This window comes from Hyperolius riggenbachi, chromosome 10 (assembly GCF_040937935.1).
Source record: "Hyperolius riggenbachi isolate aHypRig1 chromosome 10, aHypRig1.pri, whole genome shotgun sequence".
NCBI classification, from domain to species: Eukaryota; Metazoa; Chordata; class Amphibia; order Anura; family Hyperoliidae; genus Hyperolius; species Hyperolius riggenbachi.
Window position 1 is genome coordinate 125,222,725 of NC_090655.1, and position 72,089 is coordinate 125,294,813.

General features: G+C 44.9%; 1 long non-coding RNA gene across 1 annotated transcript; it reads right to left on the reverse strand.

Annotated features, from left to right (window-relative positions):
* Positions 1–9,470: 9,470 nt before the first annotated feature.
* Positions 9,471–49,601, reverse strand: LOC137535739 (uncharacterized). Its single transcript, XR_011024468.1, has 3 exons — positions 49,540–49,601; positions 41,913–42,046; positions 9,471–9,620 (listed from the first exon to the last, which is right to left on the reverse strand). It is a non-coding gene; the product is annotated as an uncharacterized lncRNA (long non-coding RNA).
* Between the last annotated feature and the right edge of the window lie 22,488 nt (positions 49,602–72,089).

Genomic DNA, 72,089 nt, shown 5'->3' on the forward strand with positions numbered 1-72,089 from the left:
TTGCCAAGGTGTCTCACTGGTTAGCCAGGTTACGTATGCCATGTGAACATAGGCAGCCAATGAGGAGAGATGGTAGCCAGAGGAGCAATATTCCTGCTTATTATAGCAGCATTTTTCTAAATCCATCTAGCAAAAAAGATTTTGATCAATGGTAAACAGGCCAATGTCTCTTTTTGAGACTTGCTGAGAAGAGCAGCAATGTGGGTCGATGTGTAAAGCAGCTCTTTTTATTAATAGACCATTTAGTGAGTGATTTCTACACCTAAACTGCATCTAAAGAATGTGCACAAATGCTTTCAATGATGTATAAAATGCATGTAAAGTCTTAAACATTTTAACAGGTAAAGGTGTGATATTGTTTAAAGAGACACTGAAGTGAAAAAAAAATATGATATAATGATTTGTATGTGTAGTACAGCTAAGAAATAAAACATTTGGAGCAGAGACATAAGTCTAATATTGTTTCCAGTACAGGAAGAGTTAAGAAACTCCAGTTATCTATGCAAAAGAAGCACTGAGCTCCACCACTTTCAAAGTCGCAGAGAGCTCTGTCTTCTGAAGCTTATTGTCTCAAGTGTCTGTCAATGTATTTTCTTTCTCCCTGCAGAGAAGGGTTCAAAAGTTCACTAGCCTGCTCTGTAAAATCATTTAGAATGCTGAGTAACAGGGCCAGATTTACATCACTGGAGCCTATAGGCACAGATGTCCTGTCACCCTAGACATCGCCCTTCATAGATCTACAAACACTTTTCGCTGCAAGTGTGCTGGCTGTCCCAGATGTCACTTCTCCCTTACTTCCCTTGCCCGTAATAGGTAGCTACAGGTGCCACTTAGCCAGAGATACCCTCAGTATTAGGTAGCTAGAGGTGCCAGCGACTATAGGGAGATCTCATCAGTGGAATGCTGAGAGCAGAGTGAGTAACCCCTCATTTACACTCTGCTCAAGACTCTGCATAGGGGAGGAGGGAGGGATGCACTTTGGGAGGGGAGTGAGCCGTCTTTTCATCCTCAGGCGCCTGAAGGCAAGTGCCTACAGTGCCTTATGGTAATTCCAGCCCTGCTGAGTAATGTAGAAACTGCAAATATTAGAGAATGATGCAATGTTATAAAAAAAAACTGTATAACTGAAAAAAAAATATGAGAATATTTTCTTTGCTACTAACGTTCTAGTAATTATCCGTACTACACAACCAATTCATTATATGATATTTTTTTTTCACTTCAGTGTTTCTTTAATGGCCCATACTCACGGGCTGCAAAAGTGGCCTGTCGCCAGCACACGTGAGCGTGTGGGCGACAGGCCGGCGACAGCTCCTCGCCAGGTCCCTCCGCGTACACACGCGGAAGAGAGACCAGCGGTGTGACGGAAGCTGTCGCCGACGTTCCTCCTTCCCCCGCCGGAAGCTCCGTATACCTCAATGGAGGTTGCTGTCGCTAGTCCGCGTACTCACGCCTGGTGACATCAGCGACGGGCGACAGTTCGGGGTGCGCGCCCGTGCGACGGCGCATACTCACGGGCGACAATTGTAGCCCGTGAGTATGGGCCATTAGGCTTAAGGTAGTCATTACCACTATAGCACCAATGAAGAGCTAATCGGCACCTAAAGCAGGGCGCTAGGTGGGCTTTCTTGCCCGGGGCACAGATGCTGCCACAGCTTTTGCACCGTCCTTGCTACACGACTGCTTGCAATTTTTCAGAAAAGTGCCAAAAATTTTTTTTTTAAATGCATATTATAAAATAATATGCTTCCTGTTATCAATAACCTAGGTGGGCACCCTATAGCAGATTAAACATAAACATAATAAAAAATGATACACATAATCCAAATGAATACACCCATGATAAAAGGCACTTGAATGCAGGACCAAGCAACCATAGCAGGTAATGTATGTTCCCTCCCCCTTGCTGCCCAGTGTCCTGTCCCTTTCACATAATTCCATACCTGGCCTAGGCTGTGACTCACATTGAGAGGAGGTGATGGGGACACTTGGGGGCCCCTATGGACCCTGGGGTAATTGCCCTCCTTGCCTGTATAGTAGCGCCGGCCCTGCTCTCACCTCAATGGCAGAAAAAGGGTATTTAAATGGTTTATTTCTCAGGTTTTTTTATATTTTGAGCATCTGGTATTTAGCTTTAAAGAAAACATGTACTAGGAAACGAATGTGCTTCTTAAAAAATAAAAATCAAGTTGCTTTGCTGTGAAGTAGATCTATTTTCTGAATCTCTGACACAGAATGAATGTGTCAGTAATATACAATTCATTTTGTAATATGATATTATGAAATATATTTCTGCCATCTCAGCTTGCAGCATACTGTGTTTGTCTTAAAGTGGCGTTGGTACACGCAAATAGCTATATTTTCAAGCATTAAGGGCTGGAACCCACTAGATTTTGAGGGTTTAGGGAGCGCTTTAAATTGCTAGCGCTTTTCCTAAACGCTCTGCCAATGTAAATAAATGTAACAAATTCCACAGTAGCGATAGCAAAATCGCAATCGCAGGACATGCAACATTTTGGGGGCGTTTGCGCTTCAATCTAAAGTATTGAAGTGCTGGCAAATCACTCATGAAACGCTACACATAGCGATTTGAGTGCGATTGCAAACTGTAAATAAAATTATGATGCATTGAAAGGACCAATCAGAATTAAAATCGCAAATTGCTACACAATCGCTAGCAAAAAGCTTACACTTTTTAAAATCGCTCCCAAAAGCGCCCGTAAAATGCTACTGAAATTGCTTACAAAACGCTAAATAAAAACCGTAGCGATTGCACTAGCGATTTCGCGATTTGTAGTGGAATCCAGGCCTTAATCTGTATCTTTAATAGTCCAGTAATGGTCCTGCAGGTGTAAAATTAGCAGAACAGAGCAGGCTGTATTGCTAATGTGGACAGTCATCACCTGCACTAATAAAAAAAAAATCTGACTTACCCGATAATCATTTTGCTGAATATGCATGTGGCTGACTATGCGAATAAAACCACAAATATGAAATCATGTACTGTATAAAAACTGAACTGAGAGAATTGCTTTTTTTTTTTGCTTTTTTTAGCAACAATAGTTTAGTTCTTCAAGCACAGGTTTACTTTAAATTATTTTCATTATACGCAGGTTAAAAAAAATTCTCAGCAGACACGATTTGTAGACTATAAACTATAAAATGCATCTTACATTGCTGAATAATGGATTTCAATATAAAAGATATTCTAATTAGAAATATGCATATGGGTGTTGTGCAGTGTTATACAGCATAATTCATATAATTCAATAAATAGGCTCTTTTTTTTTAAACACTATTACATGCATGTATGGAGGGGGCACAGAGATCACATACACAACCCACTTGTTCCTGCCTGTCCACTATAATCTGTTTTGTTTGGTGTCTGGAGTTTATTACACTCCTTGTATATGACATGAATGCTGCAAGCACAGCCTCAGTTAGCCAGGCATGTCATTGCCATACATAATGCATATACATATTTTTAATTCTCAGCAAGTTCATGCTTAATATGCTTCCTGATCACCTAATATACCTCCCAGTTCTTTTATATTCCTCCATCCTTTGCCTACCTCCCTATTCTGTCCATCTCACTTCTCCCACCCCCTTCAGACATCCAGCACTGTCAAGCCAAACACATGATAAATTGCCTTGTCAACAGTATTCATTCAGGGACCAATTAATTCCACAGAAATGAACTAGGGGCCATCAGTTGTTGAAAAACTCCTAGTGCAGGGAGCAGAGCCTTCTATGTGAGATCGCGGACGAGAGAGGGAAGGAGAGAGAGAAGCACGGGAAGAATAAGAGGCCTTGGAAGTTAGTTTGACAGAAATTGGTCATTTAATGCTTAAGTGCACTGCAGACAGCCCCTGTCATAGCGGCCAGCGTGCTAAAACTCCCACAGAGGTTTATTTATTAATTATAGGGAGCTGTAAGGGGCCGTTTTACTGTCTCAGCCCAGACTCATCAACTTTACTTCTTGTCACAAACAGATCATGTGGCACGCAAGATGAAAAACAGTACAGGACAACAAATGTGACCCTATGGAGAACTCTCTAAGAAACATCAAACTGCAATGGACAGGGCCGGTCCTGGACTTTCTGCTGCCTGAGGCAAAGATCGTAAAGGCGCCCCCCCCCTCCCAATATTTCTACAAAACATGAGCGGCGGACGGCGGCAGCCAGCCAGCCTTATCATCATTATCGACACGTGACTGACCGTGACAATCAGCCGCAGCCAGGGCAGCAGAGCGGGCGGCAGCCGCCGCCATCAAATCAGCAGGCTTAGGCACTAGGCAGCGTCACCAGCATGCAGCCTTGGAGGAGACAGGCGAGGCCGCAGAGCTCAGAGTCATCGGACTCGGAGGCCGGCGGCAACAGTGCAGTTTCTAGGCTAAAATGCACCCAGGGCGAGGGTGTAAAAATTGCGCCCCCCCCCCCCGGTATAGGTAACCAGCTATAGGTCCCCCCAGAGTATAGGTGGCCAGGCATGGGTGAGCCAGTAAAGTTGCCCCCAGTATAGGTTAGCCAGGTAGTTGCCTCCAGTATAGGTAGCCAGTATAGTTGCCCCCAGTATGTTAGATAGGCAGGCACCCCCCCCCCCCCGGTATAAGTTAGATAAGTAGGTGCCCCCAGTACAGGTTAGCTAGGTAGGTGCCTCCAATATAGGTAGCCAGTATAGTTGCCCCCAGCATAGGTTAGATAGGTAGGTACCCCCAGTATAGGTTAGTTAGGTAGGTGCCCCCAGTATAGGTAGCCAGTATAGTTGCCACCTGTATAGGCTAGCTAGGTAGGTAGGTGCCCCCAATACAGGTTAGATAAGTGCCCCCAGTATAGGTTAGATAGGTAGCTTCCCCCCAGTATAGGTTAGATTAGGTCGCTGCCCTTCAGTATAGGTTAGATTAGGTAGGTGCCCCCAGTACAGGTTAGATTAGGTAGGTGCCCCCAGTATAGATTAGATAGGTAGCTGCCCCCAGCATAGGTTAGACAGGTAGCTGCCCCCCAGCATAGGTTAGATAGGTAGCTGCCCCCCAGCATAGGTTAGATAGGTAGCTGCCCCCCAGTACAGGTTAGATTAGGTAGGTGCCCCCCAGTATAGGATAGATAGGTAGCTGCCCCCAGTACAGGTTAGATTAGGTAGGTGCCCCCCAGTATAGGATAGATAGGTAGCTGCCCCCAGTATAGGTTAGATAGGTAGCTGCCCCCCAGTATAGGTTAGATAGGTAGCTGCCCCCCAGTACAGGTTAGATTAGGTAGGTGCCCCCCAGTATAGGATAGATAGGTAGCTGCCCCCAGTACAGGTTAGATTAGGTAGGTGCCCCCCAGTATAGGATAGATAGGTAGCTGCCCCCAGTATAGGTTAGATAGGTAGCTGCCCCCCAGTGTAGGTTAGATAGGTAGCTGCCCCCCAGTGTAGGTTAGATAGGTAGCTGCCCCCCAGTATAGGATAGATAGGTAGCTGCCCCCCAGTATAGGTTAGATAGGTAGCTGCCCCCCAGTATAGGTTAGATAGGTAGCTGCCCCCCAGTATAGGTTAGATAGGTAGCTGCCCCCCAGTATAGGTTAGATAGGTAGCTGCCCCCCAGTATAGGTTAGATAGGTAGCTGCCCCCCAGTATAGGTTAGATAGGTAGCTGGCCCCCAGTATAGGTTAGATTAGGTAGGTGCCCCCCAGTATAGGATAGATAGGTAGCTGCCCCTAGTACAGGTTAGATTAGGTAGGTGCCCCCCAGTATAGGATAGATAGGTAGCTGCCCCCAAAACAGGTTAGATTAGGTAGGTGCCCCCCAGTATAGGATAGATAGGTAGCTGCCCCCCAGTATAGGTTAGATAGGTAGCTGCCCCCCAGTATAGGATAGATAGGTAGCTGGCCCCCAGTATAGGTTAGATTAGGTAGGTGCCCCCCAGTATAGGATAGATAGGTAGCTGCCCCCCAGTATAGGTTAGATTAGGTAGGTGCCCCCCAGTATAGGATAGATAGGTAGCTGCCCCCCCAGTATAGGTTAGATAGGTAGCTGCCCCCCAGTATAGGATAGATAGGTAGCTGGCCCCCAGTATAGGTTAGATTAGGTAGGTGCCCCCCAGTATAGGATAGATAGGTAGCTGCCCCAGTACAGGTTAGATTAGATAGGTGCCCCCCAGTATAGGATAGATAGGTAGCTGCCCCCAAAACAGGTTAGATTAGGTAGGTGCCCCCCAGTATAGGATAGATAGGTAGCTTGCCCAGGTAGGTGCCACCTCATAATGGCGGAGGGGGGAGCCGGAGCCGCGGTGAGGGCAGCCCGACCTCTCCCTCCCTCTCCCCGGGCCGCCCTCCATGCTCCCCCCTCGGACTTTAGGCAGCAGAGTTAGCGCGCAGGGAAGCGCTGCTGTACACAGTCACAGCCTGTTACTCACCTCCCTGGATCCGATCGCCGCTCCCGCCCTGCTGGTCTCCTCTCTGCCTAGCCGGCTGATACACACGCGGCTGCTTCCTGTGTAAACAGGAAGCAGCCGCGTGTGTAATGTATCAGCGGCTACATTGCAGAGAGGAGACCAGCAGGGCTGGGAGCGGCGATCGGATCCAGGGAGGTGAGTAACAGGCTGTGACTGTGTACAGCAGCGCTTCCCTGCGCGCTAACTCTGCTGCCTAAAGTCCGAGGGGGGAGCATGGAGGGCGGCCCGGGGAGAGGGAGGGAGAGGTCGGGCTGCCCTCACCGCGGCTCTGGCTCCCCCCCCCCCGCTCAGTCACAGCCATTCATCTGGTGCCGCCCCTCCACTTCCTGCCGCCTGAGGAACCCGCCTCACCCCGCCTCATGGGCGGGCCGGCCCTGGCAATGGAATATGCAACACAAGACTGAGAGGTGTACTAGTTTTTATACGGGCGCTCTCACTGTGGCTAATCATTTTCATCATACCCTTTGTAACAAATAAACTTTATGGGGAAGAAAATAATCATCGCTATATATATATATATACATATATATATATATATATATATAGAGAGAGAGAGAGAGAGAGAGAGAGAGAGAGAGAGAGAGAGAGAGAGAGAGAGAGAGAGAGTGCTCGATCACACCCACTTTAAAGCATAGGTACAAGTCATGCTGCCCATTGGGGATCGTGACCTGTCCCTGAGGTAACATGACAGGGTCAAGGCTGTACAGACATGCTGCTAGCCTGTAGGCTAGCAATATTTTTTGTAGCTATGGGGTGCAGAGTGCTGATGGAATGGCGTATGCATAGCTGGCCTTTGATACGAGCGACCGGAGCGGTCGCTCAGGGTGCCAGCTTCCAAGTGGGCGCCTATAGCTGGTTGCCTATACTGAGGGCTCCAACACCTGACTTCCTATACTGGGGACACCTATAGCTGGCTACCTATACTGAGGGAGGGCACCTACTCCTGGCTACCTATACTGGAGGCACCTACGCCTGGCTACCTATGGGGGGGATGGAGACCTTCAACTGACTTCCTATACTGGAGGCACCTATGCTTGGCAACCTATATTGAAGGCACCTATACATGAGATCCTATACTGGGGGCACCTATACCTGGCTACCTACCTATACTGAGTCTGAGGGCATTTTGGAGGGGGGGGGCACTGCAGCTATAATGCGTGGTGCAAATTGTCGGTGCTGTGCTGTCATTCTAAATGGGGGAGGAGGCGGCTAACTGTCCCACTGATTGTTTTTATTAATATTCCTGAAAGGTTATAGCCTTCATTTTTAAGTGTGTTCATGATAATGCACTCTTTCCATCCATTCGTGGTTATTATTAGTATTGTTATATTATACATATGTGATGTATTACAGAGATCTGAGCATTTGGCGTGATGTGTCACGACATCAAAAAGGTTGGGAACCACTGTTCTAGGAGATATCTCAGGAGAAAAGGTAAGTTGCATATGGGCCTGTGTGTGTGAGCGTGTGCGTGTATATGCACGTGGGAAAAGAATGAAGGGGGTGGGGGGGCACAAAAATCAGGTAGGGCGAAACCTAAGGCCGGCCCTGGGCGTATGAATGACATCATGTAGTGGCTGGGGTGAGTGGGTAGAACAATACTTTCAAGATCGCTGGCTAAAGGGTTGGAAGGCATCAGAGGCTGCTGTACATCATTACAGCACTCACTTTCAAACCTCATTTTTGTCACACAAACTACTTCCTGCTATCTCCAGCTAGAAACCATTTCCCATATTCTTTTCTTCCTTGGGTCATGTGAGAGCTCCTCATTTTCACCCATTCTTTGGCAATGAATCACCTTCAGTGTTTGTGTTATATTGTTCACGGAAGTATTTTATAAAATTAATAAAAAGTTACTGTATTTTTCGGACTATAAGACGCTCCTGACCATAAGACCCACCTAGGCTTAGAGGACAAAAACCAGGGGAAAAATATATATACTGAACCTGGTGCATCCGTGGTGAAAGTTGTGGATTATGCCCCCTTTGTACTTCATGCCCCCTTGTACCTCTTTTGTGTCTCACTGTGCCCTCTGTCCCCCTTGTGTCCTCCAGTGTCCCCCTTGTGTCCTCCTGTGTCCTCAATGTGTCTTCCTCTATGTACCTTTGTGCACTTCTGTCTTCCTCTGCATGGGCACAGTACAGGGAGTCCCAGATATTGCGGCGGGTTGGAGGTTCATATTGGCAGGCGTTCACAAGTCAGGAACTCCGAAATCTGTAAGGAAACAAAGTGCCCCTATGGGGTATTTACCTTGGGAGGGGGATGCCTCTGAATCCTAATGAGGCTTTCCCCACCCTCCTGTGTAGCCCCTGATCCAGTGCTAGTTACCCCCGAAAATCGGGCAACTAGCTTGTCGGCAGATGCGTGCAGGCGCAGCAGCGTCTGCAGCACCGTGGTGATATTTTGGGATCCACCACAGACGCAGTACCATCTTCCCCCTCAGGCTCTGGCGGAAATAGCCGAGCCTAACTGGCTCCACTCTACTAAGCAGGCTCAAGGCATCTGAGCACTAGAGAGGACCCGATCGGGCTCAGCTATTAACACCGGCCCGGAGCGCGTGGGGAAGATGGTGCTGTGCCTGCGTTGCATCGCAAAGGTAAATATTGCCATAGCGTTGGATCCGTGCTGCACAGGAGGAAGGGGGAAGCCTCATTAGGATCCAGAGGGTTCCCCCTCCCGAGATAAGTACCACCCAGGGGCTCTTTTTTTTTTCTTACAGGTTCTCTTTCAGTTATTCTAAGTCTGCATGCTTGTTCTAACTTGCTGCAGGTCTGTAAATTTTTTGTTCCCTTTAGAATAAGATCCTGATGTTGGTGTCACCGTGTTTCAGCAAATGTATGCTGACATTGCATGTATTTGCATCTCCGAACACTGTGACTGTGGATAACTTGGGATCTCTGATCCTGGCAGGAAACAGGAAACTGTAGTTAATCCTTTGTATTATGACTCTGTAGTTTCCAGCAGGAGATGCCAAATATTGTATTCTTGTTGCTTTATGAGAGGTTAAAAAGAAAGCTTTAATAATTGATGCTGCTTTTTTATTGCTATAGCAGGCTAAGGTAAGCATGAGATGGCTGAGGGAGTCAGCTGGAAAGCGCCTTGTCTGCCACTTGTCACCTTCTCCCAGTTACCTGATATGTGATAGCCTGAGAGGTGGCACACACACACCAGCCTCTGCTCCAGGCTCCTGAAAGGAAACACACAATGCTGTTTATACAACCTTTGCTAAATGAGTAGAGAACTATTTAATCAATCATCCTATTGTGGGTATCTTAATAAAGTTTTAAGACAAAGTCTCTTAACTGAACCTGTTAAGTTTAGCTGGTTAAGGGCCCTTTTGCACCAAGTGCGTACCAATCCGAGCAGTTCGGAAGCGATTTTTAAAAATGCAAGATATCCCTCTGCAACATAGAAATCGTATTTCACACCAGAACATTTCGATTTGAATTAAAATACAAACAGCAGCAATGGATTAAGATGAAATGGAGCTCTAGGCAAGACAGCAGTTTTTACCCACCGCTGATGGTTAATTTTTAGTAAGATTTGGTGGGGGCTAGCAACCAGGCCACTAAACTCTCTCTAGGCCCTAGGCAACTGCCTAGGATTGCCATGTGGATGATACAGCTCTGGCAAACAGTGCCTGATTTTTTGGGGGCATTTCAGCCTGTATGCAATTGGAGAAAAAATTGGCAAACACATAAAAACTGCAAACTAGTGCGTAGGAATATATGTTCCTTGGCAGTTTGAGAGGTTACACTTGGTACATTTAGTAGCTGATGACGTGGCAGCTGCATTCACTAAATTTGATGTTTATATTGACAATACTGTCTACTCTATTGAAACACATGAATAGTGTACTTGTAGTTTTACATTCACAGGAAGGCTTTAAGACTTGTACAAACATCAGATTACTGTTGCTCAGTCTAATCTGTTATGATGAGACCAGTTGACTTCACAACAGGGTAATGTCTATATACTGTACAGGCATTCCCAGTCCTCTGCGGCAGACCTTATTCTGAAGCATAGGAATAAAGAGGAACTTCAGCCTAAACAAACGTGTGCATGAAAAAAGGGCGCCGTGAAAAAGGGCCCGAGTTGATAACGAAATGGCGCCGGTAATTAACGAAATCTGATAACAATAAACATAGTTGTCAAGCTTTGTTAACGATAAATACCGTTGTAAAAACAGACGAGAAATAATAACGAAAAGATATTAACGTTATTTATCATTACATAATTCAACAACACAGCTTAACCCAACCGTACCCTCACACAGAATCCTCCCCTGGTGGTGCCTAAAACTAACCACTCCCCTAGTGGCGCCTAACCCTAACCACTAGAGATCTCCCGAACCTCAGATTTTTGGTTCGCGAACCACGATTGTGAACTTCCGCGAAAGTTTGATTCGCGCGAACTTTCGCAAACTGCAAAAGACTTCAATAGGGAGGCGAACTTTGAAAACTAGAAACACTTATGCTGGCCACAAAAAAGATGTTTCAAGGGGTCTAACATCTGAGTTTTTGCATGGATGAGTGGGATAGACGCCAAAAGTCCCGGGGAAAAATCTGGATTTGACGCAAAGCAGAGTTTTAAGGGCAGAAATCACATTGAATGCTAAATTGCAGGCCTAAAGTGCTTTAAAACATCTTGCATGTGTATACATCAATCAGGGAGTGTAATTAGAGTACTGCTTCACACTGACACACCAAACTCACTGTGTAACGCACCGCAAACAGCTGTTTGCGTAGTGACGGCCGTGCTGGACTGGTGCGCACCATGGCCAGAGTGCAGGCCGTGTCGGTTTCTCAAGCCCAGTGCTTTAAAACATCTTGCATGCGTATACATCAATCAGGGAGTGTAATTAAAGTACTGCTTCACACTGACACCCCAAACTCACTGTGTAACGCACCGCAAACAGCTGTTTGTGTTGTGACGGCCATGCTGGACTGGTGTGCACCATAGAGTGCAGGCCGTGGCGGTTTTCAAGCCCATATGGTCGGCGGGCTGTGCTAGCTCAATGATAGAACAACAGTGACTGTCAGGTAGGTATATGCATTGATGGGTATTATAATGTGCACCTGTCACACACAGACAGGTACCGGTCAGGCACAGTGACACTGCGTGCGCTCACGTAGGTAGGTGGGTGCACTGACTTAAGTGAACAACAGGTAGTAGGTATATGCAGTGATGGGTATTACAATGTGCACCTGTCACACACAGACAGGTACCAGACAGACACAGTGACACTGCGTGTTCTCATGTAGGTAGGTGGGTGCACTGACTGAAGTGAACAATAGGTAGGTATATGCAGTGGGGGGTATTACAATGCGCACCTGTCACACATAGACAGGTACCGGACAGGCACAGTGACACTGCGTGCGCTCACGTTGGTAGTTGGGTGCACTGACTGAAGTGAACAACAGGTAGGTAGCAATAAGAATCAGCAAGGAGCAAGCTAAGAAGCCTACAAGAGCCTAACTAAGCTTTCCCTATGAGAGTCTGCAGCAGCTTTCCCTTCTCTAATTAATGCAGGCACACGAGTGAGTCCAATGCCTCATGCTGCCTGCCTTTTATAAGGGGAGAGTGGCTCCAGGAGGGAGTGTAGCCTGATTGGCTACAATGTGCCTGCTGACTGTGATGTAGAGGGTTAAAGTTGACCCTAATGATGTAGTATAGGAGGCAAATCGAACCGCCATAAAGTTCGCGTTCGATCGCGAATGCGAACCACCGATGTTCGCCGGCGACCCGTTTCGCCGGCGAACCGTTCGGGCCATCTCTATTAAGCACCCCCCCGAGTGGTGCCTAACCCTAACCACCCCCCTGGTGGTGCCTAACCCTAACCCCCCCCCCCCCCCCCCCCCGGTGTTTCCTAAATTCTAACCGCCGCCCGGGTGGTGCCTAACCCTAACCACTCCCCCTGGTGGTGCCTAACCCTTACCACTCCCTCTGCAGAAACACCCTCTTACACATAAAAACAATAATATATTTGATAACGTAAAATTTGTAAATACAAACAAATAAATATGACAAAAACGATAATGTTGCAAGCTTCTAAAACAACATACTTCAAAAACTATAATGTTCTAATGTTGTTAACGATATTTATCATGGCGCCCTTTTTTCTGCTTTTTTGCTGTATTAACGATAATTGCATTAAAGTCTATGGCGGAGCCCTTTTTTTCCTGCTACCAAACAAACATACTGTCATTAAGTTACATTAGTTATGTTAATTAAAATAGATAGGTAATACAATCTCTTACCCACCCTGTTTTAAAAGAACAGGCAAATGGTTTGTGATTTCATGGGGGCAGCCATTTTTTTGGTTGAAAGGAGGTGACAGGGAGCATGAGACACACTTCCAACTGTCCTGTGTCCTGATCACCCCTCTCAGCTGCGCGCTAGGCTTCAAATCTCAAATTCAAAATTAAAAAATTTGCGCCAAAACAGCAGAACAAGAACAATAACATCAGAAATTCCATCATGCTTTGCACAGCATCAGGGGGAAAATGCCCGGGCAGATTTCTTTGATGGGGCAGAGCTTAGCTTCTAAAAATGCAGCTAAAAAGGGATCCGTTGAAAAGGGCGCCTGAGCTGCCTGTATGAAAAGGGTGCCTCCATGGACATCAATGTTATTTCTGCAAATATCGGCTACAAGGTGGTGAAAAGGGTGCCCGAGTTTTGATATAGGCTACAAGCGGGTGCCACTTGGTAATCCATATTTTATTTAGCTACTTTCAGCTACAGTAGGGCACCCCTTTGTAGCCCATATTTTTTTCGGCTACACGGTTTTCGGCTACAGTACAGAGCCCATTTGTAGCCCATATTTTTACGGCTACAAGGTTTTTGGCTACAGTAGGGGGAAACAGTAAATTCGGGCGCCTGAGGCTAGTGGACAAATCGGGCGCCGCCATTCACTCCTATAATAAATATCGTTTAATGGGCGCCCGATAGGAAAAAAGGGCGCCGGAGAAAAATAACGTTTTAAAAGCGGCGCCCGGAGACTTAATGTTTTATTACTGCTTCTCATGATTACACATTATTTAATGATTTATACATTTTTAAATATTATTTTTAAACGAAAAACAGTACAATTTTTTTAAAACATTATTTTTAAACGAAAAACAGTACATTTTTTTTTTTTTACCATTATTTTTAAACGAAAAAACCAACAGGGGGGTCTTAGGTTTAGGCACCAACAGGGGGGTCTTAGGTTTAGGCACCAACAGGGGGGTCTTAGGTTTAGGCACCAACAGGGGGTCTTAGGTTTAGGCACCAAAAGGGGGGTCTTAGGTTTAGGCACCAACAGGGGGGTCTTAGGTTTAGGCACCAACAGGGGGTCTTAGGTTTAGGCACCAACAGGGGGGTCTTAGGTTTAGGCACCAACAGGGGGGTCTTAGGTTTAGGCACTAACAGGGGGGTCTTAGGTTTAGGCACCAACAAGGGGGTCTTAGGTTTAGGCACTAACAGGGGGGTCTAGGGGTTAGGGGTAGGTACAGGGAGGGTTACTTAGGCACCAACAGGGGGGGTCTTAGGTTTAGGCATCAACAGGGGGGTCTAGGGGTTAGGGGTAGGTACAGGGAGGGTTACTTAGTAATTTTTTTTTTTAAACGTTATTATACGTTTCACTATTTAAACGAAAGATTAACGTTTTTACAATTGCCGATTTAATGCACAATATTTAATGATTTATAACTTTAAAAAACATTAATTTTAAACGAAATACAGTACAATACATTTTTAAACGTTATACATGCTTATCGTTAAAAACCCGGCGCCCTTTTTTCCCAGCGCCCCTTTTTAACGTACGCACAGTAGGGCACCTCTTTGTAGCCCATATTTTTTTCGGCTACAAGGTTTTCGGCTACAGTAGGGCGCCCCTTTGTAGCCCATATTTTTTCGGCTACAAGGTTTTCGGCTACAGTAGGGAACCCCTTTGTAGCTCATATTTGTTATTCGGCTACAAGGTTTTTGGCTACAAGATTTTTGATTCTGCTACAAAAGGGCACTCTTTTATAGCCAAGATTTTTGATTCGGGGAGCAGGGGGGTTAGGATTAGGCAACAAAAGCGGGGGGGAGGGGTCTTAGGGTTAGGCACCACTAGGGGGGTTTAGGGTTAGGCACCACCAGGGGGGACATAGGGTTAGGCACCACCTGGGGAGTCTTAGGATTATGCACCACCAGGAGAGTCTTAGGGTTAGGCACCACCTGGGGGGTCTTAGGGTTAGGCAGCACCAGGGGAGTATTAGGGTTAGGCACCACCAGGGGAGTCTTAGGGTTAGGCACTACCAGATAAGTCTTAGGGTTAGGCACCACCTGGGGGGTCTTAGGGTTAGGCACCACCTAGGGGGTCTTAAGGTTAGGCACCACCAGGGGAGTCTTAGGGATAGGCACCACCTGGGGGGTCTTAGGGTTAGGCACCACCAGGGGGGGTTAGGGGTGGGTTCTGTGTGAGAGTAGGGAAAAGTTAGGTCATAGTAATCACCAGGGGCTGTCTTAGGGTTAGGCACCACCAGGGAGGGGTTAGGGTTAGGCACCACCATGGAGGGGTTAGGCACCATCAGGGGAGAGTTCTGTGTGAGAGTAGGGAGAAGTTAGGTCATAGTAATCACTTTTCTCAGCTATATCTAGAGCCCTTTTATAGCCCAACAAATTTTGCCTATAACAGCATCCTTTTTATAAACTAAAACTAGCTTTTTCGGCTACACGGAGCCCTTTGTAGCCAAATTTGGCATACATGGGCTACACCAGGTGGCCTTTGTAGCTGAATTTGACATATATGGGCTACACCAGATGCCCTTTGTAGCCAAATTTGGCAAATATGGGCTACACCAGGTGCCCTTTGTAGCCAAATTTGGAATATATGGGCTACACCAGGCACCCTTTGTAGCCGAAGTTGGTATATGGGCTACACCAGGGGTCCTTTTTGTAGCCGAATTTGGCATATATGGGCTACACCAGGCGCCCTTTTTGTAGCCGAGTTTGGCATATATGGGCTACACCAGGCGCCCTTTTTGTAGCCGAATTTGGCATATATGGCCTACACCAGGCGCCCTTTTTTCCAGGCGCCCTTTTCAAATAGACGCGCTAAAAATGAGGCTTGGGTAAGAAAAACAAAGTTCTGATGCTGTGAAACTGTTAAAGAAACACCAAGCATTTCAGTGCTGCTAAGTAGATTTTTAGTCTTGAGGATCTAAGCTACATAGGTACCTTGTGCTGAGGTCTTGGGTCTATGATTAGGTCCTTAACTTCTAACATACTCCTCAACTAATTACACTCGATGAGGCTTTAAGCCTGTGAAGTCTGAACTTCACAGGCTCAATGCCCATTACCTTAAAGAGAATCTGTAAGAAAAAAAGGTGCCCCGATGGGGTACTTATCTTGGGAGGGGGACGCTTCTGGTTCCTAAGGAGGCTTCCCCATCCTCCGTCCCTCTTTTCCAGTGATGTCAGCTGCCGAAAATCTTCTGGGCTCCAGGAACATAACAAGTTGTTGTTGGCACTTTGTTTGCACCTACGCAGTAAAGCGTATCAGATCGGGCTCAGATACTTCCACATGAGCCTGAATGAAAGCCACCACTGCGCCACAAGACTCTCACAGGACTATTATGATACTCGAGCCCCGGCAGATTTTGGCAGCTGACAGCACAGGAACAGAGGCAGGGAGGAGGACGGGGGAAGCCTTATTAGGATCCAGAGGCCTTCCCCTCCTGAGGTAAGTACTCCCCGGGGCTCTTTTTTTCTTACATATTTCTGTGTATATTACATTGTTGTCATATCTGGCTGAAAATATTAACTACATACCTGAGGAAGTTGGCATTCAACTTGAATTTTTCTAGTGCTAAAACAGCTAGGTTTAGCTTCCCATGTGGTTTCCTTTAAAGAGGTACATTTCTGCATGTACAATGTTTCTTTAAAGATTTTTTTAAATTTGTTTTTTTTTTTTTTTTTTTGGGAACTACCTAATTTAGTCCCTTAGCTTAAAGAGAATCTGAACTCTAATGCTGGGTATACACATGCCGCTGATGGCTCGATTGATAACAGGTCCGATGACCTGCTGGATAGATTCCTCGCTCGATCCCCGCGGGTGGACATTAACGGGGAATAGAGCAGCTAATAAGGAGCGCCGGTGGGGACGAACGGGGATCGATTTGCGCGCACGCCGTGTATGCCCAGCATAAAATTCTTACAATAAAAAGCATACCATTCTATTCATTATGTTCTGCTGGGCCCCTCTGTGATGTTTCTGCCACACCCTGCTGCAATCCTGGCTTGTAATTGCCAGTTTTATGCAGTGTTTACAAACAAAAGACATAGCAAGTGATAAGCTGAGAGTAGCTCCGTGTGTGAGTCATACAGAGTGTGCAAGGGGCCTGGAGAGGGTGTGTATAGCTTCTAGCCAATCACAAGCAGCACAGCACATTCCAGCCTGACTGCTTGAGCCCGACAGACCCGACAGAGGAGAGGAGATTAGATCATATAAAAGAGATAATACAGCCGCTGTGCAAATAGGAAAGGCTGCAGTAATCCAGAGCACATTAGAACAGGCATAGGAACTTATAGGATAGAAGAAATAAGGCTCAAAATTTTGTTACAGAGTCTCTTAAAAGCAGTGGTCTTCAAACTAAGGCCCGTGGGCCGAATGTGGCCCCCCGAGGCTTTTGCACTGGCCCCCAAACACAAAATGTATAACTTAGATGTGGCCCACTGCACCTTTAAATATCGGCAGCCCGCATATAGAATAGTAGTGTTGGCACCACCCATCCACATACTGTAGAAGCCAGAAAGCAGTAATTCACTCCAACGTCACGAAAGGAAGCCGGTTATGGCACAAGAAACAACCCCTTGATAAGGTGGAACCTGAATGGGATCGACAACACACTCCAAGACGTCGCAAACCAATTCTGAAGGATCCAATACAGAGAATTAAACATCAGGAATCAACTTGTAGAATACCAGTCCCAACTTCTAAGACTTTGGAAGATGATCATCGAAGAGAAGGAGAGAAGCTAGAGAAAGGAGATATGGAAGGAGAGGAAACCCAATTGAATGAAGAACTAAAAATCTTCAGCACCCCTCTAGCCACCCAGCCCAGGGATAGGGCATCCCACACTCCAGGATCCCCCACCTCCTCACCAATCGCCAGGGAACTTTTGGAACTCAGTACCCACGAGGACAACATATCAGGAGACATTGAGGCTCCCAAAAACACCAGCGAATGAGAAGAACGAAGAGTCGTACCGGAGAGACGTCTGATACCAGAGGAAACACAGAATAAGTATAAGGGCCCTAAAACCTCCAGACTGCCGAGAAGAATTCAAGTGGAGAAGAATATGCAAGGAAAGCACATCACTGACTTCTTTAGTCCTAGCCAAGAACCCATAAGTAGCTCTGAGTCATACTCCACAGGGGGCACCTCCTCTTCGTCTTTTTTAGAGCTGCCCACAGTAATGGGCGAGACGCCACCCCTGAAACCAAGGATGATGGACCCATTGAGCCTCCTTGCCCCGTTGATCATCTCCTCGCCACTAAGGGCACAGAAGAGAGCGGCCCAAAGTCCAGGAAGAGAGGTAGACGAGGCGGCAAAAAAGGGCAAACAGAAAAAGATCGGTCTAAGGGTAGAAGAGGTAACAAGAGCCCAATAAAAAAACATCCTTAATCTTTCTATCTACAAACTGAGTCCCACAGAAGAAGGGGTCCTCTCGAAGGGACTCTCGTTTTGCCCCTCGAAACCATCCAATCTGTATGAACTATTCGTGGATCACAACAGCTTTGAACGTAAACTAACCCTCAAGAGATACTTCTGCAACAAACTACTACAGAAACAGATATCAACTAGAGATAGAACAATGAGTCCCATAATAACAAACTCCGAGGAACATTCAGTGACCGTATTTGAGGATCAGGAGGAATTGGCTGTAGAGAGGTACCGTATTTTTCGGACCATAAGACGCACCGGACCATAAGACGCACCTAGTTTTTTGGGAGGAAAATGAAGAAAAAAAAGATTCTGTACCAAATGGTGTCCTAAAATATTTTATGCAGCATAGAACCGCAATAACACCCATATTCACTCAGGTGCTCTCATACCCCCAAAACCTATCAGGTGCTTTCATTACTCCCAACATATTCCATCAGGTGCTCTCATTATCCCCCTATATTCCATCAGGTGCTCTCATCCCCCTATATTCCATCAGGTGCTCTCATAGGACAGTGTCCCAAAAACAGTACCCATTAGTCATGCAGAGACTCTGCAATTTAGCAATCTAAGGTACAACACATACTGTAATCACTGCCACCCAAAGCCATTAAAGATTTTAGAACTGCTCCATCATACCATATATTTGCCCATGATGCAGAGACTCTATGTTATTCAGCAATAACTTGTATTGTCGTGCAGTGTAAAACACTCCAGCCTCGTCTCTTACCAGGCTAAAAGCTGTCAGCAAAGTTCAGTGTTGCATAAAGGTGTGTGGATACCCATCATGCAGAGAGAGTATCTCTGCATGATTTATGGTTATCCACACATCATATGCAACACTGAACTTTGCTGACAGCTTTTAGCCTGGTGAGAGAAGAGGCTGGAGTGTTTTACACTGCACGACAATACAAGTTATTGCTGAATAACATAAAGTCTCTGCATGATGGGCATATATATACGATAGAGCAGCTCTGAAATCTTTAATGGCTTTGGGTGGCAGTGATTACAGTATACAACAGTATACATTGTTTGTGAGGCTTACAGTACTGCATACAATTTACAGTAAAGGTAGTACATTTTTACAAGCAAGCATTACAATAATATTAGCAGCTCATACCATACCTCAATGACAAGCTGCTGCGAACTAACAAAAGCGCTGTGTGACAATGGGGTGTGCGGTATTTTACCCATCAATCATGCAGGGCAAAGTGCTGGGGGGAGATCTTCTACTTACACCCAACCATCAAGCGGCATCCAGCAGAGGGCGGAGTGCTGGGCGGAGATCCAACGTACTTTTGGCCAGACATCCAGCGGTGGGCGGAGTTTCGGCGGCAATCACACGAGCACACGAGGTGGACACGTGGGCGGACTACCGGACATCCCAGCAGACGGCGGAGTGCTGGGCGGAGATCCAACGTAGTTTTGTCCAGCCATCTAGCAAAACATCCAGCGGTGGGCGGAGTTTCGGCGGCAATCACACGAGGTGGACACGTGGGCGGACTACCGTACATCCCGGCTGGCCGCTGAACGGCGAACTGCACAGAGGGTGGATTGGAGGTGGCATGGAGAGCGGGCGGTGGTACATTATTGCGGTATGGAGAGCGGGTGGAGGCAGATTATTATGGTATGGAGAGCGGGCGGAGGCTTATTGCGGGCGGCATGGAGGCGGGTAATTGGCGGCGACTTGAAGAGCGGGCACGGGGGCAGAATCGGCAGATGATTGGCGGCATGGAGCTGGCAGACCGAGGAGGATGATTGATGTGCAGCAGGCACAGAGACTCACAGAGCGCAACAGTAATAACCGTTTTTGCAGTATGTGTAATGCTTTTTACTACCATTTTTTGCTACCTTTGGACCATAAGACGCAGGGACTTTTTCTCCCCACTTTTGGGGGAAAAAAAGTGCGTCTTATGGTCCGAAAAATACGGTATATATATACCAATCTAAAAAATCCATCCAAATTCTATCCTACTACACATAAAGGCCCCTACGTGGAAGCATTTTATAAGCAGGTAATGGAGGACTTTAAGGACCTAGAGACCAAAGAGGGAAAACGTAACCTGACCCGAATAGAAGAAAGAGCCATCACAGGTCTAGAGGCCAACAAAGACATAGTTATCAAGGCTGCAGATAAGGGCGGGGGGGGGGGGGGGGGGGGTAGTAATTATGAATAGATATGACTATATTAAGGAAGCTAAAAGAATCCTGGATGACAAAGACTATTACGAGACACTCCGGGGGGACCCAACCAGGGACTATTCGGAGGCCATGAAAACTCTACTCAAATGGGCTCTAGATGAAGGAATAATTACCAAAATGGAAAGGGACTATATATGGATACCGGATCCCATGCAAGAACACTTTTACCACCTTCCGAAAATACATACATGTGTTATTAACCCACCAGGACGACCTATAATAGCAGGGATAGACTCCAGTACATCCCAGAATTGATAGATTTACACCTGCAGCCATACGTGAAAAACCTCCCATCTTATCTCAAAGATTCCACACATCTGCTTAACCAATTGAAGAACACCAAATGGCGTGAAGGATACCACTGGCTAACCCTAGATGTCTCCGCTCTTTACTCAAACATTCACCATCATATAGGCCTAAGAGCTGTATGGCATTACATGAATCAAGATTCGAAACTACCTACCAAACAAAAATATTTTCTGATCCAGGCCATTACATTCATACTCACCCACAACAGCTTCAGATTCAAGGAAACCATCTATCTTCAGAAATGAGGAACAGTCATGGGGGTAAGCTTTGCGCCCATCTACGCCAATCTTACGATGGGACGGTTGGAAGAATTACTGTTAGCCCAAGGGAACCCATTTGAATCAAAAGTAATATCAACAAGAAAGATCGATCGGCACTAGATGACAGCTGGCCCAGGGGGTCTATAGGTGCAGAATTGCTGTGCCTCCAGATAAACAACAATAAGTACACCGACTTGAGGAAAAAAGATCCGGGCACCAGCTTGCCAATTCAGCAGTCACCTTTTATTGCATCCCCAGCATCCCCATACCACAAGTGAGAAATTGCCTGACAGCCGTTTCGCGGGCTAAAGGACCCGCTTCTTCAGAGGCTTATACACACACAGAATTACACCACAACCTGACTTAAATACATAATGTACAAGAGCTTACCGCCATAGTGTCCTCCCCATTGCCGAGCGCGCGCTGTTCAGAGCGCCGCCCCGAGCCACTCGAACGGACGGGGTTTGTGGCCACGCCCCCTCTCAGGGACGTCCATCCGGGAACACCCGATAGGCCAGCAGCACAACATGTGACTGCTTACCACCGCCGTAGACTTCCGTCTGTGGTATCCATGGGGAGGAAGCATAGGCGTCCTGTTGCCAGGACAACCCATATACGCCGGCGGCAGCCTGTAAAAACAAACAAAACACGGACAGCATTAAAATCAATAGAACGGCCAAAGCCACACATATTAAAATCAACAGGCAGCGTGAGCAATACAAGAGTATACAGGATAAATAGACCTCACCCCACTCCATCCAAACGCCGGCAAACGGCCTGAGGAAACCCCATTAAAGAATTTTTATCAGGGTGGTAATAAACCCTACACCCCTAATTCTAGCTAGGGCCAGGGAATAAAAGGAGTGGGGGAGGTAAACAGAAGTAAACATTTCATTACAAGTTTCTGGCAGAAAATAACAGACATTAGTGTTTATCCAAGAAACACCAGAACTCATTACGTTCATTGAGGCCTAGACCTCCACAGGCCTCCGTGAGGGAGATTAATCTTGCCTCCTCCTGTCTCAAGAGCTTCTCCCGGTCACCTCTCCTATGAGGGTTTGGGACCGATTTTAACCCACAAAATCTGAGGCAATCTGCATCACCCCCATGCTGCTCTCTTACATGGGCAATCAATCTACTTGCCCCCTTTCCTGTAGTTATCGATCTATAGTGTTCTTGGAAACGAGTATTAATTGCTCTAGTAGTTTCTCCAATATAGAATCTCATACATGGGCAGAAAATTGCATAAACCGTAAAAGTTGAGCTACAGTGGATACAGTCTCTGATATTAATCTTCCATCCTCCTAACTGGATAAATTTACACGCAAGGAATTGATGACAATGATTGCAATTAAAACATTTAAAATTCCCAGTGGGTCTTGCCCGAGTCAACCAATCAGGTTCCCTTTGGGTTCTAAATTCACTACTGGTCACCCAGTCTCCAATTGTACGTGCCCGACGAAACGTAACCAGGGGTCGTTCCTTTAATTTTGGTCCTAAATTGGGACAAGTTTTCAAGGTATTCCAATTTTTAGTAACCGCCCCCTTAACCAGCTGAGCGGTCTGGACGAGCTCAGCTCGTCCAACACCGCCAGCGGCTGCCGCTCAGGCCCTGCTGGGCCGATTTTAACGAAATAAAAAGCAGCACACGCAGCCGGCACTTTGCCAGCCGCGTGTGCTGCCTGATCGCCGCCGCTCTGCGGCGATTCGCCGCGAGCAGCGGCGAAAGAGGGCCCCCCTAGCCGCCTGAGCCCAGCGTAGCCGGAACAAAAAGTTCCGGCCAGCGCTAAGGGCTGGATCGGAGGCGGCTGACGTCAGGACGTCGGCTGACGTCGATGACGTCACTCCGCTCGTCGCTATGGCGACGATATAAGCAAAACAAGGAAGGCCGCTCATTGCGGCCTTCCTTGTTTATTCTGGGCGCCGGAGGCGATCGGAAGATCGCCTCCGGAGCGCCCTCTAGTGGGCTTTCATGCAGCCAACTTTCAGTTGGCTGCATGAAATAGTTTTTTTTTTATTTAAAAAAAACCCTCCCGCAGCCACCCTGGCGATTTAATCAGAACGCCAGGGTGGTTAATTTTCTGGGCCATCGGGGAATAATCAAACACAAATGGGACAATGGACTTTCTATCCTCCCCAAGTGGTTTATACTCTGGAGTCTTTTTTTTTTTTTTTTAACCCTTTTCAAAAGGGTCTCTCTTTTCCTGTTATCAGCTTTAACAAAAGCCTCCATAAGGAGGGGACGTGGATATCCCCTCCTCAGAAACCTCAACACTAACTCCCTGCTTTGTTCCAGGAAGTCCTCCCTTCGGCTATTATTCCTTTTAAGCCGTAAGAATTGCCCATATGGAATTCCATCTAATACATGACGAGGATGAAAACTAGAATAAGCCAACAAAGAATTGGTGGCTGTATCCTTACGATAACCCTTCGTTAGGAGTTTGTCCCCCTCAGTATAGAGCAGTAGATCTAAAAAGACCAACGAGGAACCTCCCCATACCCCTGTAAACTTCATGTTCAGATTATTACCGTCCAACCATTTCACAAATTCCTCAAACAGTGTTTCACTTTCTGACCACACCAGGACCACATCGTCCATGTACCGATACCAGGAGACTATGGCGTGACGATAGGGATTCCGGTCAGAATAGATAAACCACTGTTCCCAATAGGCCAGGAACAGATTGGCGAAGGTGGGAGCTACCGATGTCCCCATCGCCACGCCAGAAGCCTGCCGGTACCACTGGTTATCAAAAATAAATGCATTATGCTTTAACACGTAATGAGTTCTGGTGTTTCTTGGATAAACACTAATGTCTGTTATTTTCTGCCAGAAACTTGTAATGAAATGTTTACTTCTGTTTACCTCCCCCACTCCTTTTATTCCCTGGCCCTAGATAGAATTAGGGGTGTAGGGTTTATTACCACCCTGATAAAAATTCTTTAATGGGGTTTCCTCAGGCCGTTTGCCGGCGTTTGGATGGAGTGGGGTGAGGTCTATTTATCCTGTATACTCTTGTATTGCTCACGCTGCCTGTTGATTTTAATATGTGTGGCTTTGGCCGTTCTATTGATTTTAATGCTGTCCGTGTTTTGTTTGTTTTTACAGGCTGCCGCCGGCGTATATGGGTTGTCCTGGCAACAGGACGCCTATGCTTCCTCCCCATGGATACCACAGACGGAAGTCTACGGCGGTGGTAAGCAGTCACATGTTGTGCTGCTGGCCTATCGGGTGTTCCCGGATGGACGTCCCTGAGAGGGGGCGTGGCCACAAACCCCGTCCGTTCGAGTGGCTCGGGGCGGCGCTCTGAACAGCGCGCGCTCGGCAATGGGGAGGACACTATGGCGGTAAGCTCTTGTACATTATGTATTTAAGTCAGGTTGTGGTGTAATTCTGTGTGTGTATAAGCCTCTGAAGAAGCGGGTCCTTTAGCCCGCGAAACGGCTGTCAGGCAATTTCTCACTTGTGGTATGGGGATGCTGGGGATGCAATAAAAGGTGACTGCTGAATTGGCAAGCTGGTGCCCGGATCTTTTTTCCTCAAGTCGGTGTACTTATTGTTGTTTATCTGGAGGCACAGCAATTCTGCACCTATAGACCCCCTGGGCCAGCTGTCATCTAGTGCCGATCGATCTTTCTTGTTGATATTACTATTGATTGGCTGATCCTCCGATCTGGTGCACAGATGCAAGATCCTGCAAGTAATGGTGAACCAATACAGGAAACGTCCGCGACTGGGACGCCATCTATCACCACAGCAGTACAAGCAGGACGTACAGACTGGCAGACATTCCTCACAGACACAGCCAAGGGCAAAGCAAAGCCCTTGGAGTGAAAGTTACAGAACAAAGGTTGAATCGATTGTCCGAGAGGGAAGTCCAACTCTTCTGGACGGTAGCAACACTGAAAAAATACGATGACAAGCGAATTTCGGCAAGAGGTTTTCGCAAATACAGCGAGGCACTAGAGTATAAGGATGATCCTGAATTCATGAAAATCTGGCAGACTCAGCAAGTGGAGAATTCTCTGAAACTACAGAAGATCGTCCTTGACCGTAGCGAGGTGGAGTACAATAAGGTCTCCGGAGAGTTGAATGATTGCAAGAAGGAGCTGAGCCAGCTTACCTCTGCCACCCAATACACGGATATTATCACTAAGATCGACAAACGCCTGGGTCCACTTCAGGACAGTATTAAGGAACGTAAACTAAGGAAGTTCAAGCGGGATGACGAGGACTTTCGTAGAGGGCATATCTTTGAGTGGGGACTGCTAGGTAATCAATCGGGAGCCTTACCTAAATCAAGGCGACGAAGAAGGAAGTCCGGAGGTTATTGGACGACCGATTCAGGCTCAGACTCAAGCCCAGAGAAGCCGGTTACTCCTAAGCCAGCACCTGTGAAGCCAAGAAACCCGAAAACATGTGCAGGAGTCCCTTTAGACGAAGGACAAGGAGGGGACGAAGGAAGCCCATCCAGACCCCCTGCCAAGAGGGTAAAGTGGCAACAGGGGACATCTGGTCGGAAGTACTGGAGGAAGAAGTAACTATGTGTAACGGTGAGGATGAGTTACAGATTATTAACATTTCAGGGGTCACTTTACCTGAGGGGTGCATTTCACTTTTAAAGAAAGGTTTGAACTTTTCTGTCAGCTGTAAGTTTGATAAAGTCCAATTTGAGATTGATTGGTACAAAGCTGTAAGGAAGTTGAATGTATCCACGTTGTTTGGAAATAGACCCTCTCTTCCCCCTATTACAGAAGACTTGAACCAGACTGTGAGTACTTTGGGGTTCATGGCATCTGGAATGGAAGCAGACTTGGAAGTGTTTAATAATTTGTTGTCCCTGCTCAGAGAAAACGAACAATTAATAGGGGAAACCCCACCTTGTGATGACTCAAGAGCACCCTTTATACCATGTAGATCTGTTCGCGTTTTCCCACCCACACCGGGGTCAGCTATTGACTCCATTAGTAAAAGGACACAAGATGATCTGAAGGCTTTGATTTACCCCACAGGTGAACATAATTTATCAGCACAGGAATTTGTGGCCCTGAAATGGTTGAGTAAGAATCAGGATATTGTTATCAAAAAGGCAGACAAGGGGGGAAACCTGGTGGTTATGTCTAGGGAGGGATACCAACAGGAAGCCCTCAGACAGCTAGAGGGCCAGGATGGTTTCTATCAGAAACTGCGAGGCGACCCAACTCAGAGCTATAAAAAGAGCCTGACCACCCTCTTACGAAGGGGTGTGGAGTTGGGTTGGTTAACTCGCAAACTTGGCGAGGGTTTGCTCCCCGAGTATCCGAAAAAACCTGTTTGGTATTTCCTCCCTAAGGTTCATAAATCCTTGGAACGCCCCCCAGGTCGACCGATTGTGTCTGCTAAGGGTGCAGTAACGGAACCTCTGTCCAGATATCTGGATTATGTGTTGAGACCGTTTTTAGAAAAAATACCTTCATACCTGGCAGATACATTGGCAGCTTTACAATCCTTCTCTGTAATGGAATGGAGAGATTCATTCAAGCTAGCATCAATTGATGTTGAAAGCTTGTACACCAGAATTCCCCAGGACAAAGGGGTAGAAGTGGTGGAAGACTTTCTCCTGACTCAGGGGAAGGATGCAGAGTGGGTTAAATTCATTGGCGAGTGCCTGGGTTTTGTGTTAAAGCATAATGCATTTATTTTTGATAACCAGTGGTACCGGCAGGCTTCTAGCGTGGCGATGGGGACATCGGTAGCTCCCACCTTCGCCAATCTGTTCCTGGCCTATTGGGAACAGTGGTTTATCTATTCTGACCGGAATCCCTATCGTCACGCCATAGTCTCCTGGTATCGGTACATGGACGATGTGGTCCTGGTGTGGTCAGAAAGTGAAACACTGTTTGAGGAATTTGTGAAATGGTTGGACGGTAATAATCTGAACATGAAGTTTACAGGGGTATGGGGAGGTTCCTTGTTGGTCTTTTTAGATCTACTGCTCTATACTGAGGGGGACAAACTCCTAACGAAGGGTTATCGTAAGGATACAGCCACCAATTCTTTGTTGGCTTATTCTAGTTTTCATCCTCGTCATGTATTAGATGGAATTCCATACGGGCAATTCTTACGGCTTAAAAGGAATAATAGCCGAAGGGAGGACTTCCTGGAACAAAGCAGGGAGTTAGTGTTGAGGTTTCTGAGGAGGGAATATCCACGTCCCCTCCTTATGGAGGCTTTTGTTAAAGCTGATAACAGGAAAAAAGACTCCAGAGTATAAACCACTTGGGGAGGATAGAAAGTCCATTGTCCCATTTGTGTTTGATTATTCCCCGATGGCCCAGAAAATTAAGGGGGCGGTTACTAAAAATTGGAATACCTTGAAAACTTGTCCCAATTTAGGACCAAAATTAAAGGAACGACCCCTGGTTACGTTTCGTCGGGCACGTACAATTGGAGTTTTTTGTGTTTGCACCAATCTGGTGCGTGGGTGCAGCGCTCAACAATGTACCTATCACCACTATGTGCATACAATAATGTGCATACAATAATCCCACCAACAGTATACACGATATATACAAGATAGTTCCTTTACATCAATATCATCATATATAATAATACAGATAACAGCATGCATGAATGTCCCAATGCTGTCAGGCCTTTACTCCTATACGAGACTATGTCTCTAACAGCAACAGTTCAGATTGTTCCAGCACAACTTGATTAGATCCACAATAGATATAACTCACACCCTTACCAACGATATTGGCTGATCAAGTTAAAATCAGCATCAGCGTTTTGCCCAGTAGAGGGATATGGTCTCCTCCTCTCACAAGCCGATTTTTCCACGATGTCACTCAAAAAGATGAAAAATGGCAGAACATAGCGTGATCCTGTTTCAACTACCTTGTAATCACCACTCGTGCTCGCTTTGTGTATCCATACAAGTGCCTCCACCACCGTGGAAATAGTAAAAATGCACACTCACCAACCGCTATGGCTGATCCAATGAACCAGCTACACTCGCTTGTCTGGGGTATCACCACTGACCCGCCAGTACTGCACCTTAAGGAACTCAAAAAGAAGCCTCCATAGCGTAACTCCGTTTAATAATATATAAAAACACAAAGTATTGCACTCACATGTCATAAAAGTTAAATGCGCATTTAAAAGCTGAGCGTCCTCATTGCTTCCAATCGTATCCAGCGTCTCCGCACACTGCGCCTGAGGCTACGTACAATTGGAGACTGGGTGACCAGTAGTGAATTTAGAACCCAAAGGGAACCTGATTGGTTGACTCGGGCAAGACCCACTGGGAATTTTAAATGTTTTAATTGCAATCATTGTCATCAATTCCTTCCGTGTAAATGTATCCAGTTAGGAGGATGGAAGATTAATATCAGAGACTGTATCCACTGTAGCTCAACTTTTACGGTTTATGCAATTTTCTGCCCATGTATGAGATTCTATATTGGAGAAACTACTAGAGCAATTAATACTCGTTTCCAAGAACACTATAGATCGATAACTACAGGAAAGGGGGCAAGTAGATTGATTGCCCATGTAAGAGAGCAGCATGGGGGTGATGCAGATTGACTCAGATTTTGTGGGTTAAAATCGGTCCCAAACCCTCATAGGGGAGGTGACCGGGAGAAGCTCTTGAGACAGGAGGAGGCAAGATTAATCTCCCTCACGGAGGCCTGTGGAGGTCTAGGCCTCAATGAACGTAATGAGTTCTGGTGTTTCTTGGATAAACACTAATGTCTGTTATTTTCTGCCAGAAACTTGTAATGAAATGTTTACTTCTGTTTACCTCCCCCACTCCTTTTATTCCCTGGCCCTAGATAGAATTAGGGGTGTAGGGTTTATTACCACCCTGATAAAAATTCTTTAATGGGGTTTCCTCAGGCCGTTTGCCGGCGTTTGGATGGAGTGGGGTGAGGTCTATTTATCCTGTATACTCTTGTATTGCTCACGCTGCCTGTTGATTTTAATATGTGTGGCTTTGGCCGTTCTATTGATTTTAATGCTGTCCGTATTTTGTTTGTTTTTACAGGCTGCCGCCGGCGTATATGGGTTGTCCTGGCAACAGGACGCCTATGCTTCCTCCCCATGGATACCACAGACGGAAGTCTACGGCGGTGGTAAGCAGTCACATGTTGTGCTGCTGGCCTATCGGGTGTTCCCGGATGGACGTCCCTGAGAGGGGGCGTGGCCACAAACCCCGTCCGTTCGAGTGGCTCGGGGCGGCGCTCTGAACAGCGCGCGCTCGGCAATGGGGAGGACACTATGGCGGTAAGCTCTTGTACATTATGTATTTAAGTCAGGTTGTGGTGTAATTCTGTGTGTGTATAAGCCTCTGAAGAAGCGGGTCCTTTAGCCCGCGAAACGGCTGTCAGGCAATTTCTCACTTGTGGTATGGGGATGCTGGGGATGCAATAAAAGGTGACTGCTGAATTGGCAAGCTGGTGCCCGGATCTTTTTTCCTCAAGTCGGTGTACCATTTGAATCAAATATCGTCCTATATAAAAGGTATATAGATGATCTAATTCTCATATGGGATGGAGATTGCAAATCTATGGAGGAGTTCCACAAATACCTGAATGATAACGACTGGGGGATTTTGTTTACATCCAACCACAGTATGGAGGAGATAGACTACTTAGACCTTACTCTATATCCCGAGAAAAACGTCATCAAATCCAGAAACTTCTTTAAAACCGTAGACGCAAATTCATACATAGATTTTAAAAGCTCCCACCATAAACCATGGAGAAAGAACATACCGTACAGACAATTCCTCAGGATTTGGAAAATTGCAGTGATCTGAAGACTTTCAAAGCCCAATCAGAAATCCTGATGAAGAAATTTGAGGAGAGGAGTTTCCCCAAAAAACTGACTAAAGAGGCTAGGAAGAAAGCAAGATCAACCCAGAGAGACACTCTACTGGAAATCAAAGAACCAGGGGATAGACACAAAGAAGAGAAAAAAGAAAAAGAGGTCAACTTCATCACCCACTCCAACCAACACAAGTCGATAAACGATATTCTGAGGAAACATTGGCCTGTAATACTAGGAGATCCAATGTTGAAAATGAATCTATCTAGCAAACCGAGGTGTGTTTTTAGAAGGGCGAGAACCCTCAAGAATAGGTTAGCACCGAGTATCCTACGAGAAACAGACCAGGGACATATAGGAGAAAGAAATAAGGATCATTAAGGCCGAGTAGCTAGCTGCTTACAACCAAAGTGTCTGTGTTGTCAAATGATCAATGTGAATGCCATCGGAGTCGGGTCCACAGTAACAGGAGAAACACATGCCATTAAACACAACATGGACTGCTCAACAAGCTATGTGATATATCTAGTGACTTGCCCCTGCGGCCTACAATACGTAGGCCAAACCACTCAACAATTTCGAACAAGATGGGGTCAACACAGACGGAACATCATCAACGGTTACCTCAAACACGGACTCTCAAGACACTTTAACCACTTGAGGACCCACCCTTTACCCCCCCTTAAGGACCAGCGCTGTTTAATGGGATCTGTGCTGGGTGGGCTCTGCAGCCCCCAGCACAGATCAGAGGGCACACAGAGCGATCAGACCGCCCCCCTTTTTTCCCCCCTATGGGGATGGTGTGCAGGGGGGGTCTGATCGCTCCTGCCTGCAGGCATTTAGCGGGGGGGGCACCTCAAAGCCCCCCTCCGCGGCGAAATTCCCCCCTCCCTCTCCTACCTGTCCCCTCCCCGGTGATCCGGGCTGCACAGGACGCTATCCGTCCTGTGCAGCCAGTGACAGGACGTCCTCTGTCACATGGCGGCGATCCCCGGCCGCTGATTGGCCGGGGATCGCCGATCTGCCTTACGGCGCTGCTGCGCAGCAGCGCCGTACAATGTAAACAAAGCGGATTATTTCCGCTTGTGTTTACATTTAGCCTGCGAGCCGCCATCGGCAGGCTATTCACGGAGCCCCCCGCCGTGAATTGACAGGAAGCAGCCGCTCGCGCGAGCGGCTGCTTCCTGATTAATCAGCCTGCAGCTGGCGACGCAGTACTGCGTCGCTGGTCCTGCAGCTGCCACTTTGCCGACGCACGGTATAAGCGTGCGGTCGGCAAGTGGTTAAATTGTTCCACAACCAGCGGATAGAAGGAACAAGAATCTGCCCCATAGAACACATTCAAGAATCCACAAAAAAAACGTACCAGTAAACTCAAGAGCAGAGAAATGTTCTGGATTTACAAACTGAGTACCCTACAACCTGACTGATTAAATATATGTCTTGAGCACAATCTGTAACAAGAATAAAAGACAGGGGCTCACCATAAAGCCTCACACAGCTTTCTGCTTCAACTCCTGTTCTGCTGATCCATAGTACACCATCTGATTGAGAGACTCCATGGAAAGGAGACATCCCTCCAGAAGAACTGTATCTCCAACGAAGCATTAACGAGGGACCCACCAGAGACAGGTGAAAAAATCCCTTACGCCCCTGTCCAGTCAGAGACCGAAAGGCGGAATGTGATGCCTTGTCTAGTCCCACCGAGAACCACATCACAACCTGGAAAAGGAAGGACTTTTATGATATGAGAGAACTCCCATACACCATCCCTCTTGAGATACCAAACTCTGGTCTGGCAGCGCACAACAAAAATACTTAAACCAATACACATCACCTAGAAGAAATTCTTAGGAGCCTCTGGCCCCATATCTGTCCCAACTCCTACTAGAAGGTTTGAAACCCTTACTAGAGTAGCACCATCTGGGATAATAATCAATTACATACCCTAATCTCGCTCCTGACCTCACATAAGACCAACCCCGGGAGCGTCCTGTTTTTATAAGACTATGTGATCTATTTAGTCCATCTGAGGAAACAGTGGAATACGATAGTAATAGTCGATAAATAATTATTCAGTGGGAATTCTCACTGCCCCATTCAATATACTCGTTTTCTATTCCAGCTCTTTATCTAACCCTCTAAGATGGGTATATATTGACATAGGAGTTGATAACAGAGGCTCTACAATAGTACGGTAAAACCCTCCCTCCAAATGTACTATACCATAGGGGCGCTACATTACATGTACACCGGACAGCAATTTGACTGCACTTGTATATGGAACAACTGTTCTCTGGACCGCTCGCCCTCCAACCCCCCCCCCCTTCCGCAACTCTCCCCCGGGATTTACGTCTCCAGTCTAGTCTCTGGCCCCCCTCCCAAAGCTCAGCCACCTCCATACCTGCCTATGTGCCCCTTCCCTGTTTTTCCCCATCCCTTCCAGTTACTCTAATTCTAGCTACTTATTTGTATATAACGACAGATCGAGATATATATGTATATATACCCAGGTATTCATGATACGCCCATAAACTGTACTCTCTCCAGTTATGTTAATGTTTTTAATAGAAAGATGCTGAATGCTAGGAGACCATCCTTTTTTTATGTATGTATAGGTATAACATTTCTATCTTTTATTCATATTGGGCAGAATGTTATTTATTATTGCTTTTCCTGTATATAATGTTTTTATATATATTTTTGTGTGTATATATATATATATATATATATATATATATATATATATATATATATATATTTTTTTTTTTTTTTCTCATTATTAGTGGTATCATTCATATCATATTTTAAGAGACATAGCCTGCCCAATCTACATCCTTTAGGAAGCACCACTGCTTCAGCAAGTCTGGATCCCCAGATGCAATAGTCCTTCCCACGGGAAGGAACTTCTATCCCCAGCCGACTACGGCAAAATGGCCGACAAGGTATGATAGCATGTTGAGCCCTCCGCCCCCCCGTCTCCCTGGAGACGAGAGTGCACAGACACACCGCTCCCACGCCGGCTAGATGTCACCACGTAGGCAGCGAGGTGACGTCACCCGCCGCACTCTCATGCTTCCAACGCTGGCCCAGCGCTATCACGCAGGATGCGTGGTGACATCACAGGCCGCACCCCCTCGCCTCACGAGCGCGGACTTCCATCTGTTTAAACAGGAAGCGGCAACAGCGGCGCTTACAGGCGCCCGACTCTGGGGAACTCCTTACATAGGTGAGCAGCTTTTATACATATTTCTATATTATATTACCCTGTCCCTAGATAACATGCCTAACAAGTCGACAGTAGGGGCTGATGCCCTATTGCATCCTCCAGCGGGGCTGATGCCCTGCTGTCTCTGTACCTTCATATCAAGCCACAATCCTATACATATTTCCTACTCCTTTAGCACTACAGTTAATTCCTTTTAAACCCCTTACCCCAAACGGATTAGGAGTACCAGGATGCTCTTTCTCATCCACTGCCCTTGTTACTGTATATATCTCTATTTCTATACCATCAAAGCATTTTACATAGGGTACATCTACTTTTACTGCTGTCTTCCACTTCATGTAATGTTTCAATGTTTAAATTTCGGTTTATTCCTAAGGACCCTGAGAAAAAAATGCACTATCCATACCATTTTGTCTCATACCCAATCAAATGTTTTATTATCATGTTTTTATGAATTTACTGCTTTTGATTTTAGTGCATACACTTTTTTGTCAACTACGAATGAGAGGTTTTCCCTGTATCTTAGCGCCCTGTCTGTTTTGTCTTTCAAGGCACGATACACGACCTGATGAAGCGGTTTGAACCGCGAAACGCGTTGTCATTTTAAAGTGCTTTAATAAAAATATTTACGCCAAACCATTTGGGAGTGACTACTTATTAACCACTTCGCCATATCTGGACGCATATATCCGTCCAGATAGGCAGTGGTGCTGCAGCCGTGTGGTGCGCGCGACCGGGCGCGCGCCCGCGCGCGCTCCCGCTGCCTCCCGCTGCCCCCCGATCAGTGAATGGGAATATAATTCCCATTCACGATCTAAATCCCCGGCAGAAATACCGATGCTTTCTCATCAGAGAGCGTGGTATTTCTGCCCCCAGGAAACTTCTTCTCTTCTTTTTAGTTCCTAGATGCAACATCGTTCGCATCTAGGAATTTTTTGAATGTGGCCATTTTGTGGCCAAATCGTAAACTGCACCCACATACCTGTACTGAATACAAAAATACATTACATTACATCTAAAATTGGCTATTTACCTCCCAAACTAAAATTACCCAAATACAGTTTTGTATTAAAAAAAAAATAAAAAAAATTACAATAAAAAAAAACAAAAACTACATAAATAGTTACCTAAGGGTCTGAACTTTTTAAATATACATGTCAAGAGAGTATCTTATTAAATTTTTTAAAATTATAAGCTTGTAAATAGTGATGGATGCAAATTGAAAAAATGCACCTTTATTTCTAAATAAAATATCGGCGCCATAAATTGTGATAGGGATGTAATTTAAATGGTGTAATAAGCGGGACAAATGGGCACATAAAATGCATGGGTTTTAATTACTGTAGCATGTATTAATTTTAAACTATAATGGCCAAAAACTGAGAAATAATGATTTTTTTCCATTTCTATCTTAATCTTCCTGTTAAAATGTATTTACAGTAAAGTGGCTCTTAGCAAAATGTACTACCTAAAGAAAGCCTAATTAGTTGCGGAAAAAACGAGATATAGATCAATTAATTTTGATAAGTAGCGATAAAGTTATTAGCGAATGAATGGGAGGTAAACATTGCTCGGATGCATAAGATTTTCGAAGCTGTAGGCTGAAGTGGTTAAGGTAGGATCATTCCATATCCTTATTGTAATGATCCGCTCAGCTGCCTGCGCAGGCAGGCAGTTTTTTGACCACTGTTCATGTCTGCATTCTGCAGGTCTCTGGAAGAGAGACCTTTTGTCAGTTTTGCAGCTTGCTGCTGCTGAGGAATTTGCATACGTTTGTCATGCAAATTTCCTAGCCACATCCTTTGTAGGCTTGCTATATATATATATATATATATATACCATGTGATATCACAGACCTTCGCTGGTCATAACGGTTTGTCCTGTGAAACACTCCTGGAGTGTCAGCCATGCTTATTGTTTGAAGATTAGCTTAGAGTAATTCCTGGGACTGCACTAGGCATCCTTGCTAGAGCAGTCAGGATTGTATTAATTGTATTGCCTGTTCTGTCTGTCTGTGGGGTACTAACCAGAGCAGCGGTTGTTACTGGTAGGCCCTTCTGTTCATCTCTCGGTCGTGCTTAATTCGCACTAGCCTCTAGCGGTAGCGGCTGTGGATCCTTCTGCTCTCCTACTCTCTTGCTGTACTTGGATCGCACCTGCTCTGGCGGAAAGAGCAGTGGATCCAGCTCGCTCTGTTTCTATACTTGGATCGCACTCGCTCTGGCGGAAAGAGCAGTGGATCGTATCTCTCACTTATTCCTGTTTTCGTGTATCTGTCTTGTCTAATACGAACGCTTGCTGGAGGCTCGGTGAGGTAACCGTTAAGCAAGCGCTCACAGCCTCTGTTTCATGTTTGTCTGTCGGTGGTTAGTTAGGCGTGCTTGTCTCTGTTGTGCTTAACACGCGGAGACCGCACAGAAAACGCGTTCGCTGTTGCGAATGAGTGCGGTGTTCGCGTTTAGTTAGCGTTTGTTATTTTCCTTATCTTCTCATTGTATGATTTGCTGTGCCTTTGCTACGCTCGTGCTCTGCCTTGCTGTAGTCTTGTGTCACCTCTGGCAATCGCCTCTCTCGCGATTGCGTTCCTACTTCATATCTGCTGTTGTATGTGCACCGTCGCGGGTTGGCGACTAGATTGGGGCACATACATACATTCTATCCCTGTGCTCATTCTCTCTCGCAATCGCTTCTCTTGCGATTGCGTTCTCACTTGGTTTCCTCTGTTGTGTGTCCGCCGTCGCAGGTTGGCGGCTAGATTGGTGGACATACATACATTCCTCATCTGTGCTTATTCGGTCTTGTGTCGCTGTTAGCAACCGCCATCTCTGGCGATTGCCTTCTCACCTTATCTTCCTGGTTGTGTGTTCATCGTCGCAGGGTGGCGACTAGATTAGTGGACACACATACCCTCTGTCGCTTTGGTCTCTCTCTTTCAGGGCTATCTTGCCCTGCGTTTCTTCCCTTCGTGCAATTCCTGTCTGGCGTCTGTGGCAGGGCAGAGGAGCTGTTCCTCTGCACTCCACAGCTCCACCTGCCGACAGGAATTTCCCTCTACAGATGCGTTGCACCTTTTGCTGGGTTCCCTCAAATTATACGCTTGTGGAGGATTTCCGCAGTGTCAGCGCACGTCCTGTGCGCTGATCATGGAGTGAATTCCACAATCGTTACACTTATATGAATAATTGATTAAAATTGTTATTTCCACCATTGGAGTGCATACGGACAGCAGCCTTTGCTCACGACCTAGTCCATCGTTTACCTAAAAAAAATCTGTTTATTGACTCAAAAGCCTTGTTATGAGTACCCTCTAGGGCGCCTCCTATCCTCCCGTGTTACAGACCCTCCCCTGGGACCAGGGGTTACCACCTTGGCAGGTGGCATCTTTTTGAAGGAGCTGCGACCACCGATACTGACTCACAAGGCCGAGTGGGGACGGTACTTCCCCACACACGACATAGATTGGCTGCCTTGCGTGCAACCCGGCTTTGTGAGTATATGTGATCATTTCTTACAATCGAATAAAATCGCATGTGAGATAATACACCAGATCTGGCTCCCGGTGTCTTCCCGTCCCTCTTCTTTATTTTTTTAGCACATGATTCACTGGCTTCCAATCCAATTCTGCATCAGGTGACACTGCTGTCCAACTGGATGGCAGGCTGTCACCTGGGTATGCTTCACTCTCTGGTGCACAAAGACGTTCTTCGGGCACCGCATGACTGAATGGCTGCTGTCAGGTCTCCTCCGGGCATGATTGGGGGAATCAATATCTACACTCAATGCAATGTTTTTCAACATCATATTATGTATGTTCTGGCCCCCAAGCAGTCTAAAGTATGTTGACCGAAAAAGTTTGGGGACCCTTGGCTTAAAGGAACCCTGAAGTGAGAAAACAGAAGAAGGCTTAGATACTTGCTTAAGAAGAGGGAAGGGTCTGGATCTCATAGAGCTTCCTCAGTCCTCTCTCCATGTCCCTGTTCCAGCACTGTCGCTCTTTGTTATTATTCGACCTGCAGGTCAAACACATCTCCGGCTCTTCTCGGGCAGCCTTCAGAAGTACTTGTGTCACTGATTGCACTGAGATTAACTGGTGAATGACAGTGTGCCCTGGCAATCATCATCAGAGGTCTTCAATCTTAAAGCACTTACAGGTTTGCCTCTACCTAGACCAGCAGTCACAAGTGGCTTCTCAGTCTCTGCCAGCAGTCATTGATGGCTCCCAATATCTGCCAACAGTTAAAGGTGGCCCCTGATATTGGCCAGCAGGAAGAGGTGGCCTCCAATATCGGCCAGCATTCATAGGTGACCCCCAATATCAGCTAGCAGGGAGAGGTGACCCCCAATATCAGTCATCAGTCACAGGTGTGAATGCAAATGGGCTCCACCCACCAGCCACCATGCCCCATTTGAAGCTGGAGCCCCCACTACTCCTCTGTCAACATATCTTGCATGCATGACTTTATTTTAGCTATAAGCAACAGAGTAAGTATGACAAATCATCAGTAAACTTAATTTGGTTTTGAATCTCGGTTGATCATTCTTATCTGGGTAACAGTTGGAACTGGGACAGACGTTCCACCATGAAGGCAATTGGATTATGATCTTGTAATATATGAATGTAGATTTCTTACATGGAGCAGAAAGAATGAACAATTTTCTTAGCATGTTAGAAAGCTGATAATGGCACCCAGCAGCCTCAGTATATGATGTCTCACCCCTCTCATTTATAATCCCAAGCCATATCATTGTCAGTAAGTATTTACCCAGGAACTAAGCAGCAATATAAACTTATACAAACATTCAGACATAATAGTCAATGCAGCTGCCATGTCATCAGCTACCAAATGTCAGTGTAATCTCTCAAACAAAAGAATTGAATGGAAAACAATGGATGAAACATTAGCATAGAGCTTGTTGTTTGACCTCGGTAGTTCTGTTATATCTGGTGCCCAGCAGTCATAAAACACTTAGAATAAACCCTCTGATAACAAAGCTATACTCAACGCTCACACACATATTTAACATTTTTTTGTAATGTAGCCAATCAATAGCATGTATCTTAAAGGAAAATTTTAATTTGTACTAACGAACCCATCTCCAAATTACCAACATACTATCATAGTACCTGACTGTCACTATTCCTGACCATGTGATCAGAATCAGATTTATTCACCAAGTGCGACAGTTGTTGCACCCAGAATTGTTTGTGATGCACACCTGCGATAGACAATGAATACAGACATACAGATATTGAGGCCTAGGTATCAGTAATGGAAGGGTGCCAGGGTACCATGCTAGGAGGTTTTGCTGTGAAAGGGGCATACTGTTGGTGACAGGTTGGAGCCTAGAGGGAATCAGTCTTCAGTTAGCTGGGTCTTAAGAGAGAGAAAACTGTAAATCAGTGAAGTATGAGCTGCAATTAATGGAGGTCAATGAGATGCAAATAATTTTGGGCTGATGCAGCATTATGCAAATGTTGTATGCAAATGTATGCAGCTTAAAAAATGAATCAATCAAATCTAGGCACCTCCTCCCTCTTTATTGAATTCTTTCCCTCTGTGTGGAGGGATGCTGGTCCCCTGTGGCTCAGCCACAGCCAGTTCCAGACATTTTGATTAGAGAGTGAACACACCTAGTACTTCACCATTATGTTACCCTTGTGGAGATGGGTTTGTGATTCTCCACCTACCTGATGTGGTTGGTTACCCATCCGTGCAACCCGCCTTTGTGAGTGAATGTCCCAATAGTTTGACGTTGAACATTACAATTTTGCATCATAATTGCAAATTTTACTGCCAAATAACCAATTTACAATCTCATCATTCCTCTGTTACATGTTACAGGGCTAATGGTAGAACTCAAACAATTCCAGAGAAGCCTCATTGGGCATTATGCACAAAATCCTAGTACTTTTGCCATGCAGAGACATCTCGCAGGAATGTTACCCTTTCTATCGGCATTGAGAACTGGGAATTACACTATTAGCATAACCCAAGTTAGCATGACCATTGCTATGGTAACGGGCATTGCCATTAGTAGCGCGCGTTACCTTATTGCTTGTGCACAGCAATATTACCACGATTACATGCATCAGGCTCTTTGCGGCTTATTTGACTAGAAAGAAGCATGCATGTTTTTATAAACTAATACCTCCAACTTTTAATTAGCTTTAGAGACATTAGATTTATTTTAGACTGAGCATCTGGAGTGTAGTGAGTCTCTTTTGCTGTTTGGTATTTGGCCACACCTACTTTAGCACCTTCAAATTTACCTAATCTTATTTAACTCAACCTAACTGGGAGATGGGCATGGACTTTACAATGCCTATGTAAAAGGTTAAATCTGGTGCTGTCTACCTTGTTCCTCTAATTATTGTCCTTTGTAAGCAGTAATACAACTTTATGCTCTTGCGCATAAAGTGTGAGTAAAGTATATGTTTGCTCCCTTGGGGCCTCCTTTTTAATGCAATATCCTGCCCCATGAGAGAAACTTCAAAATATGTGTTCCGAATCTTTGAACAGGTTGATGCACAGCATGCTTGCTTGAGGCATTATGCATGGTACTGGGCTAGTGTAAAGCCTGGTACACACATCAAACTTTGTTTGGCCAATGACTTGTCAATTTTAGCATCTCCATGTAGAATGAAGGCCAATAGATTTTGAATACTATGAAGAATTTATAGTTCATGAAAAGCATTAAGGAATGTTTGAAATGCATTTATATACACCTAGAGCACGCCTAGTCCTAACAAATATGCATGTATGAGGGGTCCTTGGCATAATATTACCAGCAGTAGAGGGTACTTTGTGTGAGTATGTGTGTGAATATGAAAAGGGTTAATCACTACTGCTGATTAATTTAACTTTTTAAAGAGGAACTGCAGTGAAAATAACATAATGAGCAAAACTGCTTAGTTTTTTTAAAAATATTAATTTATAAATGATCTACCGGTAGTCAGTGTTTGACCAATGTATAATCTTGGAGCTAGTCTGCAGCTGAGCCTTTTGGGTGTTTTTCCTTGAGCTTCACAGAGCTAAACCCATACCTTGTTATGTTAAAGAGAAACTCTGACCAAAAATTGAACTTTATCCCAATCAGTAGCTGATACCCCCTTTTACATGAGAAATATATTACTTTTCACAAACAGACCACCAGGGGGCGCTGTATGACTGATATTGTGGTGAAACCCCTCCCACAAGAAGCTCTGAGTACCGAGGTACTTTTGGCAGTTTCCTGTCTGTGAACCCTGTTACATTGTGGGAAATAGCTGTTTACAGCTGTTTCCAACTGCCAAAACAGCAAGCAGCAGCTACATCACTTGCCAGCAGTAACAATGTCACCAGGTAACACATGTCAGAATATAAATCAGGGATTTAAAATATTTTACAATGGGCAAACACTGACTAAATCATTTATACATAATAATTGTAAAAATGAAGCACTTTTTCTATTACATTATTTTCACTGGAGTTCCCCTTTAATCTCCTAGACACATTTAAAGCTCCACAGTTTGCCCATGCCTTGACATAATTCAACTTTCAGTTGTCAACAATGCCAGACCGAATCCGTCCATATTTACCACTGCTTGCAGACATGGCTGGATTTCAGGCAAGGCCACATAGGCCATGGCCTAGGGCACCAGGAAAGCGAAGGGCGGGTTGTCGGGCAGCAGGGTGGCGGAAGAAGTTAGCCTGCCAAACATTCATCCTGCTACACAGTGATTACACATAGTGGTGGGGGGCTACAGCTGGATCTGGCACTTGGGGGATGAAGGGGCAGGGAACGGGCACTTACAGTGATCTCTGAGCTGCCTATCAATCACCAAATGTGCTGCTCGCCAAGGAGTTTACAATCTAATCTGTGCCATCATGTCGCTAACTGTTCACGGAGGAGCCTACAATCTAATCCCTGGTTTGTTGTGGGGGAGTTTAGGAATAGGATGCTGTCTGGGGGGAGCTGGTGATAGTGGGCCTTGGGCGGTAAAAAGTATAAATCTGGCCCTGCTTGCAGATTAGGTGCATTAAAAAATGTAGAAAGAAATGTTTGTGGTCTTTTTATAAAGGTTGCAGTAAAAATAGCATTGTTTCTAAACAAAATATCAGCTGATCAGCATATTTTTTTTAAATGAAAACCAGCCTAAATAATTTCATCTTTTCTAATGGATTGACTGTTTCACATGATTTAAACTTTTGCTCCAAATTATTGCCAATAAGTCACGATCTCCAAATTCAAGAATCACCAAATAGCGGTCGCCACTTTGAAAGTGAATAGCGCTATCGGTTTTAATAGAGCAAAGTAGTTAGAGAGCATCTGTATTGAAAATTACGTATAACATAAAATTACTTAAAGGAATACTGTAGGGGGTCGGGGGAAAATGAGTTAAAGTTACCCGGGGCTTCTAACGGTTCCCCACAGACATCCTGTGCCCGCGCAGCCACTCACCGATGCTCCGGCCCCGCCTCCTGTTCACTTCTGGAATTTCAAACTTTAAAGTCTGAAAACTACTGCGCCTGTGTTGCCATGTCCTCGATCCCGCTGATGTCATCAAGAGCGCACAGCGCAGGCCCAGTATGGTCTGTGTCTGCGCAGTACGCTCCTGGTGACATCAGGGGGAGCGAGGACACGGGCGTGCAGGCGCAGTGGTTTTCTGACTTTAAAGTCAGAAATTCCAGAAGTGAACTGGAGGCGGGGCCGGAGCACCGGTGAGTGGCTGCGCCAACACAGGATGTCTGCGGGGGACCATTAGAAGCCCCGGGTAAGTTTAGCTCATTTTCCCCCGACCCCCTACAGTATCCCTTTAAGTTTTTACAATATTCCTTTAGAAATTACTTAGTCTTTGGCCATTGTAAAATCTTTCCTCACCCCCATTTACATTCTGAAATGTATCACAGTTGGCGCCATCTATCGTCCTGTCAGATGCATCTCTGCAGAATGTTTGTTAATGGAGAGTTTAAAAGCTAGTAAAAATAATACCTGATCTGCCAGAATGCTCTGGGAGGAGATTTCTGTGTATCTAAATAGCCTAGGCTAAACATCACTGGGAGGGTGGGGCTTCATATCGATATCCAGCAATATTTAGATATAGGAAGAATTCCTGATGGTAAAACCTGGAAAATAAAAGTAAAAGTGAGTATCCTGACTTACTTAGTGCATTCTACTACATGTCACCATGGTGCCTCTTTCAGAACCCCATCTGTAGGTTGACAAGTCATAGCTGACAGATACTTTGTAAATGTATTACAAAAGCTAGCTTTATGGCCGTAGTAAGCATCATGGATCATGAAGTGTAATGATGACAAAGTGCATTATAACAGATCTCTTCTGCTGTCAGGAATTAAAGTGTTAAGATTATGCATGCCTTATTTGATTTCCAGGATTAAAATGGCATCATCATCTTTCAGCACCTCCTGACATTACATTTCGGTTTACAAGGCTCAGTCTGTAACAGATCAATTAAAGCAGCAACAGCAGACTTTAATCCTGACATTAACAGTTAATTTAACATTTTATACGAAAATGAAATTGGGTAATATAAAAGCCCGGGTGTGTACATACTGTGTGCACTGTCCAAGCTTGAATTCAAATGAAATATAATTACATGACCATGGGTGAGAAGTTAAAGCTCCTTTGTTGTAATTGTAGATTTTTTTGGGCTCAAAAGAAGCAAGATTAGTATTTAATTTTCTTGTCTCATAAAAAAAGAGAGAAAGAAAATAAAACACAGGTCAAGCATGACAAATATCAAAATAAAGGGAGCCAAGAAGGGTCAAAAAGCTAATTGCAAAAGGTTTCACTTATACTGGATGAGTTGGTTATTCGGCTGTACTTTAGTTATCAAGTTTAAATAGTTCCTAAAACTTGAAGCAGCAGCAGTGGCGTAACTACAATTCAAAAGGTCCCCCAGCAAAACTTTCATGCCCCCCCCCCATGTTCCCTTGCCTCCCCTTGGTGTCCCTTATGTCATTGAAGACCATCTCACAAGGATCATAAAACATCATGATCTTCACACTCATAACAAGTATAGCCACAGAAATACCTGATTTGAAGTATAGTCTCCTGTATCGGAGGAAGGGGAGGTTAGTAGTTGGGTCCCAACAGCTCTTGGCCCCACTGTGATCAGAGAGGCTGCTCCCCTCTATTTATGCCCCTTAGCAGCAGTTATTACCCTCACCACCCTGATTGGTATCAGTCTTTTTTATTAGCTTAGAAAGGACTAGGTAGGTTAGGGTTAGGAGCCTCAGAGTTAAACCACACCTGAAGGGAGAGGAATATGGAGGCTTACAGATTTATTTTATTATTATTTAGTATTTATTTATATAGTGCCCACATCTTCCACAGCGCTGTACATTATAGTATACAGTCTTGTTGCTAACTGTCCCTCAGGATAGTTCATGTAACGATTGTGGAATTCTCTCCGTGATCAGCGCACAAGACGTGCGCTGACACTACGGAAATCCTCCACAAGAGTATGATTTGCAGGAACCCAGCAAAAGGTGCAATGCACCTGTAGAGGGAAATTCCTGTCGACAGTGGGAGCTGTGGAGTGCAGAGTAATGGCTCCTCTGCCCTGCCACACACGCCAGACAGGAATTGTTTGAAGGGAAGAAACGCAGGGCAACATAGCCCTGAAAGAGAGAGAGCAAAGCGACAGAGGGTATGTGTGTGCACCAATCTAGCCGCCACCTGCGACGGCAGACACACAACAAGGAAACCGAGTGAGAACGCAATCGCCTGAGAAGCGAATGAGAATGAGCAAAGGGACAGATTGTATGTGTGTGCACCAAACTAGTCGCCAACCCGCGACGGTGCATACACAACAGCAGATATGAAGTAGGAACGCAATCGCGGGAGAGGCGATTGCCAGAGGTGACACAAGGCTACAGCAAGGCAGAGCACGAGAGTAGCAAAGGCACAGCAAATCATACAATGAGGAGATAAGGAAAATAACAAACGCTAACTAAACGCGAACACCGCACTCATTCGCAACAGTGCACGCGTTTATGCGCGGACCCCGCGTGATAAGCACAACAGGGACAAGCATGCCTAACTAACCCCCGACAGACAAACATGAAACAGAGGACGCGAGCGCTTGCTTAACGGTTACCTCACCGAGCTTCCAGTAAGCGTTCGTAGCAGACAAGACAGATACACGGAAACTGGAAAACGTAAGAGATACGATCCACTGCTCTTTCCGAGTGCGATCCAAGTAAGGCAACAACAGAACAGAAGGGCCTACCAGCAACAACCACTACTCTGGTTAGCACCCCACAGACAGATAGAACAGGCAATACAAATAATGCAATCCTAACTGCACTAGGGAAACCTGCCTAGTGCTGTCCCAGGAATTACTCTAGGCTAATCTTTAAACAAAGAGCAAGGCTGACACTCCAGGCGAGTGTTACACAGGAACTAACTCTTATGACCAGCCACTTACTGTGGGAAACATAGCTCTTTATAGAGCAAGCCCACAAAGGATGTGGCTAGGCAATCTGCATGACAAACGTATGCAAATTCCTCAGCAGAAAGCTGCACAACTGACAAAAGGTCTCTCTTCCAGAGACCTGCAGCATGCAGACCTGAACAGTGGTCAAAAGGCTGCCTGCCTGCGCAGGTAGCCCAGCGGATCCTCACAGTTCACAATCTAATCCTTACATACTGTAGTTTAGGGCAGATCCAGGGGGGAAGCCAATTAACGTATTTGTATGTTTTTGGGGTGTGGGAGAAAACCGGAGTGCCTGGAGGAAACCCACAGAGGGGAGAACATAAAAACTCCATGCAGATAGTACCCTGGCTGGGATTCGAACCGGGGACCCAGCGCTGCAGGTTAATGTGCATACACACCTCAGTGTTGTCCATCAGGATTGTGCTCATTTTTACATCGCCATTTACATTTTATGGTGGTGACATTGCATACAACAAGCACAATACAGACATGTTGTTTGGGTACGGCTGAGTGGCATGCACTGTTTCTATGGAGGAAAGTGGAGGGACAATGGAGTAGGCGCATGATGGAGTTGCTTCCTGTGGGTGGGGTGAGCATGAAAACAATACACTTGCTCATTGGTGTTGTGTAGAGATCCAATAGATTCTCAGCTGAGATGGCCCTAAGCAGCTGCAATCTGTCTATTGAGTCTACACGGCTTTAGGCACTAGGGGCCTGATGCATGTGACGTAACAGCGGTAATATTGCCGTGCACACACAGCGCATGGGAATATTACCCTTACTTCTGCCAGTGAATACGAGTTATGCTATTAGCGCAATCTGCGCTAACCTAGCAGAGCAACCATTGCTACGGTAATGTGCTTAACTAATGAGCGCTACCATTAGTAACACTTGTTACTGTTGTAACGGTCGGGCTAGTCAAGTACCGCAGGTTGCACCAATAGCGTAACTATCAGTGTTTACTAGCAGAAGTAAATGTTAATATTGCCATGCGCTATCTGTGCATGGCAATATTACCGCTGTTACATGCGTAAAGCCCATGGTCACATTAGTGTGAGGCCAGGATTATCTGCTAGAATCAGGAACACTAGGATGTTCTGGATTAGAATATATATTAAAACACAGGCTAAGTAAATAAATCACTCCAAGTTTATAGGTTAGATTTAGGATTAGGGGAAAAGTTACGCTGGGATAATGGGTGAAACAACTGTATAAAGCAGCTGTTGACTCCTCTGCTTACCTTGCATCTGTGAATAACAGTTCTAGCAGCTTCCCTGTTTACTGGAAGTTAGTGTCTTTGGAATAAAGCATTGGATTTTAAATTGGATGTGCTCTGATTCACCCCGTCTTGTTGTGGATTAGCTACTTAACTGCAGACTTACAGCCCCAGTTCAGATACTGTTTTTTTATTGCATTAAATAGAACATTATTTTAAGTTAACCATGCATGAAACATGTTGTAAATAATATATATATTATTTACAACATGTTCTCAGGGTGGTCTGTATGGCTGATTTTGTGGTGAAACCGCTCCCACAGTGTGATGTCATGACCATGGTCATTACAGTGTGCTGTTCGTGAACCTTGTTACATTGTGGGAAATAACAGCTTTTTCCAACCGCCAAGCAAGCAATATCTGTGCATAGAATTCTCAGAAACGAACATTCTGTAAAGATCACCCGGCAAAACTAAAGATGTTGCCACCAGTGATACATTTCAGAAATTAAACCAGGGAGAAGAAATATTGTAGAATGGGCAAATAATGACTAAATCATCTATAAATGAATATTGTGAAAATAAGCAATTTTAGTTATATTTTCACTACAGTTCCTCTTTAAATGTAGATGATGTTCAATGTTCACACCTCTTCCCTTGCCTCCCCTTGGTGCCCTTCATGGCCTTGGGGCCCATCTCACAAGGGTCGTAATACAAGTGAGGCCATCATGGTCTTCACACACATAACAAGTATAGTCACAGAAACACCTGATCTGAAGTATTGTCTCCTGTATTGGAGGAAGGGAAGGTTAGAAGTTGAGACCCAAAATAGCCCTGAGATAGTTACGCCCCTGGGTGGGCACCAGGATGGTTTAGGAAACCTCGGGACTATCCTTTGTAAACTATGTAAAGCCCAGTAAACTTACAATACAATACTTACAATAAGGGTTACAATCAGGGTTAGGTATTTGGGGGAAAAGTTTAAACTTATGCTGGGAATAAACGGTTCATTTTGTTGCTGATTAGATGGTTCGATAGATAATTTCCAACATGCCCGATCTCCCTTTCGATTATTTTGCCACTCGATCTCTGATAGAAGTGAATGGAAAAAGATAAGGAAAAAAGAGGAAGATAAGAATCGATAGCTGAATTCAAGCGGCAAAAACGATCGAGAGCAGAAACGCACGGCAGAAATGAACCGTGTATTCCCAGCATTAGGCCCCACCAGCCTAGCCATAAAATGAACAGACCTGCATCTTTCCCTTGGTGACAGTCAGAGTCCACTAGCCCAAACTGGCAACTGTGACACCCATCACATCGAAAAGATGAACCAAAGTAAACATCTACTGAAATCTTTTATTATCAAAATATAATTATTATTATTATTATTATTTAGTATTTATATAGCGCCGACATATTACGCAGCGCTGTACAGTGTATATATATATATATATCTCGTCACTAACTGTCCCTCAAAGGAGCTCACAATCTAATCCCTACCATTGCCATATGTCTATATTATGTAATGTAAGTACTGTAGTCTAGGGCCAATTTTAGGGGTAGCCAATTAACTTATCCGTATGTTTTTGGAATGTGGGAGGAAACCGGAGTGCCCGGAGGAAACCCACGCAGACACGGAGAGAACATACAAACTCTTTGCAGATAGTGCCCTGGCTGGGATTCGAACCAGGGACCCAGCGCTGCAAGGCGAGAGAGCTAACCAGTACGCCACCGTGCTGCCCCGGCTTGATTCATTAAAGGACAACCAAGGTGACATGTGACATGATAAGATAGACATGTGTCTGTACAGTGCCAAGCACACAAATAACTAGGCTGTGTTCCTTCTTCTTTTACTGCCTGAAACAGTTAAACATCTGGTATGCAAGTGACAATTTCTGTCCGGGTCGGACTGGGTCAGACTATAGCAAAACCCTCATTGATAAGTAATTACAGCCATAAAACACTTTACTGTCAGTAAATGGCTTCTGAAAGTAGAAAAGAGATAAAAAGGGTCAATAATTCATAGATTTGAGCTGTGGCATACTTCAATCAAGAAGTCATTGAACGGAGACAATGAAACAGTAAAAACTTAAAAACTCCATTTAAATATAAAATAAAATTGTGGGATAGCTAAAAAAGTAATTTTTAGGAGAAGGAGGATACATACAATTATTTTTTTCAGCAGTTTATTTTCACCTCGGATGTCCTTTAACCCCCTGGCGGTATTCCCTAGCTGAGCTCAGGCTGAATCAGAGGAGCTAGAAGCAGTTAGCTTGAGCTCAACTTGGGCTAGCTGAAACCTCCGTTCCTATTGATTTCCCAGATCCCGCGCGCAATAAGGCTTCTCTCCCTGGCTGCCGGGATCCCCTTTATCTTGCGTTATGTCAGGCGGCGTGATGTCATGGGGGGTGGGGGAGGCGGCACCAGATTTTAAAGTGGACCTGAACTTTTGCACAGGGCAGAAGGAAAACACAGAGAAATGCGCCCTCTATGTACAGTATATAGAGAGTTTAGCCTGCCTAATCCCCCATCTGGACCCCTCGATCTGCACAGGAGAGAAGAAAAGAGAGAAATACAGCCTGCATGTATTTTGAGAGTTTAGCCTGTGTATGATCCCCCCATCTGGACTCGATCTGCTGCACAGGACAGGAGGTAAACGAAGACAGAAATGCAGCCCGCATGTATTTTGAGAATTGAACCTGTCTAATCCCCCCTCTGCAGTCTGCACCCAATCTCAGGCACAGCACAGAAGGTAAACAGAGAGAAATGCAGCCCGCATGCATGTCAAGAGTTTAGCCTGTCCAATTCCTCCTCATTTGTCTGTAATCACAAGTTGTAATTTGATCTCTCCCCTGTGTCACCTGACTATCATGCCAGAGATGGCAGATAAGCTCATTTGAAAGCACAGGATGTTAAAAATATAGCCATTTGGTTCCTAACTGCTTCTGAGCTAAGTGCTGTTACCGATTTTTGCTTGGACTTTGACTACTCTCTGCCTGCAGCCTGTGCCAACCTCTGCCTGATTTTGACTACTTTCTGCCTGCCGCTTAAGACTGATAGCAAAGGGAATAAAGTCCAAAGCGAATCACGCTTCTACTTCCCCGATTGTGATGTCACCCTCTGTGCCATTCCCTGTTTCTAAATATACCACACGCTGGAGGTGTATTAGGTATATGTGTACATACTGTATAGTCTGGTGCCTTATTTGTACTACTTTTTAAGTTTATTTATAAATGTAATTATTTCAACAACTTTGTGTTCCAGTCTTTTATTTATACGCAGGATGTCTACCAGGCCTTTATTCTGATATATTTTGGTGAGTTAAGATTTAAAGAGAACCCGAGGTGGATCATCGGGGGGCAGATGGGAAACAGAGGCATGTTCTGTGCCAGATGACATGGCTCTGTATCCCCCAACCGCCACTCTCTGACCCCCCCCCCCCCCACCACCACCACCACCACCGCGCAATAGCCCCTCAAGTTTAAATTCATACTAGACCTAAGGCCCGTTACAATAACGGGCACTAGGCCTCTGAACTCACAACCCACCTCCCCTCCCGCCGCATCAGCTTGCGCACACGGCCGTGGCACATACCTGCGTGCGCACACACCTGCCCCCCTGGCCCTGTCCTCCTGCTGTCCTAACGGCTACCCGCGTGCCGCACATGTGTGGTGGGGCAAAAACTGTACAGTGCCAAACACACACTGTCTGACACGGGGACACAAGAGGATGCAGGGACACAGGGTTTTTTATTGCATAGGATATGTCAGCCTCAGACCTCATCATCATGGATGATAAATGAAAAACTATGTTTTATACATTGGATGGCAATGCAAATACAATGAAATAAAGTTGCTGCAGATTTTCCTTGCCCTAATTCTAATCTGCATGCAGTTTGTGAGAAATGTGAATGGAAAAACTTGGAAAAACTAGAACCTTTTACCATTTCTGATTACCATTTCCCTTGTTGCTGTACCTCATGCAACACCTCCCCCATCACATGAGCCATGTCATAGGAAATGATGACATCCTGCTTCCTGTTTCCACACTAGTGAGCTACTGCACATATCTAGTGGTGTGACTGAGGAGAAAAAAGACCACACTGCAGCTATTGTTAGTTAATAGGGGGCTTTACACTGATAAAACACAGGGTAGCATCATTGCTCCCAACTGTCCCTCTTTCAAAGGGACAGTCCCACTTTGGGAACCAAATTCCCCTGTCCACCTTTGTTCCCCATTTGTCCCTCTTTAGAGATTGATGTACAGATCTGTGTAAATATATATATTTTTCGGTTCTTTTCCATTAGCCGGGCGCAACCACTAGGTGGCGATAAAACTCCAGCAGAGTTACATCTTTCCCTACTATCCATGGCGGCCTGGAGGGGGAATAGTAATTAACGCCACCTGGTGGTTGCGCCCGGCTAACGGAATAGTACCTATTTTTCTCCTAATATGTTTAACTGACTCTAAACTTTATCTATTCAATTGATATATTTCTTATTGTTAAATTGAAGAAAAAATAATGATGATAAAGAGGACCAGTGTGGTCTGAATGATAAAACTACATCTTTTGATACTGAATTCTTTGTGATGTGCATGGCTAGGAGTGTGGTCGGGGGCGTGGTTAGAGGTGTGGAAGGGGCATGTCTTAAAGTATCCCTCTTTCTTATCTCAAAAAGTTGGCAAGTATGTAGCATGACCACTGTATAACAAATCTAGGTACTTATCCATTAGCCGGGTGCATGCGGCTAACGGTCGTTCGTCGTTCGTCGCAAGCAAACAAGCAGGATTCTCTGCCGTGGGGAACCGACTCTGGGGGGACACGCATGTCCGCGCAGGCTGCCAGCATTGTATAGAAGCGAGAGGGCAAAGGGGGAGAAGAACAACAGACGAAGGCGGCGGCATTCATTTTAATTAATGCCGCCGCCTTCATTTTAATTCCATTAAGTGACAGTTCCGGCCACTTCAAACACAAACTATTAGTTGACATTAAACACTGTATTACGTTCCGTAGAAATGTAATTAGCGCCACCTGCGGCGGTTCCATTCGCACACTACTACGTGAAGTAAGTATGAATGAAATTAGCAACAACAGCGCCACCTGCCGGATGCGCCCGGCTAACGGATAAGTACCCCAATCTACAATGCAACATAGCATTGCAGTAGTGCTTCTGAGTGTCCTCACACACGATCAAGGCAAGATGGCCTGTATAAGCAAAGCTCAGGATTCATAGACCTAAGGCGGCCCTGTTTAAGGGCTTGTTCACACTGCAGGTGTTTTCAGCTTTTTTTTCTCCCGCCTGTGGTTTTTAAAAACGCCCCCCCCCCCCCCCCCACCCCGACCGCATGGCCAATGAATGTCTATGAAAAGGTTCATATCAGCGCGGGTCTTGCGCTGTGTGGCTAGGAAAGTGGTGCATGTTCCATTTTCGGGGCAAATCCGCCTCACTGAAAAGTATAGGAAAATTGGTGACCGCGTATAAAAATACGCATTAAGGTGATTGCGCTCGCGTTGTAATGAATAAATACATGGGGCTTAATTCACAAAGTGGCGCTAAGTCTTAGCTGTGAATAGCCACTTTGTGCCCCATAAGTAGCATTGCAGGCTACATCGCGCACAGGACTCCACACAGTGCGCGCAGTGCGGCAGCCTATGGTTAGTGCGTGATGCGACAATAACGTCGCACCCTCTGCCCTTTAAATGTTGCACCAGGTGCGACAAAAATGGCACATCGGGTGGCCGCCGCTTTGGTGCCACCCGATGCCCCATAAAGGGCAGCGGGTGCGATGTCATCGTCACATCGCGCACTAACCATAGGCTGCCACGCTGCGCGCAATGTGTGGGGTCCTATGGGCGCAAACCACCTAACGCTGTGGTTTGCACCCACTATCTATTAGGGCTCACTAACCGGCTTAGCGCCGGTTAGTGAATAAAGTCCATTGTATTTATTCTTTTCCAGGTCAAAGAGATCTCTTCCTGACTTGCGTCAGGGAGTGAATTACAAAACCGCTCAGAAAAAACCGCTAAGCCGCGAGAATCGGAAAAAAAATGCGTCAAAAAACGCCCAACGCGGACGGACACGCAAACTGAACACAATGTGAACAAGGCCTCATAGAGTAATACAACATGCAATGCCTAGGAGCAAAGTCAAATTGCTCATATAACTTACAAAACTTTTGTGCTTTTGCAAAGATAGGAAGAATACAAAATGCTACCACTATGCATTGCAATTTTGCAAATAGACTTAATAATTTGCAGTAAATAAGCATGTGTTTTACTGGTGTAGTGCTGTATATAGAGTGTCATTCTACGGTGAGTCCCTTGTGTCACGAATACTTTCTTACTTCATAAGGCTTTACAAGCCTTTTTGTTTTATTTGTGAAGCTGCACAAGAGTCTGCTAGCGAAATGCAACAACTTTGTTGGAACCAGAACGGAAAAGATGTCAGAAGCCACAGAAGAGCAAAAGTGTGCTTTACAAAATATATAAGTCACATTTATAAATGGCCAGCCTGGAGTCTGGGGGCCAGCAGTCATAAATCTGCCCAGTGTCAGCAGTCCAGTCACTGGTACTTGAGGAACACTATTCCTACACTATCCATTTTTTAACAGGTAGTACAGAAGGAAAACTGATGTGCTGTGAAAGTGGAGCAGAATGAATGGCAAACTTATACAAGGAAAGAAAAAGCCTTTTGCTGTGGAACAAAAAAAAAACATCATGCCCTGTGTGGCCAGAAAACAATTGTTGGGAGATGTTATCCAGTGTGTGCATTATGGAATAAAGCAGACTAGCCAACCCGCGGCGTATCATACGCCGCATAAGGGGGTAGCAGGCAGGATGGGGGTATTGGTCACAGCGGCTCCCCCTCCATCTTAAGTTGAGCAGCAGCCGCCGCTCTCTTCTTCTTCTATCTATCTTCTATCTATCTATAGAAGTAGTGCCCTACCACCAGGGCCGGTCCTAGACTTTTTGCCGCCACCCCCCCCCCCCGCCCCAGCCATGGGTGGGGGCCCCGAGCTAGAGGGGGTAGCAGGCAGGAAGGGGGTATTGGTCACAGTGGCGGGGAGGGGGGTCGGAGTCCCCCATCTGTGCTCCCCCTCAAGCTTAAGTTTAACAGCAGCCGCTGCTATTAGTAAGAGGCATTGGGCGGGGATGACTGACCTCTTCCGCGTTCCAGCGTGCATTCCACTGTCGTCACTTCCTGCAAGTAGCAAGGAAGAGACTTGGGGCTTGGTTCACTAACCGGCACTAAGCCGGTTAGTGAGCCCTAATAGATAGTGGGCGCAAACCACAGCGTTAGGTGGTTTGCGCCCATAGGACCCCACACAGTGCGTGCAGCGCGGCTTCCTATGGTTAGTGCGCGATGCGACGATAACGTCGCACCCGCTGCTCTTTAAGGTGCGACGAAAACGGCGCATCGGGGGGCACCAAAGCAGCGGTCACCCGATGCGCTGTTTTTGTTTAAAGGGCAGCGGTTGCGACTCGCATAACCATAGGCAGCCGCACTGTGTGGGGTCCTGTGCGGGATGTAGCTTTGCGGGCTATTAGTGGCCACAAAGCTACTTATGGGGCACTAAGTGGCTATTCACAGCGGCGCTAAGACTTAGCGCCGCTTTGTGAATCAAGCCCTTGGTGTGTGGAGTGAGCTACTACTTCTTAATTTCAACTTCTTAATAACAATCTCATTGCATGATTTTTCCCAATTGTGAGAGATTACCACTTACCACGCTATGGGCTTGATTCACTAAGACAAATAGCATGCCTTATCGGAGTTAACACTCCTTATCAGAGATAACACACATTATCAAAGTTAACAGGCCTTATCAAAGTTAACACGCCTTATTAGAGTAGCATAGTGACCGCTACGAATCAGCACGGGCTCAGGGCAGGAAGAGTGGAGCGCTCCTCATTGCCAGTTAGCAGGCATAAGTTCGTAACGCTCGCTATGCTACTCTAATAAGTTGTGTTAACTTTCATAAGGCATGTTATCGCTGATAAGGAGTGTTGTTAACTCGGATAAGGGATGCTATTTGTCTTAGTGAATCAAGCCCTATTAGTATTGCAACTTTCATGCTAAACATGTTACGCTGCGATACGATTGCAATGGTGGTGAAAAGTCATGTCTCATGTTAGACGGGTGATGCAATATATGCAGTGAAGCATACAGTGCATTGAAAGTATGCTTCACTACCACTGTAAATGCATATGTTGTCCTGTAAACACACAGCATGCTGTGCGTTACTCTGATGGAACCTTCAGCACCGCCCCACTGATGTGCTAATGTTCCCATACCATAGAACTATGATTGCATTGCGTTGTGATTATATTGTCCGTTGCAATGAACAGGGGCGTAACAAGGTCCCACCGGGCCCCCCTGCAGAAATACTGAGTGCCCCCCCGGGGCCCACTTGGGGCCCTTTTGGGGGGCTGGAGGGGTCGCAGCAAAAGGGAAAGCCATGCTGCACTTCGGCAGGGAGGGGGACTTCCTGTTTATACAGGAAGTCATGTCAGACACTAGAGTGAGGAACGTCCACGCTGGAGTGCACGGAAGGTATGTATCTGCCGCTGCCCGCTGCTGCACACACAAACTATTCAACGCTGGAGGGGAGCGCAGAGGGGAGAGCCCGAGGTGAGGGCTTTCCCCTCATGCTGCTACCCCTCCAGCCCCCAAAATGGCCCCAAGCGGCGGGGGCAGGGGCTGCAGGCCCTATTGTTATGCCAGTGGCAATGAAACACAAGTGTGTAAATCAGTGTGCACGTTGCTGTGTCACCAGGTGAGTTAGGTGCCGGGTGGTGCCACTAGTAAAAATAATGGTAATTTAAATAACCAATATTTTGCTATACACTTACCCAGCACCCATCCTGACCCAAACCCTCCTTTTCTAGTGCCTAACATTAACCCCCCCTCTTAGTGAGTCCCCTTATCATAGGATAGTACACTCCTTAGATAAAGGTGCATAAACTGCAATAGCTGCAGGCAGCCTGTCATCCAAAACGATCATGAACAATTGTTTTTAGTTGTTATACACTACTATCTATACAGGGCTTGAGGTTGGGCTTCTTATGCTAAGCTCCACCCCTCCCTGTAGAAAACCACGCCCCCGAACAATGTCATGGTCAAGTGCCAGAGACTTTGCTCACCTTCGAGGTGCAGATTATCAACGGTATTGCTTTCCTAGCCATGCTTGAGATCTTATAGGTACAGCAACACAGTAAGCAGGAAAACACATTTCACATGGCAGAACCTCACTGCAGCATCCAATACAAGGGGGTCGATTCACTATAACAAATAGCGTGCCTTATCAGAGTTAACATGCCTTAGTAGAGTTAACAAACCTTATCAAAGTTATAGAGAACCCGAGGTGGGTTTTAAGAATGCTATTAGTACACAGAGGCTGGTTCTGCATACAAACACCACAGAGGCTGGTTCTGCATACAATCACCACAGAGGCTGGTTCTGCATACAATCACCAGCCTCTGTGTCTGTACTGTGCCCCCCCCCCCCCCCCCTGCGCTCTGCTGTCCCCCATAAATAACTGCCATACTAGCGATATTCAGCATGCCTTATCAGAGTTAGTGTGCCTTATCAGAGTAGCATAGCAAGCGCTACAAACGTATGCCTGCTAATTGGCAATGACGATAGCTCCACTCGTCCTGCCCGGAGCCCCTGTGGGTCTAATCACTTTAAAGGACATTATCCCCGCACTTTGATTGGCCCATTAGGCTCCCTGTCAAGTTTCCTGTCAAGTGACAAGCAGCCTTTTGGGCCAATCAAAGTGCAGGGATAATGTCCTTTAAAGTGGCTGGACCCGCAGGGGCTCAGGGCAGGACAATTGGAGCTCTCGTTATTTCTAATTAGCAGGCATAAGTTCCTAGTGTTCGCTATGCTACTCTGATAAGGCTCACTAACTCTGATAAGGCACGCTAAATCTGATAAGGCACGTCAACTCTAATAAGGCATGTTAACTTTGATAAGGCATGCTATTTGTTATAGTGGTCACTCTCTGTTAATGTTCTGTTGCCATGGTAGCCCTTAAATTTAATATGCAAATAATGACCCCATGGATCAATAACCAGGCACCCAAATCACAAAACCTGGACCATTCAGTTGGTGATATTTCTGTAGCATGAGGGCAGGAGGCATGGCTAAGCTTCTCACAACTAAGAAACTTGTGTTATCATTGTGAAAAATGTGCTGTATAACTCAGGGTTGCTCGTAAACTACGCCAGCGCGAATCTATGCGTCGTAGTACGCAACTACGCATCGTAGTTCGTAGGCGACGTAAGCATTTCCGCGTAGTCGTAGTCCCGCTATGCGAAGCTTCGCCCGCTACGCGTAGTTGACGTATGTATTGTGAAGTCAACTACGCGTGCGGTAACTGCATCTATATGGATCATTGCGCATGCGCAGAAATATTGTTGCCCTTTTATAGGCATACAATTCCGCATTGGAAGGTGGAATGTACGCTTATAATAGTTTGTATATGCACATAGGTAGCAGATTATTGCAGATATTTTTCCGCATAAGGGCATAAGCGGTCGCATCAACTATGCTTCACACTACGCGAAGCTTGCGTATTTTAACACGTAGTCTACGGAATGCAAACGTAGCGAAGTTTCTGATTTCGTAGCCATAGATTGTGAAGCATATTTGCATAATAATACGCGTACTTCCAGCGTAGCGAAGTTGGCTGACTACGACCATCCCTGGTATAACTCCCTAGAAGTTTGTTTTCAAATTTCCATTCTCTATTTATTCATTTATTATTTATATAGCGCTGACATTTTCCACAGCGCTGTAAATTGTCTTGTCGCTTAACTGTCCCTCTATGCTTACAAAGAGCATTAGCATTAGCATTGTTTTTCGAACCACAATAAAGTATACCTTAGTGCTAAAAATATGCAAAAAAGTGATGCCTACTGTGTGTGTGGGAAGTAGTGCAGTGGCATACCGCTCCTCCCTTGCTCTTGCGTCAGCCTCTGATTTACTGCAAAGCAGCCCATTCCGAAGTCCTGGTCGGCGCATGCGCAGTACTTTCTCATGGAGTAAGCGCGCATTCCAGCGGGAAGACGTACCAGGCATGCACGCACAATAGACTGGAGGTCACAAGGCGTCCAAGCAGATATACTGCACATGCGCAGCGTAGTATGCCCAGGTCAGAGGGCACCAACCCCGTCAACCAGGACTTCAGAACGGGCTGCTTTGCAGGAAAAGGGAAGCTGACACCGGGGCAAGGGAGGTGCGATAAGCCTCTGCACTACTCCTCACACACACAGTAGGCGTCGTTTTTGGCATATTTTTAGCACTAAGGTATCCTTTTAGCTTTATATAAGACAGTTTAATCATGTAAAAAATCTTTTTTTAATTATGAAGTTTTTCCAGGTGAATCGCATCCTTAAATTACCGTGATTTTAATTACAATTTATGTGAACACTTAATTGGAAGCAATGATGTTTATTTCTTGAATACACGTATAAACAGTTTTGCCTGTTTTTTTTTATATTAGAGCCAAACACCACCAACAAACATCGCTTGGAAGCAAAGTGGAAAACTGGGAATAAAAGAGGACAGAAGACAGAATATCATTAATTAAATGAGACTAATTAGCAAACCCAGAGCAGGTGCCGTGGATTGTGGCAAGTGACAGCAATGAGGCTCAGGGAATGACAGCATCACTGAATTTCAACACAAGTTTTTTTGTACAGTTTGTCATGCAAATCCTCCCTGGAAATGATTGGAGAAAATTCTCAATCCAAACTCCCTTAGGAAAGCCATCTATAATTTAAATTATGTCATCATTGTAATGCAACATCTTACAGTAATGTTTATCATAGGGGTGTTTTGTAGAGACTGTCAGGCAGCCATCCTCAGCGTTTATGACATGTAGACAAAGGCAGACATTAGCTGATAACCTTGTGTGCCTTTTTTTTTTGTCAAGACTGTCGCACTGTCAGTGTAGAGAAAATGTGTATCCTGAAGAGACTCTGTGGAGACAAAATGGGACAGAACACACAGGAACAGAATTAAACATGTAGAACAGAAAATACTATTTAGCCAGTGTCCTATTTTTTTTTTATTTTATTTTTTTTGTGTGTGTAGCAGATGTTTACGAGGGATGTTTTCTGTGTTTTTTTCAAATGTTTGCTATTTTTAAAGTGCAAATCCAATTGAAAAGATAGCAATAGCGTTGAAGCACAACTGATGTGAGAGGTATATGGAGGCTCCCATATTTTTTTCCTTATAAGCAATACCTGTTGCCTGGCAATCCTGCTGATCCTCTGCCTCTAATACTTTTAGCCATATGCATGTAGCAAATCAGGCGTTTCTGACATTGGGCTCTATTCACCAGGGATGAGCAGAAACTACGCCAGTGCGAATTTACGCATCATAGTTCGCATCTACGCATGGTAGTTCGTAGGTGAAGTTTCAAAACTACGCTTACGAATTTACGCGTAGTGAAGTACCGCTACGCTTAGCTTACGCCCACTATGTGTAGTTAACATGTGTATTGCGTAGTGAACTACGAATGCGTTACGTCTAATGTTCCGCGTGCGATTGTAAGCTTACAAATTTACACATTGGAAAGGGGAATGTACGCATAGAAGAGTTCCCGGTATAAGCAGTTAAAGAGGAATTAATGCGTAATCCGCATACAATACACTTCACACTACACGTAAATGCGTATTTTAACGCATAGTCTACAAAATGCCTACGAAGCGAATATTTGATTTTGAAGCCGTAGTTTGGCGAAGCGTAATTGCGAAAAACTACGCGTATTTCGAGCGTATCGAAGTTGGCTGACTATGACCATCCCTGCTATTCACAAAACTTCTCATGAATAACCAGTGCATAACCTATTTAATAAAAACATCCTTTCAGCACATTTTCAAGCAAAATAATCACTCAAAGTAAGTTGTTCCTGATTAACTTCAATTCAATATTACTTTTCTTACCTTAATTACTGTATATTATACTGTATTTTTGCTCTTTGGGAGCTTAAAAAAGTAACATAGATAAGGTGAGAACAGCAGAAAACAGGTGAAAAAGCTTTGAGAATCATGCCCATTATTGTCAAATCTTAGGCCCAGTGCACACCGAGCGGTTTTTGGAGCGATCCGCCGGCCGCATCCGCCTGTAAAAACGCTTGGCTAATGTATTGCAATGGGATGGTGCACACCGGCGGTTTGAGGTTTTTGCCCAGCCGCAAACGTGCCTCCTGCTGCACGTTTGCGGTTTGCAGAAGCGTTTCATCCTCAATGTAAAGTATAGGAAAAACGCAAACCGCTCTGAAAAACGCTACTTCAGAGTGGTTTGCCAGGGGGTTTTGTTACAGAAGCTGTTCAGTAACAGCTTTTACTGTAACAATATATGTAATCTGCTACACAAAAACGCACCCAAAACCACTAGATGTGTTTAGAAAACCTCTCTAAACATACCTAGAATCGCTCTGAAATCAGCTCCCAAAACCGCTAGCATATTGCGGATCTGCTAGCGGTTTTGGTGTGCACTGGGCCTTACTGATTAGCTGCATGCTTGTTTATGGTGTTATTCAGACACTACTGCAGCCAAATAGATCGGCAGGGCTGCCAGGCAACTGGTATTGTTTAATAGGAAATTATATGTCAACCTCCATATTATTCTCACTACAGTTGTCCTTTAAGGTATATAGAAATGCTATATAGCAGCATACCCCCCCCCCCCCCTACATTAGGGGTGGTGCTGCTGCTGATCCCCCCTTCCCTGGTCACCAAAAAAAAAGCAACAAAGTGCTCAAGAAAATGGATTGGAAAGGGTTAATGTATAGAGAGATGCACATAGCTACTGGACAACCTCATTTCTAGGGGCGGGCCAGGTGGGGCTCCACCCAGAGCGCAGTGAGGGGGGGCGCAGTGATGGAAGGAGGAGCCGTGGCGTCACTAGGACTCAGTTGCGGGGAGGGGGACCCAACTTCTCCCTCCCTTGCTCTCCTTGGGGCCCACCTCCGTGCTTCCCCCTCTTTGCAGAATAAACACAGCGGAAGACCGTAGGAGCAACTCACCTCCCTTTCACTTCATTCGCCAAACAATTGGCCACTGGTCTCCTCTGTCTGCATAGCCACACTTATACACTCTCTACTTCCTGATTAGCAGGAAGTAGAGAGTGTATAAGTGCAGCTATGCAGACAGAGGAGACCAGCAGCAAGTGATCGGCGAATGGAGCAGAAGGGAGGTGAGTTGCTCCAACAGTCTTCTGCTGTGCTTTCTCTGCATGGAGGGGGGCCTCGAGGAGAGGGTGAGAGGGAGAAGTCGGATCCCACCCTCCCTGCGGCTGAGTCCCAGTGTGGCAGTGGCTACCTATTCTGAAGGCACCTATACCATACCTAGCTACCTATACTGAAGGCACCTATACCTAGCTAACCTATACTGGCAGCACCTATACCTAGCTACATATACTGAAGGCACCTATACCTAGCTACCTATCCTGAAGGCACCTATACCTAGCTACCTATACTGAAGGCATCTATAACTATCTAACCTATACTAGCAGCAACTAAACCTAGAAACCTATACTGAAGGAACCTATACCTATCTACCTATACTGAGAGCACCTATACCTAGCTAACCTATACTGGCAGCACCTATACCTTGCTACCGATACTGAAGGCACCTATACCCTAGCTAACCTATACTGGTGGCAACTATACCTAGCTAACATATAAAGGAAACCTAAACTGAACTCAACAAGCATGCAGATCAGGTGCTCTGACAGAAGTCAGACTGAATTAACTGCATGCTTGTTTCAGGTGTGTGATTCAGCCACTACTGCAGCCAAATAGATGAGAAAGACTGATAAGCAACTGGTATCGTTTAAAAGGAAACATCCATATCCCTCTCAGTTAAGGTTCCCTTTAAGAGCCCAAAAAAGATGTCAGTACCACTTGCATTGTTTACTTGTACTCACTTATCCTGCATACCTTCCAACATTTTGAGATAAGAAAGAAGGACATTTTAAAACACGCCCCTGCCCAGCCACTTACTGCGCCCCCGCTACACCCCCCGCCATGTGTATCACAAAGAATTCGGAAGCAAAAGATCTAGTTTTATCATTCAAACCACACCGGTCCTTTCTATCATCAGTAGTTTTCCTTCAGATTTCTGCACCACGCCTCCCTTTCCCATGTAATGATTGTTAGATGCTTATGAAAATTTGCATTAAAATTTGCATAAAAATTTGAACATTTGCATATGGGAAAAAGTATGGGAAATTAAATATCCTAGCAGAAAAAGACCCTATGCCCCCCCCCCCCCCCATTAAAAAAAGCAATATAAAATCAGGACTGACAAAAAAAGTAACATGCTTACATGCATAATACTCATCCTGATACTGTTTTAAGAAGTTTTGGAAATAACACACACACACACAAAGAGATTTTAGTCATACAGACCTGATTTTAATGTTAACACCATTCCCTACAGCCGTTCTCTACAACTGATGTTCTAATCTGAATTCAAAGTAATGATGATAATGAGTCTTGATGTCACTTTAAATAGACAGCAATGTATGTGCTTGTGTGTAGAATAGTAATCTAGAAACAATGTAAAACACTATTCTATATTAATTCAGTGTGGCAAAGCATTTCATTCCTGATCTGTTTTTGACCCACTATCTGTGAAGTATGGTAAACTGGCTTAAAAAAAAGTCAGATTACTCTTACTGATTTCACCAATTACATTCTGAGCAGAAATCAGGTTTCTGATGGTTTGTCCAACCTCCCCTCCATTGTACTCCAGGGGAAAAGTCAATCTACATTCTGTATTCCTTAGTAAAAAATAATGGGCACAAGAGGTCTTTAATTCTTGTCACAGCAGCCTCTTCCATAGGCAATAACATGCCAAGCAAATATCTATATGCGCTCCCAGTTTAAAAGCTCATACATCCATCTCTCCCCCCTTCATGGACTTACTCACCAGATGGTGCGGTCTATAGGAAGACCTAGTAGCGCTTTCGGGGTGTATGGCCCCCACCCGTCGCCTTACGACCTCAGTTGTGTCTCTCCTCAGTGGGTGCCGGCCTTTGCAGTCCGTATCTGATGGAATCCTTGGGGTGTGGAGTATGTAACAAAAAAGAGATGGGAAGACCAGCCTCCTATCGTGTAAATCCGGTTTATTTTGTAAAAGGTTAAAAAACTTTAAAAGTTTGTTGATTGAGCCAGCATAAGATGACAGCACTTCAGGTTTAGGTAAGAATCAATTCCGGGCGGCCGCCCGTGACCCGCTTCACCCTCCAGTGCCTAGATAACTTGCTGCTCAAAAAACGCTGAGACGCCAGACCGCCAGGTCGGTGGCCAGCGCTCGTTCTGCTCTGCGTGTTGCGTCACTCCGTGGCTCCGCCCTATGCGTTTCGTTGCCTAGCAACGAAACGCGTAGGGCGGAGCCACGGAGTGACGCCCGGAATTAATTCTTACCTAAACCTGAAGTGCTGTCATCTTATGCTGGCTCAATCAACGAACTTTTAAAGTTTTTTAACCTTTTACAAAATAAACCGGATTTACACGATAGGAGGCTGGTCTTCCCATCTCTTTTTTGTTACATACTCCACACCCCAAGGATTCCATCAGATACGGACTGCAAAGGCCGGCACCCACTGAGGAGAGACACAACTGAGGTCGTAAGGCGACGGGGGGGCCATACACCCCGAAAGCGCTACTAGGTCTTCCTATAGACCGCACCATCTGGTGAGTAAGTCCATGAAGGGGGGAGAGATGGATGTATGAGCTTTTAAACTGGGAGCGCAATCACACTGAACTATATTATACAAAGCTGGAGATAACCCAGAGCTTTGATTGCAGCACCTGGTGGAAACTTATGAGGACTTTTTAATCACAAACTGTGAATTTTTTTTACAGGGCGAGCGCTGTTAATACTTGATCTGAAATATCTATATGCACTTCTCTTTCATTGGAAAGATCTACGGATTCCAATAAAAAATATTGTAATCAGAAAGATCTAAGGAATCTGATTGTGCACACAAGGGAAGCAAATACTCGAATTATGCTGGGGATACACGGTACGTTTCTGTACTGTGTATCGACCAGCTGATCCGGCCGAGCTAATATTCAGCTGGCCCAATCAAGCCGCTCGACCCGCGCCCGCTCGATTCCCGCCGGTGGACAATGGCAGGGAATCGAGCGGCTGATAAGGACTGCCGGCGGGGACGAGCGGGAATCGATACACGCGCGTACAAGCGGGGACGCGGCTGGGGTCTATCCGGCGGCTAACCGGCCGCCGGATTGACCCATCTATGCCCAGCATTAGGGATAGAAAGGGGGCATGAGAGGTTTACCTGCACTTGGTGCCTGTGCTGGTCACATATTCTATGATTGTGCGACAAAACCCTCTCTCTTGTTTTTTTTGCTGGACCCATACAGCTCCTGCAAGATTTGATGGTACTACGGACACGGGTGTATACAGTTGCACTTGAGTGGCTGATGTGCTGTCTGTGGACCAATACAAATGGCAGGGTGCTGGCTGGGAGTGAGCATTTACTTCTTCTTTTGAGGTCCCGGGTGGGGGCAGAGCCTAGGGCCCCCTTCTGTCATGTGCACCAATGTTTGAGATTTTAACTTTCTTTTTTGAAGCTTCCAGTATGCAGATACAGGTTAGTGTAGGGAGGGGGCAGGAGAGGTTTACCTGCACATGGTGCCCCTGCTGGTCACATAGTCTATGATTATGTGCGACAGATCCCTCTCTCCTGTTTTTTGCTGGACTTATAAAGCTCCTGCAAGATGTGGTACTACAGACACAGGTGTATACAATTACACTTGGTTGGTGTCGCATGTGGGTTTAGGGGACCCCTGGTGGTGGCAGAGCCTGGGGCCCTCTTCTGTCATGTGTACCTGTGTTTGTGAATATGATTGTGCCCAGTCTTACATCTGAAACCACAAGAAAATATTCCTAAGTAGCTTATTTGTATGATTAAAAAGGCGAAGATGCTCTAAAATATTATTTACAACATAAAACCTACTACCAGAAAAAAATATTGGTAGCAGAACAGCATTCAAACAGTTCAAACACAGCACTTTATTCTTCAGTGGGAAGCTTAGGTCGAATCCAAAGTTGAGGAAGCGATTAGATTATCTTGTTTATGTTTCCTTATCAGCTACAATTAGTAAACATTCCTGGCAGTGCTTCAGCTGAACACCAGCAGAAAGTGAAACTGGAGGTACATTTTCAGAGGAATACATTATAATATATAAATACAGCAGCTATGCAATACATTGCAATGACGCTTTCAGAGCAGATAAACTATACTTTGGGAACTTGTAATTTGTAAACAGACGATAATACTTCTGCACAAAAGCAAATTTGATAACTGTATGGGTCTTAAAAAGGACAGAGCTGCACTTGCAGTACGAAAGACTGTGATGAATTTCAGAAAGAAAATCAGGGTGAGGAAAGATTTTAAAAGGGGAAAATACTAAATAACACTAAAACTAAATAATTTATAAATGAAGGTTGTAAAAAAAAAATAAAAAAAAATAGGCAATTTTAGTCATTACATTATTTTTTACTATATTTCCCCTTTAACTGAAAATATTAGCGTCACACTTCTGCTTCAGAAACTCTAAAATTATTCCTTCCCATAGCTTTTGGATGAGCATGATAAGGGGTGTTTTTTGTTTTTTTTTTAACTCATACGAGATTTATTAATAAAGTCATTGCACAAATATACAGTATAGATATACATCGTTACAAATTATTACTAGAAAAAGGATAATGTAAGTGTGAAACATATGCAGCATCCAATTTACAAACATAGAATAGGCTAGCACCTAGGTTCTCAACGTGTGGTACGCGTACCCCAGGGGGTACTTCTGATGGTTCCAGGGGGTACTAAGGCTTGATATACTTAACCAAGAATAACAAATTTAGGGTTTTAGAAAATTATAACTCTTATTTAAACAACACCGAATCAGTATTTCAGCTAATTAAAAGCTATAGTAAATGCTTGGAAATTGTTTAGAACCAATTATCATGTACTACAATTAAATATATATTTGTCAAGGGGTACTTATGATAATGTTTACTATGCTAGGGGGTACTTGGTGAATACAGAGTTTTAAAAGGGGTACATACAAATAAAATGTTAAGAAACACTGGGCTAGCAGAAAGAAATGTACAGTTAAAAGAAAAAAGAACACACAACCATTCCTCGTCCAAAAAGTCTACCCCTGATTAAATCAAAATCGACAACTTCAGGAGTATCCAACCATTTGTTCCAAACATTTTCAAACCGATCCGCATTACCTCTATGCATATGCACTAGTTTTTCCAATTGAAGATACTGATTAAGTTGTTTAACCCCCTGTGTATAAGTAGGGGGTGTTTCATCAATCCAATGCTTAAGAATTAATAGTCTAGCTTGAAAAAGACTTATATGGATTGCAATAAGGGATACCTGTTTAGGATCAGAAAGGTCAGCGGCACTAAGGATACATGTATCAAAATGATTCGCTATTTCGGTTTGGAAAATTTCGGACAAAGAAGTAATAATCATTCCCCAGTATCTATGCAATCTGGGACACTTCCACAACATATGCAAAAGATCCTCATGATCTCTCTGACAACTAGGACATAGAGGATCTTCTCTTAGGCCTCTTTCCCACTAAGATGTTGCGTTAGATGCGACGTTAAGGTTGCATAACGTGCCCCTAACGCAACGCATGGTGGTGTTAAAGTTAGACGTCAGATTGAGCCGCATTAGGCCAGCCTATTTAGCTTTTTATAGGATACTTATTTAAATGGGGGTCAAGAAGCATTGCATATACTGATGAAATGAGACCCTTTTTAGAGAGCACATTTTCAATCATACCAAATATGGGGGAGGGATCAATAATTAGGGCCTTTATTTGTTTTTGTTTAATATATGCGTGCTGTAGTTGAATATAGTGGTAACGATTCATACCAGTGGGCGGTAATTTCTGCATAACTAAGGGGTGCTTCTTTAATCTTGTCTCATCTGGTTTTGTGAACAAAATTTCCTTGTGAAGAGGACTGAGCTTGTCTTCCCTTCATCTCTTGTGACCAGCCGAGGAGAACTCTCATTGGTGGCTGGAGAGGTCAGTGAATGGTATTACTATCACTTTTGACAACTTGGTATCATTAGTTTTGGCACTGGAGCTGTCAGTACACTCCAAAATGTAGTACTGCTGGCAAAAACCTACAATTATGTAATGTTTTTGCATGTATGTGATGTATGTTTTTTTATCTAATCCTCACCTCAGCTGCAATCCCTCCAAAATAAAACGCTATAACGCTTCTACACCCTTTTAAAGCTGCTGGCATAGTGGCAGCTGCTAATCAGCGGGTGCACTTTCTGCTGGTACAGTGGAGGCTGATAATCAGTGGCACAGTGACGACTGATGATACCTGGTTGCCGCTGGCTGCTAAGCTGAGGCTGGCGTTGGTTCTGGCAACAGTGTTGCTTGGTACGCAGCGGCTACTACTTGTCAGTGGTGGCTACTGCTATAATGCCCCCCCACACACACACACACACACACACGCACACACCTTCCCCTCTCCCCTTACCTTTCAATTCTTTTCACAGGTTGTACATATAAACCTAACTTAACCTATTATTTTGCTTAGTACAATAAGATAGTCCAGGCACTGTCCCTTTATATGCTTTAATTCATGCTTCAGCCATATACACACTGTTAGGTGGTTTCATACAAACAATCAAGCAGGGTATTTTAAACCTGTTTCGACATGTAGTGGAGTGGTAGCTGGGAAGATGGTGACCAGGGGATGTAGGACAGCACTACAACCGTTTCGCACCGGCGCTTGTGTCCTGGCCTGGGTCAGCGGCGGCAGGCTCGGGCTTCCGACATAAACTTGCAAACCCTGCCCAGCGCAACCGCCATTGACCCGTCTGTGCTGACTTCATGTGGGTTCAAATGTGAAGGGGCGGTGATGCGCCGTCCAGCGGCGCAATACAGTGAATAGTGCTGCACTTTGGCAAATTACCAGACTGCATCTTGTGAATAAATACAAACATTTTGGAAAATACATTCAAAGTAACGTGCACATTTACTCTTGTGAACTCTGTGTACAATTGAAAAACACTCTACAAAAATGTGCATAAAATTAGATATTAGAACGTGCGCCCTGCAGTTTTGTTGTAAGTAACCATGGCGACATGGCTTCACCATCCCTATACTTTAAAACAAAAAACAGCATCATTTCAGGTTTTAATAGAGTGAAGGGCATTTTAAATGTACAAATACATTTCTGTTTTAAAGTATAGGGACTGTGAAGCCATTTCGCCATGGATACTTACAACAAAACTGCAGGGCGCACGTTCTAATATCTAATTTTATGCAAATTTTTGTAGAGTGTTTTTCAATTGCGCCCCTTCACATTTTAACCCACATGACATCAGCACAGACGGGCCAATGGCGGTTGCGCTGGGGGTTTGCGAGTTTATCTCGGAAGCCTGAGCGCACTGCTGCTGACCCAGGACATAGAGCAAGTAGGCGTGAAACGGCTGTAGCGCCGTCCTACATCCCCAGGTCACCGTCTGCCTAGCCACTACTTCACTACATGTCGAAACAGGTTTGAAATACCCTGCTTGATTGTTTGTATGGAATAGCCTTACAGTGTGTACATGGCTGAAGCTTGAATTAAAGCATATAAAGGGACAGTGCCTGGACTCTCTTATTGTACTAAGTTAATCAAAACGTATTTCCTGGATTTTGACCGGATGCACGTCCCTATGCTGCTCAATAAGCCATTACCATGCCGGAAGTGAGGGTGAAGCACCATTATTAGGGTTTGCTTGAGCCTACGTGGGCATAACCTTCCACCTCCACCTACCGAGTGCCGAGTACAGATTCCTCTAGCGTACTTGTTGACCTAATATTTTGCCTTTTGGAAATAAGCATAAAACTTAATAGTAACCCTGACTCCAATGATAGTAATAAAAAGCTCAGGGATAATGTGCCCATAATAAGCATACCTCCCAATTTTTTGAGATCGGAAAGAGGGACACTAAAGCCACACTCCTGCCACAGCTCTAATCCCGCCCCCGATACAACCCTAGTCATGCATAATAAAATTATTTTTATAAGAAATTATGGTCCTTTTTATCCTGGTTTATTTTCCTTCATATTAACATTTGAAACTAAGAAATGTATCAAGGAATTATGTTCAGAGTCACACATTTTTTTAGTAGAAAAATACAAATGTTTATATAATTCTGTACATCTGTCTTGAAAGGGGGACAAATGAGGGTGAAAGATGGACAGAGGGCGTTGGTTCCTAAAGAGGGACTGTCTTTACAAAAGAGGGACAGTTGGGGGCAATGCTGTAAGCATGCCTTCAAAATAGCTAACAAATGCCCCAAGCAGAGACTCACATTCTGCACTAGGGGTTTTCTAAGCATCTCAGTCCTTTAACTAGCGGCTTTATACACAGTAGCAAGATTCAATGTGTCAGCACACTAGCGCAGGACTTCCAAAATGAAGAATTAATCACATGGTGTTCCTGAGCTGGGACAGGCAAGAAAACTCCCCCTAGAACCATGTCAAATGAAATGTTTTTAATTATCTAGAGAAAGTGTGGACTGTGTATCATCATTAACTGGACTAAACACTGACGGTCAGTGAGTCAGGTAGCAGTAAATGGTGCAATTAACAGATAGAGAGGAGATGTGTATTCAATTTGAAAGCTTTCTTTCCTAATCCATCTCCGTTCATCAGACGAAGTGCTGAGCTACAGACTTTTACTTTCAATTATATTAATCAGGTTAATTCTGAGTTAAAGTCAACATTTTAATCAAGGACCAGCAAACTCCAAGAGCACAAGGAAGATGCTCAGAATGATTTTAGTTTGCAAATTGGAAATAAAGAATAAATAAAAATCAAGGTGACCAAAAAAATAAATCAGTAAATTACCCCAATTACATTTCTTATTGTCTTCCAATAACAGGAGACAGCAGCGTTAAACAAGAGGCACCTTTTTACATCATGGGTTGATGTAAAATTATATAATTTAACCGTTTACTCTGAAAAGTCAAGAATATATTTTCCCGTTAGTGTAGCCAGTTATTAGGATGCCGAGCTTGTCACTTTAATTGACAATCAGCAGGGCTAGATATGTGTCAGGTTTGGCCATGCATATGTAAGTAAGGCTGAGAATGACACATATAGAAATGCAGCTACCAAATATAAACAGAAGCAGTAGTAGGTAGTGTGTAGGGCTGCAATTGCTTAAGAAAAAAAAAAACTTACTGCCAACCCACCCAGTGCATACTTTTTTTCACAGTTTGCCACGGAAACAGTTCTATCCACGCCAACTGTCCTCCTGATACTGCTATTATGCAATAAAGCACTTTGCTTCTTTAAATCCAGGTGGAGTCCAGGATCAATTTGTTTCTGCATGAATTATGCCCTAATGGGGTCTGGGTCTCCTGGTTTTGACTCCCTGGTAAGAAATTGAACAGACCTTGAGGAGTAGAGTACATGATGAACTTCTGCTGCTTCCACCATTTAACAGTCATACAGAGGTACAGTAGGCACGCCAATTAGTTGTCTTCAAATACTTATTTATAATTCACATTATTTGAACATTTCGGAGTAACCATGCATGGATCCCTTTATCAAGGAAGCAAGTATCAGCTCCAGGGGAGCTGATCTGTGCACTGGTCAATAGATGATGTGCTCAGCAGCTACAGACATTTCAGTAGCTGCCTAAAGCGCTGAGAACATTGTCTATTGACAAGTGCATGGATTAGCTTCCCTCAGGGGGCTAATTCTTGCTTTCCTTGACGAAGGGGTCCATGGTGACTCCAAAACTTTGAATTAATGTGAATTGTAAATAAAGCTTTAAAAAAGAAACATTTACAGTACCTCTGTATAAGTGCAGATGATACGGTCACTGGGTGTAGCTAAAAATATATGGCACATGCACTATTTTAGGGGCCCCTTGAGGAAGTGTCCAAAATGTCTGCTGCAGGTACATTTGCTGATGGGAACCACTAACCAAATGATGGTATTAAAGGAGGAAGAGTTTACATTCCATTATTGTCAGTTCCAATACCATAAAGGAAAGGACATTGCCCAAAAAATAGAGACCCAAAAGGTATAGGCTTCATCAATACCTTAGTCAGCTGTTCCCATTCCTGCATAGCTGAAGATGGAGGTTGAAAACAGTTACAAGGGAGTTGTAGGCTAAGGAGAAGAGGAAGAAGGGTGAAGGCCTTCAAAGGAACATTTCACCTTTTGCTTACACCAGCCATTGGCTGGGTGAGAGGAGCTGGCAAAAGAGACTGTGGTGGTTCCTGACCCACATGAATCTGGGTCCTGGTTCGCATTAACAATGGGCACTTTGAGTCACATAGGCGCATGAATGCTAGAGTGCTTTGAGAAGGACCATCACATAAACACATAAAAAGAAACACTGTTCAATTCAGGCAGGGACTGGCCAAGACTACAATGACTACAACTCTTCTCATCAGAGGAGAAGGTAGGCAAAATGCATCACTGCTGGGACCAGATTGTAAGGTATTTGTTCAGAGTCATCCTCTATAGCTGCAGGGGTAATGTACAGCTCTGCAACCCACAGCAGCCAAGCAGAAAGCAACAATAAGGCCACCAGCAAGGGATGTCTAACAAAAACATTGTTTTTGGAAGATTCTGAACCAGTTCTGTATCATACCTGAAAAACAAACTTTTCCAAGCTTCCAATAAACCATGCACAGATAGTCATTAATGGTATTACCTGAATCAATGTTTGTTGGTTTGATGTCTGCATATCAACAGGAGAGGACATTGGAAAGAACCCAATGGCCCATATGCAATTCACTTTTTCTCCTGGGTTTTCACCCAGGTGATATTTTCACGACTTGTCATTAAAATGCCATTTAAACCACTAGCAAGCAAGAAAATGCTCAAAATAATTTTGAGAGTACCCTTTCACATACTGTATTTTTGGGTACTTTTACATTTGCAAAGTACTGAAAAATTATTTTAAATACAAGATGAAAAATTACCTCCTAGGAAAAAACTCAGGAGAAAAAGTTAATTTCTATATGGGCCAATATGTCTCCAGTATTAACTTACTTGAGTTGTCTTGATTTGTAGTGAAATCATGAAATTTTTGTAAAGTTATGCATTGGGGATGGGACAGAGTTAGAAAACACTAAGAATCTATCTAATCTAACCTAACACCAACACTAACCTCTTAACATCCCTAATCTGCCGTCACCGTGGCCGGATTTCAGGGAAGGCAACAACGGCCATGGCCTAGGGCACCAGGAAGCAAGGGGCGGGTAGCGGGCCGGCACGCTCATGCAGTCAAGCTGCCAAACATGTGAACTGCAGCAGTAGGGAAAGTGTATGGGATGAAGGGGCGGCAAACAAGGGTCACTTATTGTCTGTGACCTGGACTGTCACTCACCATCACCACTGGCCACTCTTCAAGTCTGGCTCTGCCCTCCACCCTGCTCCAAATTACCAGAGCTGTGGAGAAGGGGGAAGGGGTTTCATTATATCACATTAATTACTGGGACCAAAAAGGTGTGCGAATGTCGAAGGGTTTTTTCTGTTTGTCAGGGGGTGACTGGTGATAGTGGCCTTGGGCAGTAAAAAGTGCAAATCCGGCCCTGGCCATCACCCTTCTTGATTCAGAAAATATGTGTTTATCCCTGTAATAATGGGCTGTCCTCATACAACAGTTCTGCAGGTTGAGTACTGAATCATAGAGCTCTACCTGTAAAAGACAATGCAGTCTTGTAGCAAAGTCATCTTTTTACTGTTCTGTATAAAAAAGTGCTAGTGCTATAATAGCGTGTAAAATAAACAAATACAGTATTATTACAAGATACCTCCGTAATACAAAGCAAGATATAATGGCTTGTGGAGAAACAAAATTACACTTACCAAAATATTATGTAACACCCTGTAATTGAAACCATGTTTAACAGAGTTCATCACTGGAGTCTATTATGAAAAGAATTCTGCAGAGAGCAGTACCTACATACAATGTATGCCTCCCTTATCTTCCAATATAACTACAACCCATATGGGTTATATGCTTCTAAATCAAAACACAAGACAGGGAGATAAAGCTGAGAGATAAAAACTAGCTGGGGCTCTGTCGTAATATTTTATGTTCTTATTACACTTCCTCATTTAGTTGTGCCACATTGAACTACAATACAATTGCAAACATATATTATGTTAGCCCAAACATGTGCATGAACACTGGAGCTGTAAACGCAGGGAAATGTGTATTTTGGGTAATGTAGCTCTTTCTTGGCTTGGGGTCATGTCTTTAAATCATGCCTTCCTCCTTCAAACTTTCAGAGAGACAGATTTACTGCATTCCTCTGCAAGATTTATACATATTTACATTGATGGGAAAATATGCCCATTGACGGCACTTATAGGTCACACTGATTCCACCGGTGGGCCTGAAAAGCTGCTCATAAGCCAATTTGATCACCTGCTTGT